The sequence below is a fragment of the Rhamphochromis longiceps genome, linkage group LG17 (genome assembly GCF_057381845.1).
Source record: "Rhamphochromis longiceps isolate RC_006_pf linkage group LG17, R_longiceps_female_GT1.1, whole genome shotgun sequence".
Classification (NCBI taxonomy): Eukaryota; Metazoa; Chordata; class Actinopteri; order Cichliformes; family Cichlidae; genus Rhamphochromis; species Rhamphochromis longiceps.
In genome coordinates this window covers 12,956,397-13,017,344 of record NC_140573.1, presented here as the reverse complement: position 1 = coordinate 13,017,344, position 60,948 = coordinate 12,956,397, and the positions used below count along the sequence as shown (strand labels likewise).

Here is a 60,948-nt window from a genome sequence, read left to right as displayed (position 1 = left end):
TGATAGCAGCACCAAGAGTAGCTGTCAGCATCTTTAATGATATCACTGTCCTGTTTAGGTGACCTTTAAAATGAGTGATCATACATAAAATGAAGTAGTCATAGTGTAACAATATCTAGCTTTGTTTTGGAATGATTCTTTTAAAAAATGAATTGGAAATGTCGCATTTAAGCCCCTTTTCCATTAGTACCTACTTGGATCAACTCACCATGGTTCGCCACGGTTTTCCATTAGGTCCTGATACTACCTGGTATCAGGTACTTCTTTTAGCACCTGCTTGGCTGGGATTCGGAGCAATCTGAGCAGGTAATAAAATGTGACATCGTCACACTGCATGCCACTGACTGGCTGTTCAGTCGCGTCTCTTGAGAGCATCAAAATCAAAAGTGACATTTTTGAAACGTGACAACAGAATAAATAATGTTAGTAATCCCTATCATAAATCTGATAAACTCATTATAAATTTAGAAAAGCATCTATGTACACAAGAACACCATGTACAGACCACACATAAAAATGTATTTTATTTAGTGTATTAACAAATCGTATTATACATTTTATAGACAGTGTTTTTGTAACTTTTGCTTCACAAACAACAGCATTATAAAAATAAGAGCACATGTAACATATATTGTGAACATGATACATTGTTTGTCAGCAAATCCGGAGTAATACAGCATTTATTTATTCACTTTGTTTATGGCAATGACTATTTTCTTACAAAAATGTGAAGTAGAGCTTAAAAAAATGAGTGATTTTATCATGATATGAAAAGCAAAAAGAACACAGTGCCCATAATTTTCCAGCCAAAGAAGGAGGACTGTGATATTAAAACAATTACTTATGGTGGGCTTTTTTTTAGAAAGCAAATGTAGCGAGGAACATGCTGGTGTTGAAATGAAATGAGTGAGGTGACTACATTGCTTGGGTAATATTTTATCAGCAAAAGCCTTTTCTTTACGTATGTGAGCAATTCAGATTTGTGCAATCTACAAACATCAGCACGCTGGCAAAATATCAGTGATGGCAAATATTGAAATTCATATTAATAACTATTAAAGTTATTGTTTTCATCAGGAGAGAAAAAAAAAAATCAAACAATGAGGCAAGTATGGTGAAATCCTCCTTATTTCTAAGACGTAATACAAATTTATACCAAAAGCTGACATAAGAATCTCAAATGCACTCTTGAGACCCATGACAACAAATAACATGTCCCCCAAATGTCCCTTGCACTGCTCCAGAATTGCTCTTAACTATCGTCAGAGTTGTGTGGTGACTGCTCTTCCATCTGTGCGCCTGGCCACCTGCCCACTTCTTAGCTACATAATTTGGTTGTTTCGTATTCCATCGAGTTTGGCTGCTTGGCACTGAAAGTCTGCAACGCTGCCTGGATCCTGGCAACATCTGTAGTGGACAGTTTGAGCCGGTGCCGCAGTAGACAGGAGAACAGGTCCAGTGGCTGAGCTCCTGGTGGGGAAAGCCTGTTGACCCGATCCCGGATCTCCAGCAGCTGCAGCAGGGCTGAGTCCTGCGATCCCTGAGTATATGGGTAGTCCAGCTGTAAAATCAAGTCCTGGATCGCTTCCGGGTCAAAGTGCATACTATAGCCGTACACCTGGATGCTGTTGATCTTCATGTAGCCTAGATTTCGTCCCGATTCCAGGTACTCCAAGGGTTCATAATATACAGTTCCATTCCCGTTACTTGAGGTGCCCCTGATCCGGCTCCGTAGATAAAAATGCACTGTCTCAAAAAATGTTTTCCACTTGTTGCCTAAAGTCAGAGTCCAATTATAACAGTCATAAGGAAGGTCTAATTTAGTCCTCTCCCAGTCTGGATAGTTCTTCTGCTCAATGGGCATGATCCAGCTCTCTGAGTGGCTCCCGCCAAACGGATTGATATAAACAGACAGCATGGGGTCCAGAGTAATGTTCTTGGTAAGGCAGATCTGTAGAGACATCCCCAGGAGCATGTGGACATGGTTTGACTTGTATTTGTTACTTTTCAGTGTCAGCAGCATTCTCTTCCTCCACGATGGGTCAAACCAATTATTCAGCCTGACGTCATTGCTTACAAAGATGCCGTGAATGCTGATGCGGTTGTCACGTTTCTGGAGAAGATAGCGCAGCTCCATGTCCTGCAGGTCAGTCTCAAAGCCTATGTAGTGGTCAGTGGAGTCTGGCACTTCGTTGCGGCACACACCCTGGCTCAGCATGTAACCCTGGTTGCAGGTGGCGCAGCGGGAGCGATTCTCATAGGAGCATGACGCACAGGAGGTGCCCTCCCCCACTGTGCATGGAATCAAGCCCTGGCAGGGAGGATGCTCATAAGGGCAGGAGCAGCTCCGGGTTTCCTCCAGGTAAGAGCCGATGTGATTGTTTTCACTGCAGTACATGATGGAGAGGATGTAGTTCAGCCAGTAGCTAAAGGGCCTGCGACAGAGATGGAGCAGTGGGTAAGATTCATTGTTGATGCAGAGTACATAACACAAGAATCACATGGCTTCAAACATTAATCTCATTGTTTCTAAACCAAACAACAAAAAAATCTATATTTTGATTACAAACTCAATGCTCCTCTGTATGGAGAAAACCTGTGAGCCACTTAGTTTGATAGTGATCATCACGTATGCTTTTCATCAATGTGAAGTCTCACAATCCCATTTACTGTCTTCGCTCACATCTCTTTTCCCTTTCGGGTCATTATGCTTACATCAGGTGCTTTCTCTTTTGTTGGATGTTGAGTTTCTACTTTATTGTCAAATATAATATTTATAAAATGCTCCTGATTGTTCACATTAGGTAAGCTGAGTAATTATTAGATGGTCATATAACTTTGAGTAATTTCAAATTTCATTAAGAATAAACACTGTATTTTAATTTTTAAGAATTATAGTGCATACTTTCTTTCTTTGTGGAAGCTGTTACATTGTAAAATCTATAAACAAAAACAGAGATGACTCAGCATAGAAAAAGCGTTTTTCCTCACACATACTTAAAAAATATAAACAATAAAAAAACACTTGCATGTATTTCTTTTCAGATTTTTGCCTATAAATAAGAGATGCAGTGGATATAGATGGGAAGTTGAACAATAAATATGTGGGCATGAAATGAAAATATGGCTATGGATATAGCAGTTATGCAGCACTTCACAATTATGAAGCCATGAAATGTAAATGTCAAAGTCCCTCTGTCTTCTCCTGCTCTATATGATTCGTTAATGACACATGAAAATATGTTAAATGTAATTTAGAGCAACCAACTCTTGCACTGTAAGGAGTAAAACTGAGTCATTACTTTAACTAACAGATTGAAACTATGAGTTTCATATGCATGGTTAAGTGCTTTCTGAAGAAACACAGCTAAGTTAAATTTTGCCTGCTTCCTGACTAGACCCTATAGGGGAGGGAAGGTGCATTATGGGGGAGATCAACAGTCATTGCTTGTTCTGTATCACATCATAATCTCAAGAGACCAATGCCTGCTACGCAAGTCCCACATTTAAGCGATTCATTCAAATCCTTCAATGTTTTCATGAAATCCCTGTAGAAAAGATTTCCTGTCCACTTATCCAGTCTAAAACGCATCCTACTATAGATGGATCACTTGTCGTTTCACTACAAATATGCAAGGTCAAAAAAGATGATGAGTTAGAAATACACCCATTTTATATTTAGTGCTAAGAAAACGAGCTAATTGGGTAATTGGAAAGTCTCCCTCTGTAAAATAAGCTAATGCTAATTACGTTACAATTTTTATGTTGTTTACTTTGGGCAGAGCTGAAAATACTAAAAAGATACACTCTTGTTAAAAGCATAAACAACCAAAATGGTAATCAAAACATAGCTTCGGCTTTGGCATCACACAAAATTTCCTATAAAACAATATTAGGTTTAATAAGAGGCTGATAAAGATCACATTAGGAAAATACATCATTTATTTAAGTTGGAAATGTGCAGAGTCTAGTCTAGCCCTATGTACATCTAGAACCATACATATAGTATATGATTAGCAAAATGCTCTATTTATTCCAAGCCACAAACTATATCGGTGAAGCAATATACCGAAATTGTTTCTGAATGAAAGAGCAGATGGAATGCATGACAGGAACATAATGTGGTAAATTAGTCTGTCGCTTGCTATGTTCCACATCTGTCAGATTTTTTAATCCACTTTTGTTCTTTAGCAGAGTGGCTGTTCTGTTGCTGTAGCCGTGTGCAGCTGGTAAATTAATTTAAGGGAAACAAAAGTGCATGTATAAGTAATTTACATCTAAAAAACATAATTTTGAAGGGAAAAGTACCATTTGTTCAAACAGTTGTTAGACTAAAGAAATTAAACTGCACTGTGTGTGTGCTGGTGAGTGTGTGTATCACTGGGAATTTGATCCTATGATAAACAGTAGCGTTAGCCCTGCATCAGACTGGCCAGGGTGTAGCCCGCCTCTCGCCCTGGGATAGCTGGGATAGGCTCTAGACCCCTGCGACAATGATAAGGATAAGCAGAAGAGGATGGACAGATAGATGAATAAATGTTAGATGTAATTCCTAAATCAGGCTTTTTTACCCTTTTCCACAAATTATTTTAGCTTCTCAATGTTTAATACATTGACTGGAAAAGCATTTGATATATTCCTATATCGACACAAATACTATGAAAGTATAGTATTTGTGTCATATATTTACTGCAACAAATAAATGCAGTAAATATATGCAAAACATTTTTGAAGAACATTTTGATATTGTGGATATGAAGCAATTGATTATAAAAAAGATGCTATAATACATGTAATATTCTGAGTCAATTTTTAAACCAGCTATCAAACTGGATACGATCGAGTTGTGTTTGAACTTACACAACATATTTAAATGGATTTCATCTACACAGTCCTGCGTCTCTAGATTCTAGTTGGGCTGGAAAAATACACACAAATGGTGAAGCTAAGCAAAGTGATGATAAGGGTGAAACTGTGTACTAAACAGCTGGATAAACTAACATACTGCTGCTGCAGACTTCACAGTTACAGGAAAAAAATGGAAATAAATGATTGTGAGTTCACTTGTATTGTCAGTTCTGTGCAAAAAGCAATATATTCAAATGTGTTTTTTCCACTTTAATTGAGAAAACAATTATTTAAAAAGAAACATGGCTTAGAACACCTTCCAGTGGTAAAAATAACTAAATATATAAACTTGTGATTGCGTTTTCTTTTCTTTTCCTTTCTTTTTGTTTTCCAGCTCTATAATTTGTTCCCTCCAGTGTACTGTACTTTTACTCACTAATGATGCATATCTTAGGAAAAAATAATTATCATGCAGAGCTAAAGTCTATAGAAGGCTTCTGGTGTTTCTTAGTTTCGAGACCATTTTTTTGTTCTTCTTTTATAAGTGCTTTGAACCGGCAAGCCCCCTCTAGTATTCCAGCATCACAGTGAGCGCAGTCAGTGTGATGTGGAGAAAAACAGAAAGGAGCAAAAGACTTTTTCTTTTTCCTCAAATCAAATTTTAAATCTGGTGACATTTTGTCAAAAGATAGTCGATGTAATGCGTTAACAGTGTTAACGGCACCCAGCTTGTCTGAAACTCATCAGCGAGAGTCAGTTGTGCATATCTCACCTCCAGAGTGGAGACTGTGCACAGCAAGAGAGAGGAAGCTGTCTCGCCATCATAAGCACATTTTGTCAGCAGGACATGTAAACTGTCATGGAGACGCAGTGTGCAGTATGGGCAAAAGAGAAGCCGGGTGTTCACTCTGCAATCTGTTCATTGTCTGTCAGTTCATTTCACACAGATCAATGCCACAAACGAACTTTCTCCTTCTGCCACAGCGTACATTTTGACTAGTGAAGAAAACTTCTCCTCTGCACTAGATACACTTCATTTTTTCCATTACAAGCCACATTTATTTACTTTGGAAGCACAGAAAAAGCCGCCTATCAGTTGTTTTTGTGCAGCTCCATCACGGCTGCCCTGACACCTCTTGTATTCATGGAAAAAAATAAAAGGAAAAAAAATACTGTACATAGTTCCAAAGACTGCACTAGAAAGTTACAAAAGAAACTCCAAATGGATTTACAATGTAACAGCCTACATTTTTTTTTTTTATGTTTGCGTTGTCTTCATCTCACAAAGACTGTGAAGCTTTGGAACATGAATAATGGCTACAGAGATGTACAAATATTCCATATGAAAAACAAATCCTCTGTGAGCTGGGCCATTATGTACAGGGCGGTATGATATGTAAGGTAAATGAGGATAAAATCTTTGTATATTCTTGCTATATATATATATATATATATATATATATATATATATATATATATATATATATATATATATATATATGTAACTATTCACTATTACATTGACAAAGGGCAGTACATTCTTCTGCTGTCTGAAGATTCATCTCAGCTCAAAACACTGCAAGTCGCCTATTTCATCATTGTAATTTAGCTGTTTGCAAGCTTTTATACACAGATGGGAACATTTACTAAACCTGTCACCATTTTCCATCAGGGATGAACATTTTGCATCTTTTTAATTTTTTTGCACAGCACAGATATTACTAAGAATATAGCTGTAAATGACCTCGGTCGCACCTAATTTGCATAAATTGCTACTAAGGAACATCTGATTCTGCAGCATTATGATGCTATATGAGGAAACGGTGCTTAGGACTGGAGCTGAAAGCCATTAAGAATCAAGTTAATATGATATGAGGGACCATCTGGAAACAGAAATGCAAAATCATGCGAAAAAATAACCATTTGTCGTTGTATTGAATCTTTTGTAGTATGACTAGTGCAGGACTGAGAGCTCAGCAACAATGATTTTGACCAATCTTTTAATCTGCCTTTATCGCTCTTATACATTTCCCCTTAAATATCAGAAATACACTTTTCCCTATAGCGATGGTCAATCTATAATGGTAATAACCTGAATACATTTCTATTCCCTTATAAGATCTTTGCAAATAAGTGTCAGTATAGCTCATTTGGTTGTATAGAAAACCCATATACTAAAGTGGTGCAGTACCTTGAGTTTGAGTCTGCAAATAAAAATTTGGATTCCCTAAATATACTACTTCAGGTGAACTAAACAATTTTTGTGTTCTATTTTTAGGAAATAAAACCTTTTCTTTACCTTGCTTAAAAATGTAAGCAAACACAACTGTGCTTGCAGCAACTCCAAATTTAACACTGCATATATGTACAGTGCTGTGAAAAGGTATTTGCCCTCTTCTTGATCTCTTAGTTTTTTGCATATTTGTTACACTTCAATGTAAAATAGTAATTGCCCCCTAAACCTAATAGCTGCTTGCGTCACCCTTTGTAGCAAGAACTATATCCAAGCTTTTGCAATAACTGGCAATGAGTCTTTCACATCACCACTTTTCTTTGTAGAATTGCTTTAATTCAGGCTCATTGGAGAGCTGAATTAAACAGCCTGTCTAAGGTGATGCTAAAGCAGCTCAATCTGATTTAAGCACAGACCTTAACAGGCCACTGCAAAATATTCATTTGGGGTTTTTTTTAACCATCCAGGTGGAGTTGCTGGAGTCTTTCGGCTCATTGTCCATAACCCAAGTGTCCCTGAGCTTAAGGTCATGAACTGACAGACGGGCATTCTTTTTTTAGATTTTTCTAGTAGAATTCATGGTTGCATCCATTTCAGCCATCAAGCCATCCATTTCAAGTTGTCCAGCTGCTGAAACCGCAAAGCAGCCCAGACCATCATACTACCACAACCATGTTTGACTGATGGTGTGATCTTTCTATGATGCTATGTTTGTTTTGCCAGATGTAACAGGACTCAAACCTTGCAAAGTTTCACTCTTGCCTTGTCACTCCATAGAATATTGTCCTAAAACTCTTGGGGATCATTGATATGGTTTTTGACAAATGTGAGATGAGCCTTTGTGTCCTTTAAGGTCAGCAGTGGTCTTTGGAAATCTCCCATGGTTGCACTCCTGGAGTAATTTTAGTAGCCACTCCTGGGAATGTTCACCAATTTTCAGTTTTCTCCATTTTCTCAATGGCTCTCCATTGTGGTTCACTGGAATCTCAAAACCTTAGAAATGGTTTTGTAACCCTATTCGTAGATGTCAATGACTTTGTTTTTCATCTGTTCTTGAGCTTCTTCAGACGCCAGTATAACGTATTTCTACAGGTTGATTTTTTAGGGATTTCTTGATTTAGTGTGTCTGGCAGTAATCAGGTCTGCATGTGGCTAATAAAATAGAACCCAGCTTTCCAAAAAATGTGATTAATTCAGGTGGGTTTGGAAAGCATTTTCTCCTTAATAAATGAAATCTCCATTTAAAAAAACTGCAAGTAAGAAATCAGGTATGAGCCAAATACATGACTTACAACACTGTATGTTCCCATAGATTTTATAGGTAAATATGTACAGTTTGAATGAACAGAGATATATTCCCTCATTATAGAGGAAATGAAGGTGGGGGCAATTGGAGATTCGAGCTCTATATTTATTTTAAAAAAAATCACATTGCAGAGGATGAATATTTGGTTTCTCACCTGAAATAGCTCCTAAAATAAACCTGGATACTTCAGCTGCACTGACATAATTACATTTCTTTTTCATAAGCTTTTGTTGCAGACTATAGCTAAACTTTGTGGAGAAAAACACAAAAATAGATGGAATGATCAACAGAAGATCCACGGCAGATTTTCTTTAGTATATGATTTCATTGCAGTCAAGTTAACCAACAGGAAAAATGGCCCAAACTTTGCATATTCCTTTGAAACACTGCAAACTTTAATTTCACAGGAGGATAACTTTGATTTCCTGAATGTAAAGGAGACCCGGACTGGGAGTGCAGCCAAGTCATCAGGTGTGACACTATAGCTCACTTCAGTGAGACCTCGGTTGAATATCAAAGTGCTAATGTATTGTGTGTATTATTAGCATAATGCCTAGTTCAGGGGATAACAAAGCACTGCGCACAGAGCGGGCTGAGGAAAATAAATGAGCACTGCCGTTTGCAACGTGCTTGAAAGGACTTGCAATGTGGCTGCAGGCTTTGGAATTTTTGCTTATTTTTTCACACTCATGCGCGCAAACACACGGCCTAACACATCTGTATCCACAGAAAGGTCAGCAGGAATACTTATATTTCTCACCTCTCTCTCAGCATAATAATTTTGGGCTGAGTTTGACACCTTTTGCTGAGGGTGAAGAGCTTGTTGATAATGCGTCGTGCTTTGCTCAGGAGCTGCTGGGTGCTGAGCTCCAGCTGTTTGTAGCGCTGGAGAATGGTCGGCTCCGTTTTCCAGAAATATTGAATGGCCGATGCGTTCATAGCATAGAATGTAGGAAGCCTTCGAACAAAGTTCTGGAACTCATCTGAAAGACAGAGGACAGGCAAGATAGTTTAGTCTGTGTTGGAAAGAAGTGGATGGTTCCTGTCTGACTTTGCCTAACTGACCTGAATGCTTTCTCACTATATTTGGCTAATTTAGTCAAGCCAAAATGAGAAAATCAGTTTGCAGAGTCCATGTAGACTGAAGAGCTGTGGGGCAAACTGGAAGTGATATTGTTTGAAGCATAGGCTAATAGAAAAAGGCAGAGCTAAATACGGTGATGGGGTAAGATTCATTAATGAATAGCATACAGATTTTCTGCAGCAAGTCTGTCAGGGGGAAATCAGGATGGGCCTGGAGCACAGAGGATAACATCTGTCAGCCCTTCAGAAATGCTGTTTGCCTCGTGTGCTAACAGATTACATTTCAATAACAATATCATCACAATCATGATTGGATGTATGGAAAATCGAAAACATGCTCACTTCTGATTAGAAAAAGACCGTGCTGTTTGTCTGGATAATAAAGCATCAATTTGGGAAACCAATTAAGCCCCAACGCCTTCCCTGCTGATTATGCAAAAAGCTTTACATGTTCCTGTGAAATTCATAAGCTGAGTGTTTTCTATGACCTGTATTTTGAAAACTAAAGAAAAATCACATGGTGCTGCCGCCACCACTATTTTTTTTCTTTCTTCTAATCACAGATTTAGCAGATTGTGTGATATATTAATTTGTCTTAACTAAAATTAGTTTAAAAGATAAGACTATTACTGGCGTCCAATGAGATGGCATAATCCAAGAACGAGTCTGTCTTTTAAAACATCCCATCCGTGTCTTCATCGTAATAACCATCACTGTGATTTACATTTTGAATAACAACAGGATTCTGCGTCAAAGAAGAATAAGAATATATCTCAGCTTATATAAATATTTTAGCATTGCGCTTAACTTATTGAAACATTAAAACATCAGTCATGCAAACCTGCAATAAAAACAAGCTTAGTAGCAAAATGCAAATCTGACAAGACAAAGCAAGTTTAAGTGACACTGGCTGTTAAAGGATATTGTCAGATCATTGTCCAGTTATAGAAAAAAAGGGTTGTTCCAGATGGGTGTACATTTACATGGGATTAGTGAAGACTCATTTTTAGAAATTCTTGACAGCCATCCTTCCATTGATGGAAACAATTTATGGTACCTAATGTACCTGATGATGTAGTTTTAAAATTTGTTCTCTATCTTGTATCTATCTGTTGGCACAACATTGGTTTATCCCTTGAGTTAAATTTTTAAATGATTAATCGGTCTGTGTCATGTGAGTTAATAATTTAAAAAAACAAAATGGTCAGGTACAAGGACTAGTCTTGAAAATGAGTGAAAAAGCAGCAAATATCCAAAGAAAAACTTTGAAAGACCTTCAGAAAGCTTGAAGAACTATGTCTCACTATGTCAAAATTAAAAGAAGTCTGGCTCCTTGGAAGCAAATGATAGGCCGTGAGCTCACAGTACTACACACTGTACTACTTGCACAGTAATAGCTCAGCCTCAAATCCTCAGGCAGAAACCTGTTAAAAATTTCTATGTCAGTCTTAAACACAAAATGCAATCGAGCATTTGCTCTAAGGACTCCTTGTTAGTGGAATGGTCTGGCTCGCTTTGTCAGTGTCTTCTTTTAAATCACAGATCAAGACTCACTTCTGTTGCAGTGCTTTTTGTATTTTTTATTTTATTTTTGACATTACTAGCATACTTCCATCTTATTTCTATTCATGTTCATTCCTTACAATGGATTCACATTGTATCTTGTTCTTATTTTGACATTGAACGTTGAGTTTTGACCTGTTTCAGTGGATATGTAAATTGTTTTTGTATTTTCTTTCCAGTAAGTTTGCTGACCCTGTGTTTCTGGGAGGAGTAGCAGATTTGACTTCAAAAATGGGCAAAACAATAGGTACATTCACTTCTTCTTATTATTATTGATTATTTTATACTGTCATTTGGCTCATTAAGTAGGAAACATATAGAATATAGGTGTACTTTCAGGCTAAAAAACAATACTGATTAATTTAATATAGTTAACATCATGGCAAAATCATAATGTTGAATAACCATGAGAAGGTGGGAATGGCAAGTAACTTCTTAACTAAACTATTATTTTATCACCAAGACAACAATACCTCATCCCTGGAAACTTGCGCTCTAATGACCATTATTATCTTGTCAGCTGCTGAACCCAGGAAGGTAACGGCATTTTCCTTTTGTACAATTTTAAAAATAGAAAACACTGTCAGATTTTCAGGAACACAAGTACAGACACAGCGTGGGTCTTATCAAAAATAACACAAGGAGGCTGAAGGGTAACGACGCGTGTAAGGAGGCTTATTTGGCAGGGTTTTCTTAAATTACTTAATTATGAGGTTATAATTAATAACTTATGCGTCTTAGTAGTCCGGCAACTTTAAGCATGTATTTGACTTACTGCAACATATTGCAGTTTATTTAGACTAAAGCCTCTTGGATCTCTCTTGGATATGAAGTGCACTCTCTTATTTATGCTCCCCTGAGTCTAGTTTTTCCACACTGTTTCAATGCTCTGTTATGACTATGGTTTGTCTTAGCCAAACACTGAGATAGGATACTGATCCAGGTATAAAAAATATGATGTCTTAATTATTAAACAGTTACCACTCAGTGGGTGGTGGGACTTAAAACAAATCATGTCCACCATCCTCTGATGGTAGGAAGCTCATTTAACAATAAGAGTTATGATTATTAATCTCTCTGCGGCTGGTGCGAGTTGTCCTCTATTAGATTGACTATACAAGTAGATCCTCAGGGGTTTCAAGGAAACTTATTTTTCATTATTTAATACAGCAGTGTAACTGCAGTTCTCTGGGCACCTTGCTGCTTAAGTCATTGCCAACTGCGCACTAATCAAGTTGCCCTTAGTACAGAAGCATGTAGCCGGTAATAACACACAGCCAGCTAGGTGCACTGAAAACAGCTTAAGGCAGAGCTGGAAATGAGTGAAACAGCAAGATGCCCTTAGAGCCTGTGGATGCAGCACAGTTTTAATAATGACAGGGGAACATGGATGCAGAGCTATGCTGCAAGATACAGTAAAATTCAAGACTGAGGAAGAAGAGTTTGACATAACGGTCAACGGGTACATTAGTGGAAAAAAATGCAAAAGCTAATGAGACATTGGTTAAAACAACTGCAACATCATTGCTAGTGCTATTACAAAGCTATTAAATTGTATTCTGCAAACAGATTAGAGCAACTGTATTGTGTTTCAAAAGGCATGACAGCTCCTACCGCAGTGAAGAGCTTACTTCTGACTGAATCACTGTTGACCCAGTAATATTGCTGTAATTGCTCCTCTTTCATGTACTGGACTTTGTAAATCATCCATGCATTTTTTTCCTAAAGACGGGTTCAAAGGTCACAAAAGTGTTATTAATCTGAATGCTCGAAAAGTGGTTCGATTTTCACCAGAGAAATTTTATTAATTTCATTATTTTGCTGTTTCTACTACGTCAGCTATTTACTTAATACCTCTTGCTGTATTAGGCCACTAAGACAAGTGTTACTGATCAATAATCAGTGCTGCTTTACGGCAGGATTGGATTTATAAGATTTTTACATCAACACAATGAAGTAAGGTACCTTCATTTCATTCATTTGTTAAGAGCCTTAACGTAGCTGATATTTAATTGTTTTAGAATACCTCCTCAAAACATCCTTTGTTTTACAGAAATCACACATCTTTTAATATTAATGATCCTCATACTTTGTAAGTCACAGAAAATTGAACATATCATTAAATCATCGAGGCCATGAAGTCAAGCTCAACCGCAATCCAGGAAGATCAGCTGCTCTAATAGAAGTCCACATCAGCTGATGAATGGATAGCTTTTACTCTTTTACACATCCATCTCGCAAATCTTATACAGTGATTGCCATTTGTGTACCCATGTTCATCCATAGAAAGGCAGGGAGGTTCCACCCATGCTGCTAGATAGATATTACTGCAGACAATAGTTATCTGCAGATAATGCAAATAATCTTCTTACTGAATGTAAATCAAAGACAATTAATGTAAGCTGTTGCATGCAAGAATTCCAAATAATACTAAATAAAAGGTGTGTGCTGATATGTACAACTGACAATTTGTTATGATCAGGAAATGGTTTAATAATTTATTTCCCTCAAAAACCCTGAAAACAGATAAAAACAATAAAATTAAAACATGTGCAGAACAGGGAAAAAATCTGTTGTGTCTAAGTAAGTTAAATGAACAGGGCTTCTTAGTTGTTTTCATAACCATGTGTGTTTGCAAGAAGCTGCAAACACATGGGTCCAAAAAGTATTACACTGTGTAATGTTGAATTGCTATTGCATAGATTGGATGTAATAGTCCCTTTTTCAAAGATCGTCAGTTTGATTTTTCCATCAGTGCCTCCAACAACAGGGTGCTATTTGCAGTCAGTGAGAGGGTCATTTAAAATGGCATAAATAAATAAATAAATACAAATAATAAAACACTGACCTGACTCTTCAAATTCTTGGTTAGCCATGTTCCAGGAATCTCGGATTTGCAGCAAACTAGCTTCCATAGCCCTCAGATCCACCTCGGGGCAATTACACTGTGGATAGTCGACGGCACACTGACACCAGCAGTCGTTGTTTCGGCACACAAACTGGCCCTCCTCATTACAGCCAATGTAGCTAAGAGCTGCTTGCACAAACCTGGCCCTCAGATACTCTGGCAGAATGGCCTGGAGGCCTAAGGCAAGGACAAAAACAGGGCACAAACATGGAAATGTCACATGGATGAATGAAGTGGGAGCTGTAAGCACTTTAGCTACTGCAAAAATTGTGTTTAGATAGCTTTTCTATGGTAGATCTGTAAATCACCGAAGACCAGCTCTCATTTTCTTTCTTTTTTTTGTATCCCATGCTTGACATACACTTGGCGTCAGATGCAATATGCTGAGATTCACTTTAAGTTTTAGTTTTACTGTGTAGTTCTGCTACTTTTGTTCTGAATCATTACTGCCCAGGATTCACTTCAGAAGTCTGCAAGCAATGCATGGCTAAAAAAGCAAAAAAAAAAAAGCAAAAGAGTGATTGAAGCTAAATTCATTCTGACACTCTCGTGTTGCAGTTATAGGCCTGCCAGAGAACAGACACTGTGACAATTCCATCAGAAATTGGGGGAGTTCAATTATGGATGGCCAACCTTGCAAATGAATCTTGTTTTCAGGGCTCTGAACCAAAACGGAGCTGACAGAGTCGAGGTTGTCATAGTTACTGCATCCAAGAGGACCCGTCCTTGTTTCGGTCACCTAAAGGGAGGAAACCAGAGGGGCATAACAGCAATTCATACTGTGAAAGTAACTCTCTAATGGCATTAAATATACAAACACATACAGAGAGTGAGCTATGACAAAGGAGGATGGAAGCGAACGCAGATCATGCAGAATAAGATTAACAGTCATTCCCTCTACATCTCCTCTTCTGAGAAACACTAAATATATTACAGATTATTTAGACTTCTCCATTGAGCAAATCATATTTAGGATAATGACTCTGTGAGCCAGTGAGCTGGAAATTGAGTTGTGATCGGGTCCGCAGCGTAAGGCGTAATGAGTAAGTTGGGGTGTCATCTGTCAAATTCATCTCTACATTATGTTTACCCAGTATAATACCCACTGACACCAATAACATGCTAAAATGCATTGTAAGCCCGTGTAAGCATGTCATCTTCAATTATACACCTGAGGGTTTGTGTAATTGCTTTGTTCAAACTTTTACAGGAGGCATGCAATATTGTTCCAAGACTACGTAGGTTGAAATATGATGAGAGGATTGGCAGCATACTCATCGCGGTAAACAGTGAAGCCATTTTTCAGACTCGATGATGACAGATTCATTTTTACATGTTAATATTTTACTGCAAAATGACGGATACAAATACACATTAGATCAGATGCAGTCGGAGGAATGATTTGGTAATCCCATAAATCCTCACAACAGTTCTATTTCTGACGAAACTAAGCAGCACACCAGAGGCTCTGTGCGACTGCAGGAACACAGGAGCACTTTGAAGTGAATCAGCTTCCTCGCATGTTCGTGCTAACACGCTTGCCAGGTATAATGTTCAACCGTTTCATTTTTGCATGCTAACAGTTGCTAATTAGCGCTAAAAACAAAAGATCATTAGCTTTCCAGATATATGATTCATGGTGTAGTCACATAATAACATCCTGTGGTGTACCTCACCATAGAACAGACAGTATTTAACATAGACAAACACACAATAAATAAATATAAGCAACAGAGCATTTTTTTTATACAATAAGATATGTAACAGGCAAACAATTTTAAAAAAATGTTGTAAAGTGCAGTTGTCTGCGGCATGTCCGCAGCTCTTTTAAGGCATGACTGGTGGTTTTTGTTTTTAAACTCCTTTACCTTCTTCCAGATGGCAGAGAGACAAACGCAAGAGACATGGGAGAAAAAAAAATTACAATGAACTTTTGCGACATCCCGAGTTTGTTTTGCGAGATCTCGCAAAACAAACTCCAGATCTCGCAAAACAAACTCCAGATCTCGCAAAACTAACTCGGGATCTCGCAAAACTTTTGCGAGGTCTCACAAAAGTTGAATTCCAACAATGGCGGCAGCTACTTAGTTGTAATATTACTCTTTCTGGGTCACAAAATAAACTTGTAAGATATTTTGAGGCGTGAATGTAGTGGTGTAAATGTCAAATATCTGCTCGGTTTACAAGACATCACATATTTGCAAAAGTGCTGCGACGTTTTTGGAGATCTGACACCCACCATCTCGAAGCTATCAGGAGGTCGAGACCTACTACAGGAGGAGGAACACCGCTCTCCCGGCACATCGTGCCTCGACCCCCTGGTCGGCTTCGAGCTGGCGGCCTCCGAAGAATGCGGCTAAAAGTTTTGCGAGATCCCAAGTTTGTTTTGCGAGATCTCGCAAAAGTCCGTCTTAATTTTTTTTCCTCCCATGTCCCTTCCGGGGCTCCGTAACAAACAGTTAATTTACTGGAAGGGTTAAGTCTGCAGCAATGCAGCTGGCCTTCTCCTGAACACGGTCAGCATACACCGAGTCTAGGTTTAAGAGAGAACTACCCACAATCCCATGTGCTGTTTTTCACTCCCTGGTCCAAGTCCTTCTTGTCCTATTTTGTGTAGCTGTCATTTGCTTAGTGTCATAATGGTGGTAAATTAATACATATCTGGGATCAAAATATATTTACTTTGTATGTGTATTTCATCATCAACATGAACATTAAAATGGCGTGACAAAATGATGAGGCAATTAGAACTAAGAGCAAGTGTGACTGACTGAATATAAACGCATAGTATAAAGCCATATTGGACTGGCTTCATTTTACACTGGCTCTTATGGTAGGCTCTTAGTCTAAATGATGTTCTATATGACTGTTTGTCATTATGTCCCAGAAGGTGATGGAATTATAGTTCTAAAGAAATCTCATTTGTGACAGGCACATCTGTGACATACATTTTAAAGATACAGTTAAGGAACTGACTAACTACCGTACAACCTGGGAAAAAGCACTGAATTTGTACAAAATCTGCACAATTTTGGAAAACTAACCAGGGTGAGAGCCATAATCTTTTCCAAAGATATTGCTGCTTGCTTGTTTGGCTGAACCATCTAGATTTTCCACTAATTTAGCATTTGTCTATATCTAAAATCATTAATTATTTTAGTCATTAGTGCTCAAAACCCAGTGGCATGTCACGGCAAATCCCTTGTTTTCGATGTTTTCTGTGGTGACAAACAGCTTTCGAGCTGTGTGGTGTTTCTAAATTTTCTGTCTTTGAGGCAAACAGATAACACAAAGAAGAAACAGAAACATGGAAACCGTAAACCACTGAAACGTTAATCAAACTAGTTATTCTTATTTAGGTTTCTTTTAAAATCAGTGACACACAAGACAATACTTGGTCATAGGTATATAATGTGAGATTAACACAGTGTAACAAGCTTATTTTTGGCAACTTTTAGTCCACCTGTGGAGGTGCAGAAAACATAACTATACTTCTGGCAGTGGGTGTGTTTGCTTCAATCATGAGCAATCAAGCACCCCATTTTTCAGTCGCTCGAAACAAGCGCAGTTGGCTGTGATGGTAGTCTGACAATTTGGTGACTGAGAGAAGAGAGTGGGGCAGGCTTCACAACGAAAAACTTTACCCAGAGGAAATTGATGTGGCTGTGTGGGAGGTGTAAAGTCTTGATGAAAGAATAAATTACAACTCGAGCAGGCTACTGACAGTTTGAGGAGATTACATTACTGCAGCTTGAGGGAAGTAACAGACTCGGTTTGCACAAGTTTCTCTTTCCCTGAGAGAACTCTTAGATAAGTCATGGAAACAGTTCAGTGACATGAAGCGAGACGCCAAACAAGTTGGCAGAAGTTGTTGATTTGGCACGGACAGCAGGTCATTTACCAGCTCGTTTATAGAGGAAACGGCAGCCTTACCCACATGCCATGCTTCATTATGCGATTATTATTTCTGTACATCTGACAATCTGTTATGTTATTTTCGCATATCTGACAATGTCCCACAGTTATAAAGATTACAAAAAGCTAGTGCAAGAAATTCAAGTGAAGTTAATATTAAAAAGCTACGGCAGACAAACATCACTGGAAACAAGATATGTTCATGAATTGTGAGCGTGGGAAGCGCCAGCTGGAGGAGTTTGTTTTACACACCTGCTCCAAGTCAGGTTAATTGACTCAACAGAAAAGGTCCAAGCAAGTGGGAGTAGGAAAGGAAAAAGCTATGAAAATTCACTAACATATAGACAAGTATGTGCAGGCTTTTCCTCGAAAATCGAGCGTCTATTGGAGAAGAGATGTGTGCATGACAAATGTGCTGCATGCAGTCACTATTGGTTTTCACACAATGTTAAACAGTGAGTCCTGTGTGTAAGTATTGTCCAGATTTTCTGAAATCTCCTGTTTGTTTGAATAAACAGTATGTGTTGTAATCATCACCGCATGCTTTTGTCCGAGCTGCAGACCCAACTCAAGTGATCTTACAGTTTCCTTGGTAAATTCACAAAAACAGCACCTGTTATTTGTACTCGAAGCTTTTCGCTTATCGCATCAAATCGGCGGTATAGGGGGGAAAAAAAGAAAAAGCAAAGCTGATTCTATAACAGATGTGAAACTGATGAATGTGCGATGCTAATGCAGCATTTAGGAAAACTAGAACCAAGAAATAAATGACAACAAATCTAACAGAGTGTAGAAGATTAGATAATGTTTCTTGCGCTGCATCTGTTGCTTGCTTGTATGAACAAGTCGGGTGAACCTGTCTTTGCCCTGTTTCTTCATTAATCTCCTCCTGTGTGTCAGGAGGAAATGACTCTCTGGGACAAATGAAGCTTTTGAAGTCATTTAGGCAGATAACTGATCCACAGCTCCACTCGAGCTGAATGTGTTTATTTCTATTACCGGTTGGGTGATCTATTAAAACTCTGCTTATTCTCTACTTTACAACAAATTCTCCATTTCTTTGTCACTCTAAATTAAAATGTTGTAATTTAATGAATGCTTCACTGAATATCATAAGAAAAAGAGAGCAAGACAAAAAGCAAACAATTTATACAGCGACTGCTTCAATTTTCTAGCACCATTAGGCCATTCCTTGCTGTTAATCATAAATTGATGCATTAAGGTGCGTTGAAGAGAAATTGGTTTTAAAATACAGTGACTGAGTGCAAGAATGTGTGGCAGAGTGATTACACTAATAGTATTCCTCTTTGTGCACTGAACAGGGTGACCATTCAAAGCGAGTGTAGTCACTGCTGGCTTTCTCACCGTCCATTTGAAGAAGGTTGTCTTGACATTTTGGCTTAAAATCTTTTCTGTCCTTTGGAAATAAAAGGTTATTTTTAAAAATGGGTTTTGACTCAATTAATCATTTGCACTGTAACGCACCACTCCACAGTTGGAATGTAAATCTTTTCAGAGGCTTTCTTCTTATGTGCTCAGTCCATTATAATGAAAATTGCAATACAAATTGGTGAAAACAGGGAGAAGCTGTTGCTATTCAGCGTAAAAAGCCAGAAAATGGCATAGGTCAGCATGCAGCGAAAGCAAACTTACATGACCTACAACCTTACATTTGACTCAAAAGAGTCAAGTACACAACTTAATAAATGTCTCAAGCCAGCTAAATTAAGCACAAAATCTGAACAAACTGAGAGGTGTTACAGTTCAGAGATTTTTACACAAGATGTGATCCAATGTGGAACTCTGCATAAATAGAACATCACTTCAGGCACATGTCAATGCTTTTTAAGGTTATAGTATGTCCTTTAAGGCAGTAAAATGACACATGGAAAGGTTAGGTTCTACGTCAGGGTTAGGGCATCATTCTTGGAGGTGAAATAACAACATTATAAAAATGTGCAGTAAAAAGCCACAAAACGGCTTGCAGTGTTATTCATAATACTAGGTTGTGTGGTGATAAAGACACGCTGAACTCTAAACAGATTCTTTCTCGAAAAGCCCATTTTTATGGAGTGAATGTTAAATCTGCTGAAGAAGATGTGTTAAAACTTGGGCGTGAGAAAAGTTGGGGAACGAGAGAACAACTTTTGATAGGGGTGTAAAAAAAACTATTCCAAGGAGCCTTGAAACATGCAAACTATATCCAAGTCCCTCCAAAACACCAGATTTGTGCTGACAAAACAGTCACCCATTTCTCCTGTCCTTTTGAGCTTATATAGTTTGTGAGCAATCTCAGCTCAATCATTGTTGACAAAAGCTTAATTTAGCGCATGTGTATATGCATGCAGGATCCACAGGCACCAAAGATAAACTGACAACCTGAAGGGAAATCCATCTCTGTCGCTGTCACTCGTGAATTATTGCCAAAAACCATGACGCTGTCTTCTTTTAATAATTTCCCAAGAGTCTAATAAAAGTAACTCCATCTCCTTGCCAGATTAATGACGGCAACTGTGGTATCCAGCCAGGAGGAAAAGGAAGACTTTTGCCGCTGTGGGCAGAAAAGTTGTCTCTTTTGACTTCTGCTTTTGACAACTACAAGGTCAATGAATAACACAGAGTGCAAAGAGACGTGCAGAGGAATAATGGCTGGGAGCTCTATATCTGCTGTATGCATGCACACATTGTATCAATACCCCATAAAATAAAAACCTTACTGAGCAAGTATTTTTCAATTTACAAAAAATATAGTCTATTGCTTATTAAAAAAATCACAATTTTCATTCTCCAGGACAGGGAGACAGCAGTAAAGCATTGGAGAGAGATGGACTTCCATTCTTCTTTTTGTTATGGATGCCTTAATGCTATTAATTAAAATCCAAGCAGCCTATATAGTGACATACAAATTAATTTCTAACACAGACAGATGTCCAACTTAAAGTGGAAAATTGACCAAATGCAAATCTAAAGATGGCTTTTCTATGCATAGCAATGAGGCCATCTGCAAAAGGAACCCAGTGGAGCAGAGCATGTGTGCACAGTCAGCCTTCCCTATTAGAAAGCAACCCAAAAATGAAAAAAAAAACGTTTTTTGCTAAAGGAGTCAAGACTTTTTTTTTTTAAACTGTGATCAGTAAAAGCCACGGATCCGTTGGCGGGGGAATTATTAATGCACCATAATTGTATACAAGATAACTGTGCTGACTATGTTTGAATAACTAACAGCTGCATTTAATGGAACATTTAATTGCGCTTAAAGGCTTTTGTAGAATAAGCGCTTTGTGACGCTCATACATGCTGTGGACGTGACACTTTTCACTATACCCTCCAGGCTTACCTTTTGATTAACTTATTACAAGCCTAGTACTCATTTAGAATTCACTAAACCTAAAACCATATTTAAAAAAATATTGGTTCATAAGACAAGTATTTTTAATCACAATTTTTAAAAGATCAAGATCTAAACTTTGCTGAAACAGGCATCACCATAACACGATCATTGTAACAAAGTCCCATAGATTTCCGATAAAGATTTGATAACTGAAATGAAAGCCTTTTGTATTCTCTGGATGGCAACAATGAACAATACAAATATAATGAGCATGAAAATTAAAAAACAAACAAAAAAAACCCCACAAAAATGCCTTCTATAATAAAACCTGAAAAAATATATTGGCTAAAATAATCAACCTACTGTTAAAGCAAATATGGCACATGAAAATATTCCACTCTAGAATTAATAGATAAATCCTGTTAAAATGATCCATTAAGTTGTTATTACTGAATATTTAAATTACTGTCTCCCTCCCACATTACATTCCTCTTTCTACCGCTTTGCACATAGTACATGAACTATCAACCTTTTTTGAGCTGGTTGGTGAAAAACAATGGTCCAATTTTTGCTGAATACGAATCTACAAAAAGGGGTTTAAAAGCTAGGAATACCATGACGATAACCTCAGCATAATTTACCATGAACAATTAACTGACCTCAAGCTAAAACTCTGCCAGTGAACCTGACACTTCCCCATGCCAACGTCAAGATTGCTCTGCCTATTTCCTTTTGAGTTAACCTACAAGCAAATATAAGTGGGCTACTTAAAATACTTTAGCCAGCAGACAGTCTTGTTGCTACACACCACTCTGCAACCCTCTTCCAGTCTAAGTTTCCACCATTCATTTTTGTTTCTTTCTCCCCTTGACTTTACTGGCTTTAAAAAAAAATATTTCATGTTCTTTGACATGGAAGAGCAGGGTTGTGTTCTCCAATCATAGGCTATACAAGTGGCTGGCAGGTGTGGGAACAGAAACATTCTGGCAAATATGAATTAGTAGAGATGAAATAACAATCCTACTTTGACTAAAGAGGTTCTAAAAGAAGTGTTACTAGTACAGTGCTGTGTGGCTACTATAAGCTGCATCTATGCAGAGGTGCTCTTATTTCCACCCACAGTCCAGCTGGGTATATGTTGGGTTAATTTTGGCTTCTAATTTAGCTTTAGGTGTTGATTGAACATGAACGGTTGTCTGTCTTTCTGAGTTGGTCATGTAATAGACTCTAGTTTAACGCTGAAACCTAGCTGGATGAGCGACTGAGAAAAATTGAGTGCTCTGGAAGTCTACTAAAAGAATGAATACCTCTTTTTCCAAAGATAATCTCATATTTAGAGTCTCTAAAATTTCCAACAGGCATTTAACAAAACTGAGATCTGAAATGCTGTTTTTAACTCATTTTATTTTTATCATTCAGTGAGCTTTTTTACCCACACATTTGTTGTGGTACCTCACTTGTTTGTTTGCGTTTTTCCTTTAATTTGTCTCTATAGTCAAGCAAAGCAGGCATTCCCCAGTGACCCCTGAAGGCATCCTCCTCAGCTTCTTCTTACACTCTTGTCTGTAAAATATGTAGGTCTGCTGCTGCCACACACATTCGTTCAGGGGAAACACTGCTGCTTGTAAAGTTAACATTGCTCCCCTCTGAGATGGCACAGTGGCCCAACACACAAGTGCGCCATTTTGACTTTTGGAGCAGGTGAGAGCCAGAGCCAGGATTTGGCATCGTAACTGGACTAAGCACAGCACAGCTGCTTGTTTTCCTCAGTTTTCACAGTGGAAGAAGATAGATGGTGAATCTCACGTCTCCCACTGGAAAGGTTGTGTACACACAGAGTAAAGGACACCTCAATTTCTCCCTCTAGTTCAAATCTGTTTTATTTGGTAGAGCAGCAGTGAAGCTGTTTCACTGCAACCAGATAAACATGATAACAGAAAAGAAGAAAACAGAGCAAATTCAATAAGATTATTCAACAGGAAGCACATGAAATCAAACAAATCTGACCAACCTCAAAATCAGCTCTCTTTTTTGTTAACGTAAAAAAACATAAAAGTATAATCAATAAAGGCACTCAAAATGTTACCACAATAAAATGAATATAATCCTTATCACCTTTTGTGACGCTGACCCTGCAAGCATGACAAATGGAAGCTGTTTGATTAGTGTGATACTTTCAAAGTATTATCTAAAATGTGTGAACATCAGTATTATCTCTCTATTTCACACTCTCTGACAAGTAAAATGGAAACTTATTGACTGAGAATAATGACTATAAAAGCCTGGGACTAAAATACTAATAATCAGAACACTGAAGGGCACCAGTGCTTATTTCTATTATGCTCCATCACAGATATTAAACTGATGCAGTTTCCAATAATAAATATGCTCAAAATCAGTTATAGAAAACCAAATGCATAGAACAAATTTACATTTTGTTTTTTTGCAACACCTCGAGTGGAATTAAATTTTTAGCTCCAGGTATTTTTTTTGCAGCACTTTATTGATTTAAACACAAACTCAAAGTCTTATGTAGATATTTGATGCACTTACATTACTTACGCTTTTATTTTAATATTCTGGAAAAACACTTTTTAACCCACCCATATGTTCATACATACGGAGCCCCGCAAGGGACATGGGAGGAAAAAAAATTAAGACGACTTAATTTTTTTAAATATTTAAATATTTTTTTTATATTTATATATATATATATATATATATATATATATATATATAGTTAAAAAAACCAGTTCATCCTAACTGGAATGCACTTGATTTTTCACAGACTTACTAAGAAATATTTTCTTTCTGACAACTGACTGACAAGAAATCATTAGAGATACAGTTTTGTTTGATTTAATTGTAGATGAACTGAAGCTAACAAATTAAATAAAATTTAATTTGTAATTACCTTGATAAAAGGTAATTACGCCACAAGCTGGCTGTTAAGATACCTGTCTTCTCTGAATCAGATTATGAAGTGTCTTGCCAGGCAAGTAAATGGATGATAGCCTGTGTGTTACTAGTGTGAAGCCTTGGCAGGGCAAAATATCACTTAGCCCTTTAACATGTTCCACTGATACAGATGGCTCTGAGGCACATTCATTATTTAAAAATGTGGCTTTAATATTATTATAATACAAGTTAGGAGCATTTTACTGATGAACATTCATCACTGCTGCAAATCTCTCATATGAATAATTCCACAAAACAGCATAAAATGTCACTTAGTGAGCTTGTGTTGTCAGATGTTTGAGCAACAATGGACTTTGAATGGCTGCACTTTCTGCTTGATGGAGAAAAAAAGTACAAGATGACATTAATGTTTCATGTTTAAAAAAAAATTCATCGCTCATCTCAAAATTGCCTCATTCTCTGCACCTTCAAGAATTGCTGTTCCCTTAATCACCACGGCGTAGTGGATGTGCAAATCCACATTTGCATCTGAGATACGTTTCCGCCTGTTTATTCAGTCTTTGAGGATTTCCGTGCATGTTTAAGACCACTTTGTTGCACTGGCTTACACTCTAATGTCAACCAAAGGGGGGGATAAGCTTATAAAGTATAAGCAAGAAAAAAGAGGAGGAGGAAGCAAATAGCATCAGAATGTGATTATTGTGTGGCTTTTGGAATGGGGGGAAAAAGGCACGGGGGGACAGAGGGGGACCTCTGGTAGCAGAAAGTGCAATTTAATACTCAATGTGCTTTTATGTTCACTAAGGGAAACTAAGCTATGCTTTTTTACTGCAAGTAGTGGAAGAGGGGCGAGGGAGCGAATTTGACTCTGTGTTGTTTTAGCTCCTCGGGCCTCACCTCTGTTAACCTACAGCACATGAAAAAGAGGAAGCTGGGAGAAGAGATCTCCCAGCTTCTTCTTGACATCTAAAGTCAGATTTCAGCTTTGCCATAATCAGCTTCTTTGTCTACAACATATCAAGGAAGGGAACTTGTGTTAAAATTTGGTGAAGAACATGGTTAAGAGCTAAAAAGAAGAGCATTTATCTTCCTTTCTGAATAATGGCCATGAAAAAAAAGATCTGTCCATAATGAATTATTCATCCATGCTCACGATGACAAAGTACTTTGTCTTTTTTCATTTGGTTTTCTTTATCATCGCATCAAAACAGCCTCAAACTTTGGAAGCCCTGTGCTCTGAAATTGTTGCTCAGCAGCAGTTATCTGCTAATCTTCAGATGCTCAAACTTTATTTGTGCGCTCCTTAACTTGGACAAACTGAGTGTAATGGCTGAACAGCTAAGGCAGGCACAGCAGATTGGGTCAAGCAATCCTTATCACTTCTCCTTCCTGTCAGTGATATTCCCCTCACAAGCTTAGTTTAATGAATCTTCAATGTGGACGAGCTGGTGCAGCAAATAAAAGGTAAGTAGGATGACTATTGCAACTTTTCCTGTGTACTTGGATCCTGGGCTAAAAGGCCCTCTAAATAAGGCTTTTCTGTCCTCGTCTCATCTCTTCCACTCACCCGCATATGACACCTTAACTCGTACCGCAAAATGTTTGACAAATGACGGCAGCTCTCAAAGGAAATTACTGAAATGGAAGGGCTGATTCATCACACTATGTAACAGCAGAGCCATTTTTTTCTTTTTTGCACTCCTATCTCATTTTTCCCGTCTTTGATTATTTTCCAGAGCTGCTTCGCTCAGTCCTACAGGCCTTCAGGCCAAGCGTTTCCACCATTTAAATATGTTATCTCTTAAAACCAGGGGACCAATGCTCTTCTTAAAGGCAGCTTTGTTTTGGCATTCGTCTTCATTTGGGTGAGGTAAAAATCCATGTTTGAAATTAAAGGCTGGTGATGCTGTGAATATTTTACATCAGTCACCTGAAAATGCCTCACAAACAAACGTACCCTAGAGGGCTTTTTCTCTATTCATCTCAGTCAGAGGGGTTTTTAGCAGCACTTTGGTTCAGTGGTGGCTGCCAAATCAGCTCAACGTCCTCTTGCCAATTCACTTTAGAGAATGTACAGTTTTATCTCTGATGGACTGCGTAGTGGGGCATCACTAAGGACAAGTCAATGAAGAATAGGCTGCATCTGAGGAAAAAAAGCAGGCAGTTTGGCTTTTTTTTTTCTTTGTTACTGCAGCTACACAAGGAAACAGACCGGACAGTCAAGTTCTATTTTTTTTTTTCCAAAGTGAACAAAGCCCTGACCATGTTTGCTCAAACCTGTTTAATATTAGTTTATAGATGCTGTTTATTTGTGATTTGGACGGTATTCAGTTTTCAATGTAGGAATTTAGATAATAATTTGATGTTTAGTATGAAAAATTTCAGCAATTTCAACTGGGGCACAATACATCTTGCTCACGCTCAGCAGTGATCATTACGCTTCCGTTCACCTCATTGTTGTGCTAATTAGCAACTTTGTCTTCCAGAATTATCTCTTTCATACTCAGTGAAAAATCTATAGCTGATGTAGCTTCTGCTCTCTCTTTCTCTCTCACAGCAGCTGCACCCACACAGAGGCTGTGAACTGTTTGAGAGAACAAAGTAAGACAACTTCTGTTGCTTCTTTCTCTCTCAGTGATAACTTTCAATGTAAAGACACAGCACACCCATTAACATTTGTATATGGTGATCTTTTCAGACATGTCACAGTTCTAAAATCACCCATCCACCAAGGGTTTTTATTCACACTAACTACATGCTTATCCACTTCACCTAACATTCCTTTTATAAGAGGGTTAATAATGGTTTGGTTTTTCCTACAAACACTGTTGCCTCATTTAGCAATGCATGTGGATGACTTCGTAACTTTGTGAAGTTACAGTTAAAAAAAACAAAACTTGCACACATAATTACTACTTATTTTTTCGAACAGGCCCTGTTTACCCTGTCTAGTAATTTTGGATTGTTCATGCTTGGCTTCTTCAAAAAGGGCTGTCTTTGTCATAATAGATTATTTCAGTAGGTAAAAAAGTGGGCTGCAATGATTCAGATTCCACCACAATCGGTTCATAAATTTTTTTAAAAAAAGGCAGTTTAATACAAAATACTGTGAAGTGACATCGTTTTTTATATGTTGCAGTCTGGCAGTCCTTTCCATTGAAGACATGGACATAGTTAAATTACCACATAATTACCACCTGCACATTCTGTAAATCTTTTTTCCTACTGATCCCTAACATGTGTCCATGCTGTAAATGCCAATAAAGTTGTGGTCAGAGGACGTTAGTATCTAAAAAGCTCTTATGAAGGCAAACGACCACAGATAGGGTAACACTTTCTAAGATTATGAAATTCATTATTAATTACCAAACAAATAAGCTAGTACTAACTCTGGAACCTTCAGTGTGTAGGGTTGGGGAACTCCAGGCCTCAAGTGCTGGTGTCCTGCAGGTTTTAGATCTCACCCTGGGACAACCAGTGTTGGGACTAACGCGTTATTAAGTAACGCGTTACAGTAACTACGTTATTATTGTGGTAACGAGCACGGTAACTAGTTATTATGCCAAAACCGGGAACGCGTTACTCGTTACTGGGATTTAGATAGGCTCGTTATTCGTTACTTCGTGAGGTGGCTATCGCGGAGCTTCCACAGATTCAATAACATTAGCAAGTGGTGGAAGTCAGCAGGTGGATGAAGGAAAAGGGAGGCAAGAGGAGAGACCCGAAGCGGCCGCTGGTCCGAGAGTGTCAGGTGAACTGATCTTCAGGTAAGTTATAACCTGCAGTCCATCTGGGTCAGATATGAACCAAGTTTAGGAGGAGTTTATTTTTGTTATGCTGACTTTTTCATACTGCGTGCTAGCTAGCATGACGGAGTTTCTATATAGCTGGGTGGTGCTATGTTACTGATGTTGAACTTTATTTTGTTCATAAGGTTAATTATTAGAGTTGCCAACCGTCCCGTAAAAAACTGAATCGTCTTGTATTCAGAGAAAATATCACGCGTTTCGTATTGAGGTGAAAAGGAACACAGTTTGTCCCAGACTTCAGCTACAATGGAAAAGACACAAAGTTATTCTGTATCTTTGCTGCACAGCTGCCTCTTCTTCTCTCATCCTCTCACCCTCCCTCTCCTGTTTCTACTTCAATCATGAAACTGATCAATGATCAGCTGATCGGCTTTTCTCTCTTGTTTATTTATCGCCCACTTTGTGCCAGAAAGAGGAAACCAGCAGATGTCACGGTAAACAACAGCAGCACGTTTACGCTTGATCAGCTGCTGTTAGAATTTATTTAATATTAATTTCTAGTATCAGCTGATGTTGGCTGGAGCCACAGCTGTAAACCTGCTGGTCATGATATGGTTTGGTTGTGTGGTGAGAGGGAAACATGAAGATGAAACCAGGAGATGTCCTTACTGGATCATCAGAGCTGTGATGGAGAAACAGGTTTACCTTTTAGGTGACATGAATGAGTTGAAGGGAAGTTATGAACTGTTTCTGAGAGACAAATAACACCAGGATCCTTTTCTAAGTAGCTGACAGCTGGTAACTGTGCAGGGGCGGATCTAGCAAAGTGTTGCCAAGGGTCCATGTAGGGCATTAAAAGGGAAAGGGGGGCACAAGGAAATACTTTCTTATTCTCATTTAAAATGTCTCACTTTTAAAAAAAATAATTATCTGAGTCTTGCAACAAACAATTGATAGATTGATACATATATACCATCAGAACAGTGTACATCACTGTCACAACAGTGTTTATTTTCATTCAAAGGCTTTATGATTTTTCCTATAATGGTGGGCCGGTCTCTAGTCAAAACGCCCGGGATGATTTTTTTGTCCCAGTCCAGCCCTGTATGCAGCTCATCTGCAGTCTGGTGTTACCTACATCTTCCTGTTCAGAAGGCAGAATTTCCGAGTTCTGAGTACAATCGAAAGCACCACGACTGCAGTTTTTGTGTTGGATGTAAAAAGCAGGCTAGGATAGAATCAGGCGTGAGATTTCTCTCGTGGAAATGTGCACATTATTTTTTCCTTTCTATTGGTAGGTGGCACAGTGCACTTGTGGCAAGTAAGCAAGCTAGAAGACTGGCAATCTTGCTGGGTATCCAGTTACGGAAGCAACACATTAACAAGAGAATTCTGGGTAAAACCAAAGTTACTTTCCCTAGTAACTAGTTACTCTGAAACTAACGAGTAACTTGAAGTAACTGAGTTACTTTTGATAGAAGTATCTAGTAATGTAACTAAGTTACTAATTTAAAGTAACTTACCCAACACTGGGGACAACACACCTGAATCAAACGATTAGTTCATTACCAGGCCTCTGGAGAACTTCAAGACATATGGAAGAAGTTATTTAGCCATTTAAATCAGCTGTGTTGATTCAAAGACACATCCAAAACCTGCAAGACACCAGCTCTCACTTCGGTCTTAGACAGTAGTTACAAAGACACCAATTCGGACACATCACAACCCAATATTGTGCCAAAATGTGTAATGGACACACATGCAGAAGCTGCATTACCATAAAATATTTAAAGGCAAGTGAACAAGAAAACCTATAGGATACATTTCAGTCATTTCACATTCAGCCCTTAATCGTCAGAAATGATGTATGTAAACGTGTTAATAATGTCTGTTTAAATGCTTTTCTGCTGTTACTGCAGCTTCTGCATGTGTCTTTTCACACTTTGGAGGAGTGAAGTGTGACATAGATACGGTGAACAGGCGTGCCTTTTACATGTTTTGTCGTGATACTGGGTTGCACATCAGGCTTGTATGTATTCTTAAATTAAACAGAATTTTTATAACAACTACATTTCCACATGTTTTTGTAAAACTGGTACTTTTTCAGTAGGTTTGTAATGCGCTCTTATATTTTATGACACCACAATCAGATCCATTTACTGATGAATATCATTTTGTAAAGTTACCTTGCAATAGTTTTTACTATTTATTTTGATTCACATATTTTACTGTGTACTAATTCTCAATTTGGCGTCGTTCCTTATATGTCCTCTGTTATCTAATGTGATCTCATTTTAAATAATATCAGGTAATTTTAGATTGCCTCCTCATTTTCAGCTCAACACATCTTCAAAACATTCAATACATGCTCTCACATAAAGCTCATTTCTTAGTCAGTGGCACTGCAGGAAAGCATCAAAGATCTATAAGCGGCAAACATTGATTTGTTAGTCAGGTCAGGTATCTCTGTTTTTTAGCAGATCCAATCTCAAAACTATCACTGCAGAAGCAGGTGTAATCACATGACAAACAGAATGAAGAAGCTGACCGTGTCTCAGACTGGTGTTTTTACACATTGTTATTGTTACCCACATTCTTAGATGCTAATCTGTGGTTTACCAAAGGTAGGCGTAAACACATTAAAGCCACGTGAAGTAACAGATTCCTCTGAAAACAGAGAATTTTAAGTGAAGGACAAACCCAGCCTATTCAATTCATTCTGCTTGATAACAACTGACAGAGTGATGTATGAACACACCCTGGAGGTATTAAGCTGTAAAAGATGTAGGTTGATAAGCCTACATAAGCCTATCTAGATATGCTCAGAATGCCGCCTCATATGTAAGCTTGTGAATACACACATTAAAGTGAGAAGGGAAGTAAACAGTATTGCTCGCTTCATGTCTTCTCTTGGTTGCTCATTGAATGTGCATGTTTACTCAAATGTCACATCAAAGCCAACACAACAATGCAATACTTGCAAGGAAACTGATTTTTTTTTTTCTAATTTCTCAGCTAAATAATATTAAGAAGATTATTCAGTTTGTCAGCTTTCAAACATTATAGTTTCTTTTAATAAAATAAATATTGTGTTTGATGTTTCAGAGTTATTTTTTTCTACAAACAACTTTTTAAATACCAGAGACTATATATAAAAGATGTAATCACATAACATAATATTCAGTGCTACAGATGCCACATTGGCTTTGTGGAGCCCAATGTAACATGTTTGGATGAGAAGGTGGAGTGCTGAGTTCTCAGCTAGCACCACCTAGCTTAGTAAACAAGTTGCCTATAAATGCGTATAGGTGTATTACAGACTTAATTGCTAATTAGTGATAATAAGTAACATATGAAAATAGTAGAAGTTTGAAGACCAAAACTTGAGTATTAAAAATGCCTATATCCAGAAGCTACAGCTACATGCGTCAGTAATTAGCTACCATTATAAGTATGAAGCAAACTATCATTTTTTATACCAATTTTTCAATTCAATTTTATTTATATAGCGCCAAATCACAACAACAGTTGCCTCAAGGCGCTTTATATTGTAAGGTAGACCCTACAATAATACATACAGAGAAAAACCCACCAATCATATGACCCACTATGAGCAAGCACTTTGGCAACAGTGAGAAGGAAAAACTCCCTTTTAACAGGAAGAAACTTCCAGCAGAACCAGGCTCAGGGAGGGGCGGGGCCATCTGCTGTGACCAGTTGGGGTGAGAGAAGGAAGACGGGATCTCAAATTAGGGTTATAAACTTTAACAGACTGTAAACATTTTTTTCCTCTTGTAAAGCCATTTTAATATGGACGTCCACGGGGATTGACTCACTTTTGAAAGTAGCCTCAAGTGATTATTTAAGGAATTACAGTATTTGAATCTTTATAGTGGCTTCATTTTCAGCCCCAGGTCGTTGGGTTTTTAATTACATTTTTACAAGCCATTCAAGATTTAACATGTATTATCATTGGTGTGACACAGGGTTGTAGGAATAGTCTCCTACGTTACTAAATAAAAAATAAAATCATTTATAAGAATTAAAGATTATTCTTTAATTATTTAACGACGGTAAGCCAATATAATTTGTGCTTGGCTTACAATCACAAAAAATGAATACTTCAAGGAAAAAAAGGCAAATGGAAAAAAAAAGTATCTAAAATATTCTGGTACAATTGTGCCTTCTATAGAGAAGAAGAAAAATAAATATATTAAATACACTCAACCTGACATAATAGAGCACGTCTATTATGGCTTATATATAATAATTATACTTATAAGCCCTGAGGAAGCTTATGTTAGTATACAAAATAATAATTATAAAATGAATTCCATAAAATAAAATGAAAGCTTGGCAACCACTGTTATAATACACATTTTGCCCAACAGTTTTGTAAGTAAAACTATTAAGCAATAAAGAGGTTGCCTCACTAATGGCTGCCGGTGGATTTTTGGCAAGAACATTAGGTAAGGTCTTAAGTGCATTTAGTCCTAATGGTTCATTAATTAAAAATGGTAAGAAAAATAGCTGTCATTTAACACGGAGGTTCCCTGTCCTTACATAGTTCTAATTCCCTCAACTAAGGGCTTAAAAATATTTTAATATTTCTATTTTGCATTTGAAGCAGTGCACAGTTGCTCATCAAGGTCCTTTCACAGACTGTAAACTGCATAAAGTAAGTGGTAGTAAGTGGTTAGGACTTGGCAAGTACTGACTACTGGATGGGCTTTTCTTGATTTAGTCCAATAGCTACTCTCTAAAAGGAGAGCAAGAATAATTATGCTTGCAACATCATGAGTACACACACAGCCAAATCAGTGACGCTATCTTTTAATAAGAAAGTAACGTTTGGAAATAAAAACCTTTTTTGTAATAATGTGTATTATTAAAGAAAACATATACAGCATTTGATGGGGTAGTTGGACTCCCTTTATAGTTCACCTGAATGAATAAATGTAAAAAGGTAACAATCCCACGATGACCTCTTATCAATTTGCGTACTATTCAACCAGTGGAAAGCATATCAATGGGCTCTTAATATGCAGGTACAAATATAGTTGTTGAACGTGTGCATACTAAATAAATTTGGAGAATAAAATAAAACAATAAAAAAAGCAAAAGCAATCACTGATTGTTGACACAAGCTCCACTTGTTAAAATTAGCCAAATCTGCTGATTGTATGGTTACCACTGAAATACACCATACTGGCTGTGATTGAATTAATTCTTTAGTGAGGGGGCTAATCAAGACCACTTTGCTATGTTTTGAAAAATACAATAATTATGTTTATCCAGTGAAGCAGCATCCAAGCAAATTGGAACAATGACTCAATGAATGGCTGCGTTCATAGATAGAATGCTATAACAATGGGAGCCATTTAAACGATTGGCAAATAATGTGATTCCGTTATTATGTGTGACTCAAGCCCAAAGAGAAGCTGACTTTACCTTGATGGCGGTGGAGGCGATCTGGATGTGGTGCAGCTTGTGCAGGGTGCTCTCCCTGTCAATGAAGTAGGAGGCGGCCAGCTGGTGCAGAGCTTCCAGCGTCACAGCTGTGCCATTCGATTCACTCGCTTCTGATGTTCGACTCAACTTTCGCTTGTCCACAAATATCATTAATGACTCTTCCCCTGCAAAAACGCAGACGCAGTGACACATACAGATTGATTATTTATGACTCCTCCATGCGAACATCATCATACTCTTTACATTAAACTCATAAAGATGGAAACCTGCTAAGAGAACAAACAGCCCTTGTTACTACACCCTAATTTAGTGATGACTCTATTGCTGTGTTGCACAAATTGAGATTTGTAGAAGTCTTATTAGTTATTATTTTTTCAGATAAAAGCTACATAAGTTTTCCACAATTGATCCTGCTAAAAAAAATTCCCCACCATTGCGCTGATCTAAAAGTGGTGGGAATGTGCCAGGAAACAAACAAACAGGGAAATTAAGAAGACTTCGATGCAATAAAAACTGGACATAGGCACTGAAGGACGTGCAGTTCAAAAATCAGCATTGCAAATTTTTTTGTACAGAGGTTGCAAAACACAATACTTTTTGTTAGCCAGCATAACTTTATATATTACAATATTTTTACAGAGCACTACTAGCACAGGCTAAAGGTAATGCTGCGTGTTATCTTTGGCGTGCAGCTGTATTTTCTTTCCTTTTGTTTGCAACCAATAATGTGCAAGATTGTCTCTCCGATCTATTTGAATACTGTTGGTATTCAGAGTTTATGCACAAGAGACAAAAGATGAAAAGAGCCAAACAGAGCAGCTGGGAGGTGATTGAACACCAGATAGCTGGGGGCTTTGCTGCACATTACAGCACTCAGGCTAACTTAGATCTATTGTTATGGAAACAGATGATCTACTGACATTTTCAAAGACAGATTTTACATGTTGAGTCAGAAAATCTGCGTTTAAAAAACATACAAATGATTCCACATTCTTGGCCAAAATTAACTTAAATATTTAGAGTAGTTGAACGTGTGCAAAACAAAAAGCTTTTGAGCATTAAACATGTTTAACTGACAGACTCCCTGCTGCTAGAGGTTTACTCTTATTCTGAAGATTACCCTTGATGGCAATTTACTTATTTGACAGACTAAAGTCAAAAGCAACAAGAATAGGCAGACAGAGACACTGTGCCTGCATATGTACTTGGTTCTTTTCAATAGAATAGTAGTTGGAACACAAGTTACAGCAATAAAACTGTGAAACTAAATAAAAAAATTAAAGTCCCTTTAGCATTTTTTATTTGGGTTTTGAAGTAGAGAAGAGAATTTTAAAGATGAAAGGGAAGTGAAAACGCTCCAAAGTCTCAACAGACAAGCAAAACATGAGGCTTTTTTCCCACTCTGTCAAATTCACTCTGGGTCTCAAGCTGAAATACTTGTAAAGATCCTGAAAAAGTTTCTTTAACTCTCTGTGGTCCAAGTCATCACCAGTGGTGACTGGGCTAAGATTAGTGTTAGGGTAGGGACAGAGTTATGGTTGACACCTGTGATGACTTTGACATCAGAGGGTTAAAATTTCTTGTTGTGTAAAAAAGGCTGTGTTCATCTGGCTTCCTAAAACATCACCTTGTTATTCATGTTTTAAGACAAGTCAGTAAAAGCAAAGATAACCACAAGCTGTGTTCTTTATTTACCTCCCAGTGTAGCAGAGAGCAGGAAGTGGGTCCCGTATTTCCTGATAATGTTGTCTGTGATGGCGCTAAGACTGGGCCTCCTGCCCAGCTGCCTAATGGTCTGGAGGAACTCGGGGTCCAGAGGCAAGGAAAAGCCATTGTTCTCTTGTCTCTCCAGGGCCAAGCTGTTCACCTTCCATCGGCCAAACTCCCTGCAATTTCACACAAACACATGCTCACTGTAAGCAAAGGAAAACAACAACATGAATGTTGCATTCAAGCTCGCTTGAAAACAGTCCAGCTGAAGCCAAATGTTATATGGACTCCTCCATAATAAGGTCTTGATTCCTTTGCCTTCAATATGTGAGAAGAATCTCTGTTTTGGCTGTTTTGGGACATTTCCTCTAGACACACAATGCAAAGACTAAATCTACCACATTGATCTGAACAGTAGTTGCAAAGAAATGAAAATAGGGTCCCTTGCCGTTTTAAAGCAGGCAGGACACAGCTTACTCCTCACAATGAGGCCCATATTCAGAACTGTTCCTTGCTGGGCATAAAATGTGATGTATGCATAACCTCTAAGTGAATCATGTGTGCCACTCTTTAAAAGATGAATGATCTCATGCTGTTCCTACCTCCGGCTCACCATGGTGTAAAAAATATTGTGTTTTTCCACCAATTTTAAATAATAGAGCAATCTTTTCACATCTCCAGTCACTGTTTGAGGAGCTGTCGCTGGACAGTCTGTAATCATGCGTGGAGTCTTGCTGCTTTTAGGACCTCTTTTGGAGAGAACAGGCTTCATCTGTAGCCGATTGATATTCAGCCTCGCCTTGGAGTATGCCAGCTGCCTTTATCTACCAAGTGCAGACTGAGTGCTGCGGCTTGATGCATAGATTAGTGCTATTCAAATACAGCTGGTAATAAATAAGGTTCTTCCCGCAAACTAGCAGGGGAGAAATCTAAGACCTTTCAGTCATATTGGGTAGTTGACTTGGCTTTTGGGAAATTTGCTCGAGGCGTTAGGGTAAAATATAACCTGTTATATCAAAGAATGGCTGCAACACAAGCATAACATGTCTCCTCAAAGATGTATTACAAAACCAAATGAACTTTAACCTTCTGAGATCTGATTTCTCCATTTGCAACAACCCCAACCTAAACCCTTGCTTTAATCGTAGGCAATCAGAATATGAATATATTGTTTTATTGAATATATCTCCAAAGTGTTAGCAATCAGGGAACAAAAACATTAAATGTTCTCACTGGAAGACATCAAAAACTATCTAAATGTTTCCAGATAGGTCTTTTTTACCTTTTTCCAAAACATATGTTTAGGGATAAGTTTATTACTTACGAGGAGTTGATTAAAGTAAATCAAGTTCTGGGAAATAATTTTAAAACAATGAACCTTTATTGCTTGTCCTTCTTTTACGCATAAACTGTTACAATTGTTATTACTCATAATGTCCAAAGTTTAAAAATGTAAGTCAGCATAGGCTTTGCGAGGCAAAAGTCCACACCATCGGTTACACACCATCGGTTACACACCATCGGTTACACACCATCGGTTACACACCATCGGTTCAAAAAACTGAGCATTTTGTTTTTGTTTTCATTTTAAATTTGAACTTTTAAATTCACTGCAGAGCCTGATCAACTTTTACACCTATAAATATGTATGTATAGAAATATATTACATGAAACCCAGACAGATCATCTAAGATTTAAATCGTCAACAAATATTACCAGAAATTTTGATTTTGATTTGATTTGATTTTTTATTGATTAGCATTCAAATATCTCAGTGAAAACAGAACAAAGATCTACCACAAAGCAAGAAAGCATGAGACAAGGCTAATCAAAAGGTATTGGCTGAAGCATTTGCTTATTATGCCAACCCTTTTCACAAAATATATTTTTGTATGCAGCTCCTGTACACAGGGCTCGAAGCAAATAATAAAACAAAGCAAAAACCAAACAAACAAACAAACAAACAAGAAAAAAACCCAAAAAACTTTCCACCTTAGATAAGTAACTACATCAAGGCAAAAGAATCAAGAGGGGTTTTTTTTTTTTTTGGGGGGGGGGGGGGGTTGCTCTTTTCATTCTTGATTTATATATTTTTCTAATACTCTATTTTTAAACATATTTTTAAATACCAGAATGATGAGAAAAAGCTAACTATTTATTTTCATTTGTTGCTGTTACTCAGCAGAGAATACTGAAGAACATCTCTACAGTATTTAATTGTGTCCAACATTATCCCTTTTTATAAATTGATTGTGTAATGGTTCACTGTGCAAGATGCTCTAACACAGCAGCACCTCATGTCAGTTCTTTCGCATTATATATTATTTTAAATTACAATTTCCACAAAACCTTAACCACTGAAAAGGTGCCCACCAGTTTCCATGCTTACCTTCAATTAAGTGGGGACCATAATTGCATACTATATTGCATTTTAAGTCTTTATCAATATGACAATATCTGAAAACCTAAATGCTGTAGGTCACCAGACTAATATACCACTGTCATTAAACAAACACTCATAAACTCCAGAAGATTTTTAATTAGTAAATGAACAAATAAATATATGAATAAACAAACAAACAAATAAATGCAGTCTACCAGTGGTGACCTAACTTATAAAGCTTCATATTGTTTTACTACTATTCTGAGATGCAGAAGCCTTCTTTATTGCCCACAATATTAAAGCCAATGTTGAGATGTAGGTCATGTACTGCAGTCTTTTTTTGTTACAAACTCTACTTCATATGTTTCCCTAACTGTCATTTTCACAAATGTGTCCATGCCCTGGTTTGTGTGTTGATTATATCCAATATTCACAAAACTGTACATGCACTTAATAACAAAATAATGTACTTCGATGTACCTGTTCGCTGATCTGCACACTGTTGATTTTCACACCTTTTTAATTTTGATTTATTTTATACTTGTATCTGGTCGGAAATTGCACAGCGTTAAGCATTTCACTGCATGTTGTACTCTGTATGATTGTGTATGTGGCAAATAAAAGTTGAATTTGAGATTTGAATATTCCTGAAAACTGAAAACAATATTCCTGTATCTTTATCATTTTCTTCTTTCAGGCACATAAAACATAAACATATGGTCAGTGTAGTTATTTTTTTACTCAGCTCTGCTGGGATTAGCTGATTGTCGTCTTTGTAGCTTGCCAGTACGTGTGTTGCCAACAGGAAAGTTGTAGCGTGCCCTCTGATTGGGAAACTATGCACCACTCACATGGTTGAAGGTTGAAGGGTGTTTCTCCCATCTCTTCCTTATCTGCCTTTATAAATGTGGATACTGACAGAATGACAAATAGCTAATAATAAATGATAATACTGACCTGCTGATAAATCTGTCGGGCTCTAGTGTCTGTTCTTTGTAGGTCTCTGTTGAAGGTTAAATAGCATTCTGTTGTTATACACTGCTTTGCTAGGTATTTCTTTCAGGAAGATGTAATCTGTGTTGTAACTGAAGCTTTAGTATCTTTCAGAGGATTTCACAAGAGATAAAAGATAACAGGATAATACTGACAACTTCCACATGCCTGAGCTACCATCTTATGTGATATATATAAGAAGTAATCTATCAATCATTCAAAAAACTATTTTTGCTGTAGATTTCTTCACAGCTTGAAATGTCCTTACAAAGAACCCAGTGAAAACTGGGATTTATCACCTCCCTCTCGAGTACTCGAGTACATACTCCCTACATTCCACAGACACATGCCAGCTTCAAAATGCAAAGATAAATGCACGTGCATTCACACACCCTGCAGCTTCAAACATCTGAACAAAGCTGCCCTTGCTGCAACAACTTTGCTATCGCCCAGAACATCGCATAGTCCCCATGGGTGCGGGCTTGCTGCCAATCAATTTTCCACCAATAACAATGACCCCCTGAGAAAAATACAAAACAGAAAACAGCTCATTAAGTCCTGTTTCATGTTGGTGTTTCTCTATAACGAGCGGCCATTAGTGTTTCTTTCCATCCGCTGGGGCCATCTGAAGGAGGGAGCAATGGAGAGAGAAAGAAGGAGAGCGGTGCCGTGATCGGCACACTGCCTCGCTATCCTGCTCGCTGATGGACATTTTCGAACGGTGTCACAGCTAAGCTGCAGAATAACAGTGTCTGCACACACATGCACACGTTTGTTGACGAAGACTGCAAATCAATCTCACCGTTTTGCACGTAGACGCACAAAGAGATCTTGCATTTCATGGAAGAGTGCAAGTTTATTTCACCCCTTACTCTTCTCAGTGAGACTGGAGTTGAGTAACTGGAATACCCTATCACACACACACAAACACACACACACACACACACACACACATAATAGGTAGGCTTATTTTACCCACAGCTCTGTGCAGCAGGGGCTTCCTGCGCTTCTACCTGTCACACCCCCCTCTGAGCAAGCTGGAGTGCTGTGTGAACCAATAGGTGGAGAGCGACACAGGTCATGATCAGAGCCATCACCAGATGTCTCAGATACATCACTCAGTATGGACTGCCTGAGGGCGTCTTATTGTCCAATAGAACAAACCACAGAATGAATCGAGCGTGCTGATACAGTTGAAATATGGCAACAAGCAAAGCAATGCACACTTCAGTCGGTTCACTATGTCACTGAGCACACCAAGGGAGTGTCTGCTTCTTCTGATCTTCCCCCAATGTGGGAATTACTGCAAGGAAATTAAATATTTTAAAATATTCATTAAAAAATATGCAGTTTAAAAACATGAAAGTGTACTTTGTTGTGAATCAGTTTAAAGCAGCAGTAGGATTGGAGGATTTTCCTTTTTTCGATCTCTTTGTTGTTTTTATTCAATCTGAAAATTACTGGCCCTCAAGATATCTGTCCTTTTCAGGTGCCAAAAATGCTACATCTATATATGAAATGTATATGTATATATAATCACACCATCTGCTTCAGATTTTAAGCTGCAGTATCAGGAGACAGTCTATGTTTAGAAATATTTTTTAAAAATAGTAAAATGTTAATTATATTCTTAGATTTTTAAGGTTTTTCTGCTTCTTTTAAGTGAATTAAAATGCATCTAAGTCATTTTTGGCTTCAGGTTTCATTCTGTATTTGTCGTGTAAATCTCAAGCAAGGTGGTGCAATGTTAGCACAATCACCTCACAGCACGAAAGTTCTGGGTTTAAACCTGCTGATGTTCTACTTGTGCCTAGGTGCAGATGTGAGATAAGCAAAGCTCTAAGTAGCCAGTAGTAGAGTAGTAGATGAGAGAAGAACCATATTACTGCCAGGCCGTTTCTAAGTGTATGACTGAAGAAGATGTAGAAACAACAACATACACACAAGTTTTTCTTTTTATATTAAGGTACAAATTTGTTCCCAGAGATTCTGGTCTTTGTAAAAACCAGTACAGCCTGTTTAGAATAAAACTGTAGTAAAAGGCATGTCCCTAAAGACAGGTAGAAAAGACTACATCATTTAAAAATGTATTACGTTAAGGATTCAGACCTCGAGTCAAAATCCTCATACACATTTTATTTAAAAAAATGCATAAGAAATATATCATGGTGATGATACATCAGTAATCATACAAAACCAAGTCGGAATAATGCACATCAGCTGATGTTGATCAATTAGGCTGAACGTGTCTTTGGCTCATTTACAAACTGCAACACAGTCACACTTGATCAGCATTGTGTGAATGCATCATGTAATTGATTAATAACACAAACCTCTGCCCTTGATCTGTATACAGTACTGAGACTAATGACACTTGAATCTGAACCACTGCCATTTACGCACATGTGCACATTTTGCAAAAACAGATTTATTATACAGGGGTTTATTTTTTCCTTTGGCTGTTTGTTTTTATAATATAATTTATTTAAAATTATTCTGTGTCTGTAAGTTAGGTTGGCATGAATAATCCTCACAGCTTCTACGGGTCTACGGCTCTTTTGGTGTCTCTTTCAAGTTAATTCTAGTGAGCTATAGTGCATTTTCATTTCCACCCACCAGAAGAACAATTAAATGTCACAAAGAAAGAAAAATAAGCTTGACTTGTCTTTGCAGGTGTTCTGCTTGTATTCGTACACTCTTTCCGGCAGCGAGGCAATTACTGTTAAAGACAGTTTTCCTCCATCTCTCATTTCTTTGCTGTTTTACTCAGATACTCTGTAATGACTTTACAGCAGTTAGGTCCACATCATTGCGCTACGAAACTCTGGATTCAAACTGTGATTCATGAAGAAAAAAAATAAGAAAAGAAATTCCAATATTTAAACACTGGAGAAAACTTTGACCTACATGATAATTAATGCACATTTGCCAGTGGAATAAAGGGGATGACATTAATTAAATACTTTTCTTTCCCGATTGCTTCAGAAAAGTCTAATTTCACCTTTGACATCAGGCAGTACTGTACCTTTCTTTAATGATATACTTGTCTTTCCTTTCACATATGATTTTCCTCTCATACAGCTTATGTTTACTGTTTATATGATGGTGTATTCCAAATGCCAATTAGATCCTGTTCACACTGGTAAATGAGAGCCTGTCTTGCACAATTTTGTCATTGGTTAAGTTTGTTACTTTTTTCACTCTTGCTAAAATAATCAAATTGCTGCAAGAAATGAAACTGAAATTCTTGACTGAGCTTGAGCAAATGGCCCTCACATGGCAGGTGTGTTGCAAGAGGAAGCAATAACTGATTCATTATGTAGAGCCTGTGTTCACTATTGGCATTTTATGGATGAACATGAAAATTTCGTAGATATCTTCACTTTATTTGTTATATCTGTGCAGCAGTACATTCCATTAATAAGGTAAAGCTCTGTGCAAAAGTCTTGAGCCACACCTCATTTCTTGATCTTTTGCTTCCAAAGAACCAGATTTGTATTGTTTTAAAAGTATTCTTGTGCAACAGTATTGACCTACGAATGAATCAAACATGAATAACACACCTAAATTAAGAGGTGTGTTTAATACACAACTTAGGAAAGAATCAGTTTTAAATTACTATCCTTGAGAGCTTTATTACCGGCAGCCAGTGGCAAAAACACATAATTTGTGCCCATTTCTTTAGTTGAATCTATAAAATTCCAAAAATAATGCAGTATGACAGCCATAAATATATCTATATTTGCACCAAAAGTGATTCCAAAAGAGCTATTAGCCGAAAACGCGGCATATCTCAGCATGGGGCATAGGGTGTCCTTAAAATATCAGAGGAAACTACACAACTGGAGGACAAAACAAGAAGTGACAGGTCTAAAAACTATCTACCGCGGATGAACTGTATCTGAGAGTCAAGGCCTTATGAAACATAAAAAAATCCAGTAAAGACCTCACACAGGACATGATAGATGCATCGTGGTTCATCTATTGTTCACTGTTCAGAAATTGTACCCATATCCCAAATGGTCTCAGTGGGAGAATGGTTGTTCCTGTGTTCCTTCCTTCAGGGAAACAAAGAGAAAGGGCTGAGGGAGGCCAAACTCCTCCACGACGATTGCCTGGAGAACTACTCCTGAAGGTTACTTAAAGAAATTAAAGAAAGCCTGCCTAACAGCATTCAGGATATGTTGAAGAATAAAGGGGGTCATACTAAATATTGACTTTCGAACTCGTTAGAAATGTGCAAACTCTGTTTTTACCTTATGTGCTGTATTTCTATGTACAGGATCTTTGCTGCTTTCAATAAATTGCTGCAATGAATCCCAGCAAAACCACAAATAAATAAGGAGAGGCTTAAGACTTTTGCACAGTTCTGTATTTGTGACCTGGAACATAGCCATGACAACATTAATCTGTAATTTCTTTTAAAAAAGACATAAAAAGGACCTTTAATTCATAGTGATTAAAGCCACTACAGGAATGTATTCAATTAAAAGAAAACAGGGCAAGACACAAATAGTACTGCTAATAAATTTTGATGAATAGTAAATTGAAAACACATTTTCATTTCACTATTTAAAACATTACTTAAAGAAGAAGTAAAAACTTGCTAGCAGCACTTCATCATTATTATTTTATCATGATTTACAAACACATGCATCTCATCAATAAAGGCTAAGTAAGAACATATTGTTGTGTTTTGTAGCTGGGTTACCCCAGATACCAAAATAACCCACTGTGCAAAACAGTTGCTTGATGTAGACTCAAAGTTATTTCAAGGACCTCCCTAAAGAGAATAGAGCAAAATGAGAGAAATGTCCTTCATGCTCCGTTCAGTAAGATAAACCAAATGTACATGCATTTAGAAAACCTTGCGAGCAAACCGCGGACACTCCGCCGCTTTCGATGTCACATTTTCTTTTCCTTTACTGCGGTTTGCTTCTCCCTCCTCATTTAATCTGATGTGACGTTGATCCTTCTCAATATGCATGCATCATTAGCAACAGGGAAATGGTTTTTAGAAATTAAGAATTACAAACAAAGAGGCTTTTCTTTTGAGTGACATCAAAAGAAATTCTACTCGTGCCAGTTGCGTAATGAGCATATCCCAGAAAGACACCTTCATAGCGGCTCCCATCAACTTTGTTAATTGAGCTACTTATGATGCCGTCTTTAAAAAATGAGTTGGAGAGTGAAATGAGAGTGGGAGTGGGATGGGAGAGGAGAAAACAGACTCTCACCCTCCCCGTTTCTTTTCGTCATTGACGCACCAGATAAACAAACTAGGGAAGAAAGGAAGATCAAGACGGGGAAAGTGAGTGTAATGATGTAGTTAATAGCTGCTGGTTGTGAACGCTTTGCAGAATTGCCACCAACAGTTTGTCCAACAACATCAAACAAACATTAGACCATTAATTTGTGAGAATCCTATTAAACCCGCTGAGAGGTCCTATAAACAAGGCAACATACTGCTTCCTGTTCATTCGGATTTTTCATGCCTTTGATATAACTAAGTGATACTCGAGTACACGTTTCCAACACTCGACTACCACCTAAGAGTGTGACCTGTGTCGGTGGGAATCTAAAACTCCTGTAGAGCAAATATATGAATTGTGAATGCAAAATTATGCAGTGTAAGCTATAATAATACTGCATGTATAATACTTTAATACTGTTTTGTCTAATTATGGAATAATGATGAAACATTTTATACACAAACACTAAATACTAAAAACAATTAGAATAAAATTATGACAAACTTAAAAAGATGAATGACATTAAAAAAACAAGGAAATTATTTCCCTGTTGTTTTTCTTCCCACCTTCGGATTGTCTAAAAAAGGCAAAATACCCAGGCAGTAATAAAAGAAATGAGCTGTCGTGCTGATGTGTATCATTACTGTGTTATTAAAATTATTGCTAGTGACACTGCACCAGCTGCTGGACGCTAGTAGGGATATTTTCCAATATTGTGCACCCTTGAAATCGAGAGTTCTCATTACATACTTTTAAAGGCATTTAGCTGTATAATGTATTCAGTTAGGTAGACTTGTTCAAGTTGGATACCCTTTAGTCAAAACATGGCTTTAAATATAATGTTAACCAAAGTGAGTTCAGATTTTTGCACCAGTTTTACTCTTCTCTTTCTTTTCTCTTTTTTCCAGGACCATCAACAAAGGACCAAGTGAGGGCACATCTTTCCCTCCATCAGTTAGGCTTTAAAAATCCTATCATTCCACTGAGTTAACTAATGATGTGGCGTGACATGAAAACATTCTCTTGGTTATACCAAAAAACCACACTTTCTAATGAGGAGGACAAATGATTCACCAGAGGAAAGAGCAGAAGGAGAAAATAAACCCCTCACAAAAATCATGTAAGTCGACTGCAATGAGTTGACAGTTTTTTCTGATTTTAGACAATTTCTACAATAGTTTTCAAAAAAAAAAACTTGCAGAATCCATGCAAAGCTGTGCATATAGCATCTCAGCTCGTTACCAAGACACTTTCTGTTGTTATTTCCTTTAATTTGACGCTTGTCTGTACTTTTGTTTTGTGGCTTCTCAGAGACAGCTGTCACTTCTAGCACACAAACAGGCCTAAAAGCAGAGCTGTAACCCATACTGGCAATCCTCATTTTCGCAGCCTTCATCAGAAAACAACCAATTGCTGTCTTTTTTTTTTCTCGGTTTTCTTCTAAAAGAATGTGTTATGGCCTTAGTGCCGAATGTTGTGCTTTGTTTCGCTCGTTCTGTCTCCTGTGTCTCAGGTACCGCCTTTCCCCCGTGGAGCAGGTAATTGCGCACGGCTGTCTCCATTCGGCCGTCGGGGACAGAGTACAAAGGCTGGGAGAAAAGGTGCAGCGTGGTGCCTGTGGACTCATTCTGTGGAATCGTGTTGCGCTTACACCTTAGGAGAGTCTTTAGCTTACTTTTTTGTTCAGCTTTTATCCCAGTTCATTGCTTGTTTTGGTGGAAGCTACTTTTCTTTTCCCTTTTAAAAATTAGTAACTTGTGATGAATGGTTAATTTCATCACTCACGTTTCAACTTCCCTGATTATTTATGCCCAGAAAACTTTTAAACTTTTAAAATTTGTCAGAAAACCTGACAACAGAATGAAACAAATATTTGTATAGCTTTAAAAGAGCGGCCTACCTTTTTGTTTAAAAATCAAAGCATTTATTAACGGCAGTAATAAAACATTGTGTTAGAACAGTTTGGGCAGAGCATGAAAAAATTACCTTCGGCTCATTTTAAAGTTTCACAGCAAACAGCTGAATAGTAATAACCGGTGTTGGTCAAGTTACTTGAATAAAGTCAAAGACTAGCAGTCCTTTTGCTCTATTTTCACCTGTAAAGCAGGAGTAGGGCAGGCGGAGGTTTACCCTGGTGCAGGTGTGCTGAAGCGGTCAGTGGAAGAATCCGCGGGTTTCTCTGTGAATTTCCCATTACGTCGTAGCGCACTCGGTGCTTGCTTGGAAGTTTAGGGGGTTTACCGTTAATTACCATTTTTGCAATAGTAATCCCTTACTCCCTTACTCGTTAATTGAAAAAAGTAATCAGATTACAGTAACGCGTTACTGCCCATCTCTGGTAATAACCAACAGTGAATCCCACTCAGGGCGGCTGCATCGTAATGGATTGCACCCACTCAAGCAATTGCTTATCGTTCCTCCACAGCACATTTCAGAAGAATCCCATAGGATGCTCAAAATTATGCACTGAGTCTATTTTTGTAGGAAGTCATTTGAAGCTGCACAGAGCTTGTGAGGAGGTCAGGAAGTCAAGCACGGGAATGGCATAAAGCATCCGATCAAATTCTAAAATAGCAGATGCTGAGCAGAGAAAAAGCTCCACTTCTTAAAAGCTGTTAGTTTGATTTGAAGCCACGTAGGACAGAAAAGACACAGTAACGCAAATGTGCACCTTGTGTACTTCTGGAGTCACTAATACATTGATGCCATGTCAGTTTGCATTTACAGTCCACAAATGTGCATATGTGTGCATGCATGCGCGTGAAGGTGTGTCTGTGTGTTCTTGTTGCTCTGATTCCTTGAGAAGTCCCTAAAAGAACCAGAGAACAATATTTGAAAAAATGGTCACGTCCTTGACGTAAATGTATCTGACTAAACTTATTACTTGCTTTTATTACCAAAGAAAAACCATTTTTACAGCTCTACACAATTTTAAATGAACAATTTGGATAAAATAGGCACTGTCAGTTTCATTTTTCATGTTCCCTTTTTAGCAAGGCTTTAACACTTAAAGTTTTCTTGGAAGAAAGAGGAAGCATTCATTTTAACTTTTAATTTTTTAAAGACCAGTTTTGAGAAACTGTGAAATACTGCATATTGTAAGAAGCAAAAGCTTTCCCAAATAGGCAGCTGCCATTAATGATTTGTGGCTTCCATGAATACAACTACACCTCTGATAATAGAAAGCAAGGGCAGCTCGAGAGAGCAAGATCATGACTGGCAGCAGGGTTTGCTGATATGGAAGCTGCTTATCCCTTTTGTGCTGCAGTTTGTCATAACATTGTTGACAAGGGACTACATGTCTCTCTCTCTCTCTCCCTCTCGCTCTCTCTCTCACACACAAAGACGCACACACACAAAATGCGGACTCACACAGGAATGTCTGGACTCACACTGTCTACATAATGAGGTATGCACATACTGTTAATAGGCCAATACACTGTGGGAAAATTGCTTTTTCACATAGATCTGGTAGGTTTGGAAAGCTCTTATAACTTAAATGAAATTGTCTTTTCAAACTGCAGTGTGAGTTTGGTTCTTACTTGGGTCATTTTTGTCTAAAATTTGTGTGACGATTTGAAACCTAAGTGTGACAAATATGCTAACAAATTAACAAATCACGAAGGGGAAAATACTTTTTCACACCACTGTACGTCACCCAGGTGACCCTTGGGTAATTTTGCCATGATGACTGTCTGTCAGATTCCCCTTTTTCTAATTTAAAAAAAATCCAAGATGGCTGAGGAGACTGAAAACAGTAAATAGCTACAGATACTTGTGTATTCACCTGAATGACAGAAAGGACTGGAGGACTGACATTGATGCTGTGTAGGAGAAGGAGATGAGGAGTGTTTGTAAAGCTCAGATACTGCACTGTGTAAAGTAAGATCTTAGAAATCTTCGACAAAACAGTGTTAATGAGTAGCAGCAGCAATGCCAGATATGTCAGCTAGATCAGCAAACTAGCTGGAACCATTCTGGGCCAAAATCTGGAGGCGCGTGAGTCAGTGAGGGACATGAGGTCACTTAACAAAACTGCTCTCCATCACGGACAATCCATCACACTTCCTTCCTTCCACTCTACAGGGCCAGCAGGGATCATTCTCCCTTAGACTTAAACCAAATTAATCAATTACCATAAAGAATGGTTCAGGAAATCATTCCTATAATTCTCTATGAAACTGTACAATAGGTCTCCTTTTTTATGGCAGGTGAACAAACCTGTCAGGAGAAGATTAGAACTTTTTCTTCACATTTTTTGATTAATTAATTTATTATTTATGTATTGCTCTATCTTATCTCCACAGTACAGTGGTCCCTCGCTATAACGCGGCTCACCCTTCAAGGCTTCACTGTTTTGCAGATTTTTTGTGCAATTTTGCATGCTTTTTTTTTCTTACAGCGCATTGTGTTCTGCGTCCTGATTGGCTGTAGACCACTGTCAATCAATCTGCCATGTCTCCTGTCAGATTTACGTAAATCTTCGATCGATAGCAATGTGACTCTGAAGTGCTGTACTCTATGTAAGTTTTCTCCCCGACAAACACAACAATGTCAACGAAAAGTTTTACGCCGTCAAAGGCAACCGTGGGTTCCTTTGGTTTTATTCTGTAATACTGGACGTATTTTTCTACGCAGGTTTGAACTTTGAGAGTGTTTAAACAAGAGAGAAAAGTGTGAAAATGTTCATGCCTCTCTGAGAAAAGTGTATAAAGTGTGTAGTGAGGTGTTTTACAGCCTTAAAACATCTATAATAATTGTAAAAAATAACATTGGCTACTTTACGGATTTCACCTATTGCGGGTTATTTTTAGAATATAACTCCCGCGATAAACGAGGAACCACTGTATATGAGATTTTGCTGCCTTCACGGCCATATAACACTTTTACTATTGCTAATATTACAATTCTATCTATTGAGTTATCTGTGCAACTTAGCATAAGGATGGTGTGTGCATCCTGACAGCAACTTCAGCAACTGTTTTCTTCTACACCGGTCAGCTGATATACATGAATTCCAAGTGTATGCAGTGGACTTCCCTGATCTTGGCAGATCAATGAACTGAAGTGAAATGAATTGACTGTGTTGGTGCTTTTAAGTACTTTAATCACAAAATGAAAATCATTTACCCTGCTTACTAAATCTGTAGTTCATAGTTTGTATCTAAGCACACGAGGAGAGAGACATGGCTTTAGTTTAAAATTCTAACTTTGAATATTAAAAAAAAATATTTTAAAAAAGTTTAGGTTTAATTAACTAAAACTAATCTTTAAAATTAAATTTAGGAGTGAAAAAAGTCTAAAACTAGGCTTAAGCCACATCTGGAAATGTTGTGCATGTGCTGAGGTATGACATTAGTTGGACATTTAGGAAAACTGACTTTTCTGCTTTCAATCTAATAGTTTGTTTTTCCTAATACGAAAGTCTAGCTCACTGTTAGGAGGCCCAATAGTGCCTACGGTATGTTCAAGCAGGTTTATAAATCGTAAATTAGTGTTCAAAGCAATTCATAAGTTTTGGCCTCAAATACTAATACAGAGACATTTTCATAAAACCTGTTTCCATAGACTTCTAACCAATAAATCTCTGTTCTGTCCTTTATAACTCCCCAATCCCACACTTGTCAGAAGCCATAAGCTCTAGTTGAAGGAAGTACTTGTCACTATCATTGCCACTGGTGATTAAGAAGGGGGTGCTCCACCTCTTTCCTGAGGATGTATTCGAAACTGAAGGATAATGAACATACTTCAATTCACCGGAATGAATAGAGGAAAAATGGAAGGAAATTTGAAGAACATGAACACCCGTTATCTCCCTGGATATGTCCTGTAATGGTTTTAAAATAAAGAAAGAAAAATAAAATACAATGAAGTCAAATAAAATATACAAAAAAGAAACTACTCCATACAATAATATATTGATTATAAACAAACAAGACCCTTGCAGTTAGGAGCCTCTGCGCGTAAATGCATTCTGCGCTCACTAGCACAAGGTCAGATTTGATTAGGCTGTGTATGTCAGGCAAGCGGAGAGGCAGAAGAGAAGCACAGGAATGTGTTCTGAATTTAAAGAAATGGCAACATAAATGAAGCATGAAATGAACCAACTGTATTCATTCAGTTTTTGTTTTTTTTATATCTAGAAGACATAACAGGCAAAAGCTTGGATTTTTTAATGTCCTGAAATTGCTCGAAATTATCTGTCGCTGTGATTTCATGACATCGAATGTCTTTGTTAGCAAAGTGCAATGATAGAGTATTGGTTTGGGTGTATGAAACACATTACATCAAACCTGAGTGCTTCTAATTTTGGTCGGTCCTGCAATCCTAAAGGACAAAAATAGGTTATAGAAAAATGACGCATTTGAACACTTTCTCACTTCGCACCAGTTTTTAACATGATACTGCAACTACTAATCATTTCTTTCTGATCTGCATGATGGCCCTGATCCCCCTAAAAAGGGAACTGGGCTCATGCTGTAAAGAAACCAAGGCTGAACTCCCACCTTTGACCTACACATCAGGGTTATCATTTTGCATGGCTAATAGGGATACGTGGAAAATACACTTTTTCTGTTTAGAATAATATTTAACAGTCCACTCTTTTGTTGGGGAGAAAAATACATATTACCACATAAACTTACTCAATGTCCTCCAATTTGTAAACAAAGACAGTGGTTATATTGCCCCAAGCATCAGTAACTAAGTACAGCACATTATTTTATACCTGTCAAAGCATCAAGTTCAACTTTTGACATTTATTTTTTTTACACAGTAACGTTCAATTCTAATTTGCAAACAATAAGTTTTAAATTTATACATCTAACTGAAAAACTGAATAAAAAGTTCTATAATTATCAAAATTGAAAACGTAGTTTAAAGCAGGTTAATTCATTGTGGATGCTCTATGAAATGTAAAAGCGAGTAAACATGCTTAAATGTAGAAATGAATCAACAGCATCAGTAAACAAGCTGACTACATTCCACAGACAATGGGTTTTATATGGTTATTGAAATGAAGTGTTGGCTTCTGATGGCTGACAAGCTGACACAACTGAGCCAAGAGTGCAAACTTCCACCAAGGCAGCTCACTCTCTGGGCTAGTGGGAGTATCCCCCCACAGAGAGACAAAAGGACCCCCTGATGATCCTCTAATCGCCTGAGCCAAGGTGTGAAACTGGGTGTGGGTCCCAATCAGCCAGAGTTTTGGGTGAGTTCATTGTGAAACCTGGCCCCACCTTATCATGCGAATTCCTGAGGTCAGATGGCCCAGGATGTGAGTGGGCGTTAAGGCGTCTGGGAAGGGATCTCAAAACTGGATTATAGATGGCAGAGAGTTGGTGTCGTAAACCACCGCCTCTGTTCAAAGATGGTCGCTCACAGTGGACATAGATGGCTTCTTTCACTCCTCTTTCAAACCATCTGTCCTCTCTGTCCAAAATGTGAACATTGGCATCCTCGAAAGAGTGTCCTTTATCCTTAAGATGCAGATGGACTGCTGAGTCTTGTCCTGTGGAGGTGGCTCTTCTGTGTTGTCCCATGCGCTTGTGAAGTGGCTGTTTGGTCTCTCCAATGTAGAGGTCTGGGCATTCCTCGCTGCACTGTACAGCATACACCACATTGTTAAGTCTGTGTTTTGGCGTTTTGTCTTTTGGGTGAACCAGTTTCTGTCTGAGCGTGTTGCTGGGTCTGAAGTGCACCGGGATGTCGTGCTTGGAGAAAACCCTCCTGAGTTTTTCTGATACACCGGCTACATAGGGGATGACAATGTTGTTGCGTCTGTCCTTCTTATCCTCCCTCGCTGGTGTCTGATCTTCTTTTCTGTGCATCTTTGCTGACTTTAAGAACGCCCATTTAGGATAGCCGCACGTTTTGAGTGCTTCCTTTACATGTGTGTGTTCCTTCTTTTTTCCTTCAGGCTTAGAGGGAACATGTTCTGCCCGGTGGTGTAGGGTCCTAATCACTCCAAGTTTGTGTTCCAGAGGGTGATGGGAGTCAAAGAGGAGGTACTGGTCCGTGTGTGTGGGCTTCCAGTAAACTTCAATGTTGAGGTTGCCATTCTCTTCAATGTGCACAGCGCAGTCCAGGAAAGGCAAACAGTTGTCCTTTGTGTCTTCCCTGGTGAACTTGATGTTTTTATCCACAGCGTTAATGTGCGCAGTGAAGGATTCCACTTCTTGTGTCTTGATTTTGACCCAGGTGTCGTCTACATATCTGTACCAGTGGCTGGGTACTCTTCCTTTGAAAGAGCCAAGAGCCTCCCTTTCCACTTCCTCCATGTGAAGGTTGGCTACAATAGGTGACATGGGGGAGCCCATGGCACAGCCATGTTTTTGTCTGTAGAAGCCTTCGTTGTATTTGAAATATGTAGTGGTGAGGCAGAGGTCTAACAGTGTGCAGATCTGATCGGGTGTGAAGTTGGCCCTGTCCTCCAAGGACAAGATATGCTCAGAGGTTCTTACTCTGGCAGATTCTAAATCTTGATGCCGTTTCGTTTCATAGCAGATTCCACCATGCAGAGTATGAAGCCCACAAAAGGGGAAGCATTTTAATGCCTTATCACTGATCAGGGGAAAATGACCAGACTCAAATAACCACTCAATACAACTACGGTATATAGAAGAGAATCTGTGAACATACAACACACCCAACCTTTAAATAGGATAACAGCAGCAGAAGACTCTGGGTGCCACCCTTCTCAGCTAAGAACAAGAAACTGAGGCTACAATTCACACAAGCTCACCAAAACTGGACAACAGCAGAATGAAAAGACATTGTTTGGTCTGAAGAATCTCGATTTCTACTTCAAAACTGGAATGGGTGTGCATAGAGATATTAGTTTCTGGAAAAGTTATTGCGCTTTCTATGATTATAGGATATTTGGTTCTATGGATGAGTCATTAAACATTATTAAGATTTCTAACTGATTGCAGAACATACAGACTGATAGATCAATCAAAAGAGCAAATATGATTAAAAGACAAAGTGCTTGGATATGGACTGCCGTATGAGTCAGTAACAGAAAAGAAAGCAGTAATAGATTCATAACAGTCCTTTTGTCCTCTGTAAGAGCTTTTTTATTTCCTCCAGTCTTTTTGGAGATGTCCCCAATAAGCACCTACATTCCAGGCAAAGGGAAATTGTTTATGCTTCCTTTTAATTCTTAAGGTCGAACTTCTTCAAGATGATGGCTTAGAAATGGGTTTTGTTAAAGTGGGCATTATGGAGAGTCCCTTAAAATGCAGTTCTGACATTATGCATCCCGGTTCTTCATAGATTTTTAGTCCTGATATACGACCTGTGGAATGTAAGTTGCCCTAATGCACATTTTGATACTTTTATATTAACGTGTGATGCAATTTAAAGCTACATGTGTCACTGTTCTGACAACTGATCTGTGTTTTACCTTTCAAAAGGAATCCAGGGTCACATCTGACATCTTGTCTTTATAAAAGAGAAGGTCTTAAGTTTGAAGACCTGGGTGACAGCTGATCAAAGGGTGCTCTGGAGCTGGCTGTCTCACTTTTGGTTGTAATTTGCATGTTCACTGTTTCTGATGTGAAACAGTGAACATAAATCATATAGCAGCTGGTCTATATTTTCTTCATAGAATTCCAGAGTCTGTGCAGTGTTGTGTTTGTGTGAGGGGGTAAAAATTTTTGAAGCATTGGCATCTAACCCTCAAAAATTAAAAAACAAAAAACAAAAACGGTTTGATAAATGGACAGCAGATACCTTGCAATAAATCATTATAGAAATGTTACAGCGTGTCTGAAAAACTGTCTTGTTTATTTATTGAGTTGATTAAGTCCTAAAACTACTTGTTGAATTATTTTGCATTTAAATGTACTTTGAACATTGCACACAACCATCTAGACTTTTAATGTATCTCCATTTTGAAGTGTATTGAGGTGACTGTGCATGTTCTTGATATGACATTTACAGTATTTGTGACTGTCATGCTAGCTGTTGTGAACATTTCTCTTACAAAGTTTAACAGTATAACTTAAACAAACACATAACAGCACCAGAACAGATGCATATGTCTGATTTTGCCTGAAATGGTAAAAAGAAAACCCAAAAACCAAACATCTGAGACCGTTAGCAAGATAGCTAGCTACAAAGCCACTTTCTATCCTTTTTCTACTGGCAGAAAAAATTGTGATGGTCTCTTTTCCATTGCAGAGTCAAGATGGTTACCACTGAGGGTTCAAGGGGTACAGAATTTAATATTTAAGTTTCTCACTGCCATCTGGTTCCTTGCAGCAGACTTCATCCGGCTGTATTTGACAGTGTGAAAACACTTACATACTAAAAATAGAAAGGGTAATTATCAAAGTATATGGAGACACAGCATTTACTACGGTACACTCTTCCACATCTTTGTTATAAAGTTAAATTGGTTACTTCCTGAATGCAAGCATAAAAAACTGTTAATTTGACTAATTAAATAGTAATTCTTGCCATCTAACGTGCCCTCACATTGTATGGAAACAAGATTTTCTTAAAAAAAAGGCAACTTGACAATTTAGTCTTTATCAGAGGCTTTAGGAGAGTTTTTGTTTGTTTGTTTGTTTGTTTGTTTTAAATTAGATAATCTTCTCAGGAGCACTGATAGTATTTAATGGCATTGTTTACTATGTATCATGATGCATTGCACTGTGATATTACATTGCTTTGCTCTTTCTTCCTTTTGTTCTTCTGTTTTGTTCTCTTCTGTTCATTGCTTTTCCATTGCAGTTGTAAACCCATTTATTCCGTCCCATTTCATAATCTCTTTTAAATGTGCTTTCCCATCTAAAACATTCAGAACACAATAGCAAAGTCATAAACACGACAATAGGCTAAGTCAAATGACAGGTATTGTGAACATCATGCCTTGGCAGCCTATCCTCTCCACAAACATGTCTGCATATAATTGAAACACTAATCACTCCATAATTACAAGAGACGACTCCTTATATCAAATGAAGTCAGTGTAATAGCTACTAGGCTGACAGGAGAAAAGAGAGGAGAAAACACAGGAGATGAGGCGTGATATAAAAGTTATGGCCCGTGAAGAAGAAGAAGGGAGGAGGTGACATTTTGACTAATATGCTACTGTCTGTGGATATGGCTCGACTGCACTCAAGAAATCATGGCGCAAGAGCTTCTCACATGTGCAGAGATGATTTCTCAACACCGAGAGCTGCTCAATAATTAATCTGAAGCATACTTTTGTTAATTTTACAGCCTCCCCTCCAGCAATGATGCACATGTATTCAGCAACTGCACAGAAATATCTTAAAATCTCATCTCGCACTATCAGTGTGAACAAGGAGCAGTGAAAAGAAATGCTGTTTATTGCTTCACTTGCTTTTCAAATAAACCAAGATGTACAAGCCGGACAAGGAAAGTTGGAATCATCCAACTACCATCAGTAATAAAATAAAAGCCACAAAGCTGTTGCGAGATTTGCGACGCACGCCGGGAGAAGAGAAAGAGCGAGTGAATAAACGGGCATTTTAAAACCCCCATTATGCCTGACATAACAGGTGTATTTTTTTCTCCAATCACATTGCAAGTAATATCGTTAAGTGCCTCTATGCCTGTTTTTCACTGCTTTTGAATTCACTGAATCCATTATATTATTGCGTTTGATCAGACCTTGAAAAGAGAGAACTTCTTTCTTTCACTCAGAGGATTTGCAGTCTGAAAATCACATTTGTTACAATGTTTCACATTTACACTGCTGCGACATAAAGCTGTAAATCTCCAAGCTTTTTAATCTGCTTTTTAATGCACTCCTGGCAGGCGATGGGGAAAAAGGGAAAAGAAAAACCTTACAACTTTTACTCGGAATAATACTCAACTAAATTGTTAATTTTTGGAGGAAAAAAAAAAGGATATAATTGGAAAAGACTACAAGCTGTTCTGGTGCAATGACCTGCCGGCAGGGGGGGATAAAGCTGTGTTTCCTCTCTTCTCTCTCTCTTACTCTCGCTCTCTCCTTTTGTACTCCATCTCCTACAGCCCTCTCCCTCATTCCCTGACTCCCTCTCCCCTGCCCCCTGACGGGAAAGGCCAACTGAGCTCTGGAGAATATTTATGAGCAAGGGAGAGCAATTGGTTTGAGATCATTCGACAAGCGAGGAAGAAAAGGAGTAAGGGAGGTAGGGAGAGGGGGCAGGAAAAAAAAAACTTGACAGAGACATGGAGATAAAGGAAGAGACGGGGTTTACATTTTAATGTTTAAATTTAACCTCCCTCATACCCGGTGAATACTGAGACTGAGTTCATATTGCTATGTCTCATCTGTCTTTAGGTGTGCATGCCAGTATTGTACATATACTTTATACTTAGGAGGTGTGGAATCCACACAAGCACTAAGGAAAGCTCTCCAAATTGAGGCCAGCTTCAGTTTGGGACTGACACACAGTGTTGGTGCTTCAAGAGGCAATAAAGGGACTTTTACTGACCCATAATAGTGTCTGCAAGGAGCGGGACGCTGTTGTCGGTCAATACGAAAGATTATTTTTGCCTAGATTTTTCTTTTTTTAAATAAAAAAGATTTAAAATTCACGAGTCTTTTATGAGCCACGCAACCCAAACAAACAGCACATCCCACTGCAGTTTGAAGGCACTTCTGATCTCTTCATTCCTCAGCATCCTCAGCTGCTCAGTGAAGGATGACAGTGCCAGGAGTGCAAGATATTTAAAGCTTCGAAAGAGTTGTGCTTTTTTCTTTTTCAGCTCAGGAAACTAAATGACAATGCAGGAACTCTATTCAACATGGTGATATTTCACCTTTTTCACTTGAGTTTCTATTGGATTTCTGCTCTAATTAGGTATCGTACTGTTCTAGAGCAAAACTGAAAAGGCCATTGTAGCCTGAGGGGAAAAGACGGTTATAGACCTGTCAAGTTTGCATTATCAGATATTCAATTGATGGTCAAAAAAAAGTCATACTGTCTGTAAGAAAATGTTGTTTAGAAGTTGGCCAAAAATCTGAGCGCATGTTTTAGCTGTGTGCAAATGTTAGATTTGCAGCACTTGGGTGGGGTGCAGAAAGGGCAGGAGGGCACAAGAGCAAGCAAGGAGAAAAGCAGATATGAAGACGTCCTGAGAAATGGAAAGACGATGCCAACAGAGAGGCAGTGAAGGAGGAAATGATGGATGTTGGGGAGCCAGCAGCGCTACATTCTCTGTCTTTGCCTGGCATTGTCGCCCCTGTCAGCTGCTAAATGCCAGTGTCAGTCAAACCTCTGTTCAGCTGGCAACAGCTCCTCTGCCACACGGCTGAGGACAGCCCGGCATTACTCTCATCTATGACTATCAAAGCACTTACCTGGCACACACCGGCGCAAATACAGACACTCAAGTAAGCACACCTAGTTGCACTCTCACATATCGTGGAGCATCTTCAGCCATTGTTGTTGGAACATCAGTTTTTCACAAAAGATGTGTAGTCAAGAATGCGCTTTAAAAAAAATTTGTTTACGTTTACGTACATCAAAAACAAGGATTTTTTTTATTCCAACCTCCAGAGGACATTCACACCCTGAAGTCAAAACAGGAATGCTCACACAGTCTACTTTGGATGGTGATTTATAGACTGCATAAGATGATACAGCCATCAAACAAACATTCACCAGACTTTGCCCTTTCAGTCTGTGCTAAGTCACGCTGACTGAACCCACAGCCTAACAGAATTTCATCAGTCTCGGTTTCAGTGCACACTCTGAATGTTGGAGGTACGTTTCTATTCCGAAGACAGCAAAGCTTAGGGAAATATGACAGCTCGTACACTCACTTGTGTAAAAGACTTTTAAAAAAATCTGCTAAATGTGTTAACTCTGGTGACAGTGGCAAAATCGCCTTCCTTTCCTTTGTAACGCAAGCTGTGGAAATGGAGAAAAAAAACCCAATGGGTGTTGTACACCATTTTATGCCATATATCCAAACCAAGAGACCGCTGAGTAATATTTTTAGTTTTCATCTCTGAAATTCTCAGTGTTTTCTACTCCTGTCGGGAAATAAAATAAAAACAACTAAAGAAAAATTACATCACAGCAAGCTTTCAAACAATACCCCGCTGCTTCGAAAGCACACACCCACTACACTTCACACCGCACACTTTTTGAATCCATCCTGTCACACATCAGCGAGCTCAGCCAGATATCTCTTATGTCCCACTGCTTTGCCCAAACCCCCCTGCAGTATCTTCACTTCGAGTTCCCACTGATATGCAGCATTTTGAGAGTTTGTATCATACTCAAACCATATGTCGTTGCTACCATCAAAAAAGGCAAACAGTCGCACCCAAAGATGCTTGCATGTGTGCAAACTGCACGCAGTGCTTTTATTTGTATGCAAAGTAATCTTTTCAATACATCATCCCCCAGTTCACCACCCACTAAATCTGCATCTTTTATAGACTAAAGAAAAGTATACCCTAATCTCTTGTTTTGTATACCCTTAGGCTTAGTATACTCTTTTCTAAAGAAGAAGGAGAAAGGGGGAAACTCCAAGCAAGACCACATGAATCAGAATAATTACATTTAGCCTATTTGACTTGACAAAAACAGCCTTGATTTCAGGTATGTAAGCTCTGCAGCAGTCAGCTGGCACAACCACTGCCGTCTCTCACCTGTATATCTTGTACTTGGTGGTGAATCCCTGCTGGTAGCGCTCTGTGAAATCAACAAACTCCTGCGAGTTGTGAAAAGGACCTTTGTCTGAAAGGAGCCAGCCCAGGGGCCCAGTGGAGCCGCTGAAGCCTGACCCGGCAGGGTCCGCAGCACTGGCCCCTGCTACCAACCAGCTCTGGAGCAGGCTTAGTGATAACCACTTCCATAGAAACATGAGGGCCGTCAGTCTAATGGAGATGCACGGGCCACTCATGCTGTTTCCCCCGGCCCCGGTGACTCCTCATTCTCCCTGCACTGCTGACGAGTCCCGCTGGAAGGAGGAGAAAGAGGCAGACGGAGAGCAATTGAGACAACGTGGACACAGAGGGCACTAATTAGTAATTTTGGTTTGGGATGAGGGGAACAAAGGTGAACTGAGAGGGCTCATTTGTCAAGTAGCGCCAGACCAGAACAAATATTTTAGAGGTTGCATTGTGGAAAGTAAAGCTAATGAAAAAGGTGAGTTTAGAATTTATTTTGGACGACGTAACCTACAAAAAAAATCTAAATATTTCATTTCTCTACCTTAGGTCGGTTATTATTAAAAGGTTTAATGTTGTTGTTTTATTTGTTTGTTTGTTTTTTACCTGATTCTGCAAGTACTGGAGTCCGTGACTGGTTGGAATTAGTCTCCGCAAAATCCCCTGATAGGACCGTGAAGTTGGGCTCAGCTGGGCGTGCAGACTGGGCGGCATTTGAAAAAAATAAATAAGATTTTTGTTGTTTTTGTTGTTGTAGAAAAAATTTCGCTCACAAATTCAAACTCGCGAACAATCTGGGGAACAAAACATCCAACCTCCTCAGAGCGCGCTCCTCTCTCTCTCACAGCGGTATCTCCAGCGGTGTGCGCTCCGCACTGTAGGTCCACTCCAGCGACCGCAACGCGTTTAAGATGACGGGGTCAAAAAACTCACAGACAGACTGGTCACTTCAACACACCGCTGTGACTTGGATTCGGTGAATGCGCGGGTGGGAGAAGCGTGGCGAGCCTCCGTCCTCTTAACTCATTTCTGCTCTCTGCTAGAGGGGCGCGCTCGGGGCGCATGCAGGGCGCAGGGAGAGCTGATGATGATGCTGACAGTGCCTGGACTCCCAGCGAACGGAATGTGTGAATGGCATTAGGGGTGCTCTCGCTCTCCTCTCTCTCTCTCTCTCCCTCCCTCCTGTACCATAGCGTCGCAATGTAATTTATTCCAGCATCTAGCACACACCCGGTTGGTTGGGACGTAACTGGAGGAAGTGAAAGTAGGAGGTGTTCAGGAGGGGTAGGGGGTGGAGGGGGAGGCTGGATGAGGGGATGGTCAGAGAAGGCTAGTGTGCTTGAGACAGATGCCTCATTTCAGAAAAAGCGATAGAAGTCACCTGCAGTTCGGATCAATACAAATTAGAGTGGAGGCGAAAAGAACAAAACAGGAGGAAATCCGGATAAAATGCCAGCTTTAAAAAGTCGAGTGGCCTCACGTTTATGGTCTGATTCTGGCTGATGTATGGCAGGAGCAGTTTTTCAGTCAAAACTGGGAAAATAATAACAACAGCTACGTTTCAGAAAAGTTGGGTTATGAAAGTGAAATTAGCTCAGTTTGAACTAAGATTTCATGAGTATTTTAGAGTAAAACAGAGCCAATACACTAAATGTAAAATGCTCAAATAGGTATAATCATCACACTCCGGAAGCGAATGGAGGGGATGGATGGTATTATTTTAGTAGCAAATGACTCCCGAAAATATTTGAATTATTTGAATAATGTCTTTAATGATGGTGTCGGTGATCATCATCATGACGAAGAGGAAGGGGGAGATGAGGAGGAGAAGCGGGGAGGGTGTATTCACCCCCCAACGCCACCCCTCAGTTATTCTCGTTATCTTCTCTGCCCTCTTCCTCACTCTCCCCCCTTTTTTCCTGCAGAGTAATCATCACTTTCACCATCAGCAAACTTAATTAGATCTGCTCTATCCCCGCTCTATCCAAGCGCTTGTGCGTCGGACACTGAGCGCGGATCAGAGAGCGGGCGAAAGGAGGGAGGGATATGTGCTGCCTTTCAGATTTTCTGTAGACATTCAAAGGGAGGTTTTATGCAGGGATTGGATTAGAGAAATGAACACCATTGAGTCGCGAGATTCGCTGGCTCCTAAACTCAAAGGGAAACTGAAATCCCGTGGCACAGAGACTCGCAGAATCTGGAGTGGAAGAATGAGTTGATTTGTCACAGTTTCATCATCATGTCTCGGGATTGGGTGCCTTTTCTTCTGACCCTGCCTTGCAGCCACGAAGACTTGTGAAGGACAACTACCTAATAGGAACAGACAGTCTTTTTGGTGTTTCTGGAAAGAGGGATTTTTCTGCTTGCCTGTTATAAGCAGCATTGTAGCTAACCATTTAAAGTTTGTGTGGAAGCACAGATTCAACTTTTCCTTTTATGCAAGTTTTGAATAAAAGATGATATTTTTTTTTAGTGGAGAGTGTCATTGCTTATTACTCCGTGGGTTCAAACAGCATTTTAGGTTGTTTTTAGAACACGTGTTTCAATGCTCCAAAACTCACAGGCAGAGTGGAGTGTAAGTCCCCAAAGCTTATATTTACAATTTCAAATAAATCATTCATCAATCTGAGTAC

At 38.5% G+C, this 60,948-nt stretch overlaps 1 protein-coding gene across 2 annotated transcripts; it reads right to left on the bottom strand.

The window, feature by feature from the left end:
* Positions 1-548: 548 nt before the first annotated feature.
* On the bottom strand, positions 549-59,525 carry LOC146649381 (BMP/retinoic acid-inducible neural-specific protein 3-like). 2 transcript variants are annotated; one of them, XM_085387340.1, is made up of 9 exons: positions 59,131-59,525; positions 58,922-59,018; positions 58,295-58,605; positions 35,023-35,213; positions 33,307-33,491; positions 14,575-14,680; positions 13,882-14,118; positions 9,148-9,370; positions 549-2,435 (listed from the first exon to the last, which is right to left on the bottom strand). In XM_085387340.1, exons 3-9 carry the CDS (start codon positions 58,546-58,548, stop codon positions 1,319-1,321), a joined length of 2,313 nt encoding a protein of 770 aa, XP_085243466.1. In that variant the 5' UTR covers positions 58,549-58,605; positions 58,922-59,018; positions 59,131-59,525; the 3' UTR covers positions 549-1,318. The 2 variants fall into 2 exon arrangements, with proteins under 2 accessions (XP_085243466.1, XP_085243465.1); XM_085387339.1 differs by having other exon boundaries at positions 58,922-59,525.
* Between the last annotated feature and the right edge of the window lie 1,423 nt (positions 59,526-60,948).

Coding starts and splice junctions, on each gene's coding strand:
- LOC146649381 (XM_085387339.1), bottom strand. CDS start 58,548: ATGAGTGGCCCGTGCATCTCCATTAGACTGACGGCCCTCATGTTTCTA. Junction 35,214..58,294: donor ACCAAGTACAAGATATACAG/GTGAGAGACGGC, acceptor GTGAAATTGCAG/GGAGTTTGGCCGATGGAAGG. Junction 2,436..9,147: donor ATTATTATGCTGAGAGAGAG/GTGAGAAATATA, acceptor TCTCTGTCGCAG/GCCCTTTAGCTACTGGCTGA.